The following is a 72,089-nucleotide window of genomic DNA, read 5'->3' as shown; positions in this document are numbered from 1 at the left end:
AACAGTGACAGTAATATGTGACATCTTCATAAATGCCTCGTTTTGGCATTGTAGTATTTATCAGTCCCATCCTGTAAATGGGGACAGTGAGACTGGTTTGGGTAATTTTTTTTTTTTTTTTTTTTTTTTGATACACCGTTCATTGTGTATCATTTGAGGTCCTCCTCCACAAATTACGCGTGTATTTTATTGATCGGGTTGCTGCCCACAGTGATGACATGAACGACTTAATCAAGAAGCAAATGTACTTTTTTGCTCTGTGTTTTGTCCACACAACTTTCTTCCTAATGCATTCTTAAGATTTGAAGATTATTTTTCTGTTCCTAATGCGTGATCTCAAAGTATGTGTTCAAAACGCACTGGCAACCACAGAAGGAAATATGAAGTTGTTTTCGTCGGATCAGGTGCGTCCTATCCATAATGCCAATTAAACAAATTGATAATTAAACTAATGACTGTTTTGATTACAGACCAGCTTTACCAGACTTTGGTGACAGCTGTGTCGCTGTAGCATTACTAAAGGCAATCATTCCCATGCATTCTATTGTTATATTTGTACCAGTTTGTCTAGTACTGGGCACGACACACTCAGTCACGTCGTTTACAAAACGTCTTGAAGTTAACAGGATCACGGTAGTAATTCAACCGGGCACTATGCGTGGGTCCCTAGTCGGCAGTATAGAATTGCATCTACTTGACGCCATAATTCTACGGCTAAAGCATTAGCTGTGTAACTAGTTCTACCAATCTGCAGAAGCTATTACTTGCCAGGTTTGTATTTAGATACCGACTACAGACCTATACACCTAAAATTAGCAACACCAGACATTGTTTGCTGGATCTGGAGATCGTATATTTACATTTCTTTACGTATACCTATTACTCTACAGACGGGGAGAACGTATCAGTCGGTACACGCCATGGTATATTATAAGTTGTTCATTGGTCCCTTGGGGTCCATGGGCTCATGTGCCCTCGAGGATTGCTTATGTTCCCATCACCCTGTGGGCCCTGCGGGCTCGGGGAACATAAACAAACCTCGAGGGTACATGAGCCCATGGACCCCGAGGGACCAGTGAACAACGTATTTATCTTACCGAACACCTGAATTTTGATTTTGAACTGTTTGAAGCACTTCTGTTGAATGCGAGGCGAATCGCCATTTTGCAGACGACACAATGTTAACACATTTAGAGTTATCTCCCTTCCACCGAGTTTCAATCGCAAAACATCCGTAGTTTCCGTGCTTGATGCGTGATTCAATGTTATTGGAGGCAAAGAAGAACTACCATGTAGCACCAGAAGAGTTTGGAATTCCCAGAGGTCTACACTGAAAATAATACATCGCCTGTAAGCAGGGTAGATTAAAAATATTAGAATAGCGCTTAGCCAATCAAAAAGCGACATTCATTTGTGAGGTACGATAATTTCATTTGGACTTACCGATGAATATGTTATTGGCTGCAGAAGCAATGGTTCTTTGACATAAAGTTTCTTGATATTTCCGTCATATTTTCATGCGATAAATGGTCAGAAATCTGACCACCCGTTCCTGGCTATCAACACAGTGTGAACGATACACAATTTTGCTTCTTCTGACTCTGAGCCAGTTATAGGATTATCTGGTGAACAGTGTTGGCAATCAAGTTGGGGTAGACAAGCCACCATCATGTTTCATGATGTCAATATTTCTACTATGAAACAACGCTTTACTCAAGTTCATGGCCACGATAAATCATGATTTGATTATTCAAGAGATTCAACGATATGACAAAATATATGGTTCAGCCGAAACACTTTTTGTCTATTTTTCGTTCTTAAATGACTGATATGTTTATAGTCTTTAATAACTTACTGTTAGTATTATCCATTGTGTCAGTATTGCTTTACGGTGTTAGTACATTTATCGAAGAGAAACATTCACAAATTATATAGAAAATAGTTGTTCTAAATTGACTTTGGTCATTATTCGTAAGGCCTTCCGTTCCGAGTACATTTACACACGTACAGGTGAATCTCTGCTCCCACCAACTTACAACAGTGTAACTCCACCGGATGCTTACAGATGACAAATACAAATCACGTCGTGTTATTGAGCAATTGTATTTTGTCCTTGTCCTGTAAACTATTAGAGACTGCGTAAATTCAGTGCATCACCATCTACACTCGTTTATCGTTCTATTTGACAGAACATTTGGAACGCCTTTGTATTACGTCACATATAAGCTTCACCTTAGGTATTACATATGTTACGAGAGTGTATTTTCCGTGCTTTGATTTGTTACTAAATTATTATTGTGGTAGTTGTATTTGGGTCACACTATTTAAGGTTTAGTGTTGGTTATTATGGGTCGCATTTTCAACAGAGAATTATTTAAGATTCACGCCTGTAAGAGTTACCTCCCGTTGTAAAACATAAACACGAGACAACGACTGTTCTAGAACTCTCCACGTTAGTGGGGATGGTCGTATGTGCTCGAAAGCTCTAACTATGACTGAATGTATATATAAATGCTAGTTGCCGTGCTGGGATGGACACGGACGCATTTACTGGAGTATACATCATCAATGTCCGTCATCGCTTGATCTATATAACTGCTGCCTGACCGCTCGCCGTGTTATAGTCTGCATAACTGTTTCTTTCTCGCAATAAGACTTCGGTGAGTTTGCTATATATTTTGTGACCCATTGCCTTGGATTTATTTCATTTGTGTTGTATTTGAAATCGGTATTGTGAAATTGACTTGTGACTTTGTATAACTTGCTCTCTTTGCTTAATAATACAATATTGAATGTTTTAGACTTGTCTGTGTTCTGTTTTCCTGGCTCACAGGGGATTTCTTACACCTTTTGTCACGGCAAAATTCTTAACCGTAACACATATGTATATTCAAATGTGAACAGTTACTGAGATAGCGGAAGGAAAACTGACAGTTTTGGAAGGCTGAATTTGCCAAGATTCCATGTGAAGCTGTGAGGAAGTGCTTGATGTTATGTTCAGTTCAGGAGCTGGTACGCTGTTACGAGACGCCAACGTTACTTACAGGATGTAGAAGAAGGAACGGTATTGATGGCTTTAGTGGTTGGTTGTATCTCTTAGGTTGCATTAAAAAATAAATGTTTCTTGGGCACATCTTATTTCAGTGAACACATTATTACATCTCGGGACGTTTAGCACGTGTGATTTAGTTGTAGATTCAGTTACACTCGTTCTCAGAGACAATCAATCGAGACGCCTTCCGAGTCAGAATTAAATGGCAATAAAAATTTGTTACACACTAAAACAAAAGTGACGCGGCGATGCCCGAGAAACATTTCACTTTTTATTTAGCCTTTAAGTTATTTATCGTGTCTGATTTGAAGACTACTCTCTGTTGTAACTCTCGACAAGGCCTCATTATATGGCGTTGCTTAAACCCGCATTACAGGGCATTTGGATAAATGTTGCCTGCAAACATTTAAGCGTCACAGGTGCCCGACTCTTACACATTTGTAAGTATGATGAATAGCTATCGATAGATCGTATATGGATAGGTATTGATCACATACTTATGAATATGTAACATCCTGATTTTTGAGACAAATGTTGCGTAAGACTTGAAAAGATGGATTTGCTTTTGGGCGTACATGTCGTCTGCAAAAGTTGGATTTCAGTCGTGGATGTCGGTATTTCAATATTTGTTTACTGAAAGATTCAATCCGGACAGTGTGTTATCCCGGTGAAAGACGTCATTTTAACCAAGGGAGCTTCGGAGTTACTTAAACCACTTGGGCTAGAGGAGTCTGCCTTTGCGATCATTTTTGACTTACTTTCCCAAGTGGATGGTGGCACAGTAGCTTGTGCCACTGTGATTGGATCCAGAACAATCTCTTCTAGAAAACCTAATGATAGCTCTATTTATACAGCAGAAGCAAACGCAATACTAACAGCTCTTAAATATATTCAAAGACATCCTAAATATAAACAGTATATAATCTTTCTTTTTCTGACGCTCTTTCTTGCCTCCAGGCAATAAAAAACGTATCTTGTAAACATCCACTTTTAATAGAAATTATTGAGCTATACAATGATCTTGCTACTGGCCAATGCGACATCGTATTTTGTTGGTTACCCAGTCACGTTGGCATTTCTGGCAATACAATGGCCGATCTTGCTGCTAAGGCAGCACTCAACAAATCTGTGACACCACTTCTGATTCCATACTCAGGCTATAAAGCTACAATTAGATCTTATATCCGTGATCTAATGCAGAAGAAGTGGGACATCCAAGTGGGTATTAATAAATTACATGAAATAAAATCCTATATTGGTTACACCTACTTGGGTTGTCTGCACAGATTTGAGGAGGTTATGCGACGATGTCGCATTGGCCATACTAGGTACACTCACGAATATATACTTAAAGGTAAGGATCCTCCGTTTTGTATCCCTTGTGGTGAAGGAATCACAGTCAAGCATGTCTTGCTTGACTGTATTGATTTTGCCATCACAAGGAATAAATATTATAATGTCAAAACAAAAAAGGATCTTTTTAATGTTAATTATCATTTAATCGTTGAATTTTTAAAGGAAAAAGAATTATTAGATAAATTTTGATGAATATGTTTTGTAAATAGAAAGCTGATATTTTAACCATGGTGGTAAGAATTGTCAACTGCGATTGTTAGTGGCTGTATCCTCAAAGAGGTTAAAGTAGCGTAAAATTATTGTCCCCCTGAGAGGGTACGTAAGTCCCAAAACTTTCAAGGTGAAATTTAAACTGACCAATTTTTTAAACGTAGTATTTTTGTCATTTTAAATTTTGGCTACATTTTCCTACAATCACCAACGGCTGAGGGGATGGTGTAAATCCAGCTAGGGTCCATGCAGGTAGCAAAAGTAATGTAAGTCCCCATGGTCCCTAGTATGGTGATCTACCTTCAGTTGTTGGCGATCTACAGCCCGTATTTTGTATTGTATTGTCCAAATAGTGGTATTTGGTTTAACTCTCCACACTAGTTTTAATTGTAACTGTGATATTCTAGTTGTTTTACTGTCCTTTGACGACAGGTGTTTATAATGTATACATATTTCATCTCAATATCAAAATGTTCTTGTCACGATATGGCTGAAACATTGCCGATGTGACGTTAAATATTAACTCACTCACTCACTACTTGCCCAAGTAAAAGTCACCGAAAACACCCAAATATTTCCTCTCAGATTTTGTGTTTTTCAAATTTAACTATATGCGCATAAGAATAGCTGGACAGTTGCTGATGGGGTGAAAAATATATATTTATGTGTGCATTCATTCATTCATTATCCTGCCACAAAAGGAATTGGCGTTACTGTTTCTGTTTGACCAACTGATCTATTCATCACCAATCTGTTACACTCCTAAAACACATACCTGAAAGACAATTATGAAGCGCGAAAGGTGAACACTTTGTTGTTTTCGAACATAGTCACTAAAAGATCTTAGGGGAAGTGGGGTAGCCAAGTGGTTATAGCGTTCGTACGAAGACCGGCTTGGATTTTCCACAAGGGTGCAATTTGTTAAGTTCATTTCAGGTGTCCTCCACCGTGATATTACTGGAATATTACTAAAAGTGGCGAAACACACTCACTCACTTAAAAGAACTTGAAATCTTGTAGAAATGACAAATCTGTATTTTTATATATCTTTCAATTATTTCATGAACACCTGCCTCTTTGTCAATGTCTGTGAAATACTTCCGGTCTGATCCGTGCGTCCAATCAGTAGTTTCTCAAACAAAGACGGAGATTTAATATCTCTGATTGATCTATCAGAATCAGAAGTATCACCTTAATGTCAGAATAAATTCTTGCCAAGTCATTAATATATATTTTGTTTCTAATGGTAACTGTGGTACGGGGGCGTATATATTGGACTCCCGTAGTACAGCATTAGTGTGTGATTGTAACTGAAGTCCTCTGGTTGGTGTGTGGACTTATCAGCTGGAGTCTAATTAAGAAACTAGATTCGTATGAAAAACACATATTAAAATGATGGTGGATTCCGAGGATGCGGCTAATTTTCAATTCTGTTTTGACCATACATTATGAACAAATTCTGGCAAGCAGCGTTCGGGTGGTATCAAACGGGGTGTTTCTGTGTTCGCTCAAGCCAATTTTAAACGTGTCCACTCATGCAACAACTGAACAGTGCTTGTATGTCCTTTTAAACATACGATTAAATAATCCGTTCTGGAGCAAGCTGTCTAATACACAAAGGAGTAGACGTATACAGACAGATATTAATCTGCATTCGATACAGCTGAACGCAAATATCCCGTCAATGCATGGCTGACATTCAATATGCCTTTAATCTGCTGTCAGGAAATTACCACTACCATCCACGCTACTTTTGATATGGTTTTACTATTAAGGTTCAAAATATTGTCTTAATAAGTTTACTTTCCATTTATTCATTTAATACGAGCCGAGGAGCAGCGCTATATTTGCCGAGTCGCTTCGTAACGGGGAATCGATTCTTGGCGGCATTAGTTTTGTATAAGCTGAACTGTACGCTGCCATTACAAACACAGTCGACGTCGTAAGGCACGTTCCAGAGTAAAGTAACACAATCACATAACCCAGAGGCAAAGATTTAACCCCCATGGTGCCTCTTCGTCTACAGAATCTTACTAAGACATTTCCTCTAAATTTGAACCATCAAAAGGACATCTAAAAAGTCGCTCCGAGCGTCTGTGATCATAAAATGTGACTGATTCATCTTCTTCATATTAGAATTTAGGCCAGGTACAGGAATGATGGCCATTCAATTACATTAGTAAAATTGTCATGATTTCTAACTCCAGGACATTAGCTTTTAAATCTTCTTATGCTGAAGGAAATGGGGTTTACCGCAGTATTCCTCACAAAGCAGGGGCATATGCCCTACAGTAGAGAAGCACGCTCACCCAAGCCCAGGCTTCCGCTATGCTGGCTTAGTGCGACGATTAGTACAATGCCGGAGCAAGACAAGATTAGACCGAAATGTCACTTGAAGGCCTTTAAGTATTTTTCAGAAAAAGTTTGAGGCAAGACCTATTGCCCTCATTCTGTAACTGTTGACAGAGAAATAGAGGCATACATAGGTGTTTTAGTTTGTATGTATATGGGGGAGAGTGCACGAGGGAAAATGAGCGGGACAGTACATCAGCTAGTACGTTGTTAGCATATTATGATTCATGATTTAGCAAAATGTGTAAATGAATGTTGTAATTGACGTCACATCAACAAATATTGGAGGACACTAATTTGCCCTCTGCCAACTTCACAATATCCGTCATAGCGGCAAATTTGACGCGGCTTTTAACTAAAAAGTTATAAGATGAGATGGAAATCTAAAACAGACTACAATGTTGTGGCGACGATGACTTCCGAAGAAAAGAAGGGAATTTGTGGGAATCGAGCATTCAGTGAAACTTGAGATTATATATTGGCAGGGAAACATGACAAAATCAGGTATGTTCTGACTGGTATACAGTTGTACAGGACTAGGTCATCTTACTGTCCTTCCAATCACATAATCTACTTTGGAGGCGGGAGCAGGGAAAGGGTTTTGGGTGGGATGCAAAGACCCAGATTTATACCGGAGGAGGCAAAACCACCGACGAATCATCTAAAAGACTTCAAAGTAGTAAAAGACTCCGTCCACCATGAAAGGCACTGCCCTACGGTGACCTTCATGGGCGCCTATGTGTTGTACTCCAGTATGTAACAAGTTTGTGGTCTACTCACCATAGGTCTACTATGTCAAAGGGATTCCTTGGCTGTCTTAATTTGTCAATTAATCCTCTTTTGCGAAATACAGGGGAGGGCAACATTTAGTTACAGGCCAGTCTTGGCCGACCATCGGCTACCCGCATCAAAGATACACTGAGACAGACAACAACGATCCGTGGAGAATGGACTCAGCCGTCATCTTACCGGGAATGCGAAGACAGATGCTAACTAGTGATAATAGTTGGTGCAGGCTTGATTATCTACAAAGGGACGCTGGCATACGACTGAGGAGGGCGTTATACAACTACCAAACAACATTTGTTTGTACATTGTGGAACAGTTGAACTGTTACAAACTGTACCTGTGCATTCTGACTGTACCTGTATCTCTAACGAAGTCCTTCAGGATTCCACATTACTCTGACCCACACCACATGTTTCATTTTCTGTGTTTAGCTTTTTTGTGTTTAACAGAGCTGATTCCTGGTTTACGTTTCTGTTTCAACTTTATATTCTACACGCAAAAGTAACCGCCACATTTGCACCCTTGTGCTGATACATATCGCTTTGTAAATATATTTGTTGTGTTTGCTGCTTTCACAACTTGTTCCGATGCCAGGTCAGCATGACTATCAACACGTAACAGGATGATCTGTAGCCCTAAGAATGAGTGAGCAAGTGAGTGAGTTTAGTTTTACGCCTCGCTCAGCAATATTCCAGCTATATTGCCTCGGTCTGTAAATAATCGAGTCTGTAATCCTGTAATCAACAACATGAGCATCGATCTGCGCAATTGGGAACCGATGACACGTGTCAACCAAGTCAGCTAGTCTGACCACCCGATCCCGTTAGTCGCCTCTTACGACAAGCATAGTCGCCTTGCATGGCAAGCATGGGTTGCTGAAGGCCTATGCTACCCTAACGGGTCGGCAGCCCCAGGGATAGCGTCAGATAGTGGCAGTGATTACTTTGGTCAGACGGTAGGGACTGCACCCATGTTAATTAAACAGACATGGCATATTTTGCAGATGTATTTCCACATGTCTTATAAACCCAGCATCAAGACTACCATAACATCGAATATAACCTATCAACGTAATAGTGTTTCTTCAGTTGTAAAACATAAATGAAGTGATTGTTCGGTCAAATCAGGTTGAATACGCGCACAGTATATGAATTAACTTTTAAACCGAGACACCACACAGTTTCCCCTTTTCAAGCAATTATCCCGTAACTTAAAATATCCAACATAACACCACTGCGTTATGCTTACAGAACGTACGTACATGAATGCATGCATACACACATACATACGTACACACACATACATATATACATACATACAGTGTACGTGTGTACGTACGTACGTACGTATACACACACACTCACACACACAGGCATGCATACATACACACACAAACACACACACATGCATGCATGCATGCATGCATACATACATACATACATACATACATACATACATACATACATACATACATACATACATACATACATACATACATACATACATACATACATACATACATACATACATACATACATCGAGAGGAAACTGGCCACTTTGTAGCAAAGAAACCAGTTTGTTACACGCCTGCTGATGACAATCCACCGGGCAATATTATCAACTGATGAGACACAGGATTAGGTGCCACACATCATTACTACAGCTGAACGTCTTCCTGGTTAATTCCGCCCTGGGATCCCACTATACGATCAATGAAAAATTGCTACATCTCGCTCATTACTTGGACGCTATGAATCAACACACATGTTCCAAACAGACACAAAAAATACCGCATAATTGTAGTTTTGAGTATATTTTTTATTCAATGAATCTCAACATATAGGCATGGGTTAAACAGGTTATTTGTGTTTTGTCGTGTACATGTACAACATGTACATTTTCGGGCGTTGTTGTTTCTAGGATGACTTCCAGTCACAGGCTGTGATGAAGAGAACAAGTTACACATGTTTACCACTACACACCCTCCGCGTCTAAATCGAAAATGAACGAGCGTTACATTTAGCCTCAGAGGTACAGATGTGAACTTGGCTTGGGGATAATTACATTACGTGCTATCATATTTAATGTTTTGAACTTTGAAGCACTGTGGAGTGTAAGATATGATTTCGTTCGGTATATATGAAACATAAAGTGTAATTACAGTGAGCAATAACACAAGAGTGTTGTTCCTACGGGACATTATTCCTTCTTAACGGCAGAGTTATGGGAATGTATCCTTTGTTGCCGTCAACGTTCTACAACCGAAACGGAAACAAATGATGATAACTTTTACTGTTGTTGTTGTTGCTGTTGTTGTTGTACAACTATTCCTTTAAACTATCGAGTAGGATACACTCTGTAATTCTGTAATGGCACATGTAAACATCTTGCACTACACTTCGAGCAGGTATTAGACGTATTATGGTACGCTGAACACCTTGTAGCACGTAGTAGGTCTATGGGTATTGGTAGGGCACAACACTTCGCCTTTTGGTAGAGCTGACAATGTGGGGTTTGTTTTCAGAACAAAATCAATTTCCCAAATTTATATAAACAAAGCAAGAGTAACTACTGCATCTGATTAGTCATCTGGAGCTTCACAAACATGGAATCACTTTCCGTCCAGCCGTGATTCCTCAGTAATAGGTCGATTTGGTTCAATGAGACATGGCACAAGCACTGACTGCATCTAGAGTCTTAACTTTTGGTTTACAGTCGTTAGATACAAAATGATTAATTGCAACTCTTGTATGTGACACAGCATCCATAAAATAATAATTAGTGAAACGTTCCATGCTAGGACAAATAATGAACACTAAATAGACAACTACGAGTAAGGTGAGTACCCTAAGAATGTTGTTCAAAGAGCCCCTGTGATGCCCGCTATATAATCACTGGGCGTTTACATACTTGCGATACCCGTGAAATATGGCTATTTATCAGCATGGTTAGTTACATCCAAAGATTTTAGACGGAGTTTTCAAAACGCTGTTTACAAACTCATTCATGTATGAATCACATAAACATTTACGCTCCATATTGGTTTTACCTGAGATAAACATCAACGTTTGTGGGCTTGTTTTTACTACCTTTATTTCGAAAAGATACTACACAATGACCTTGTCTCTCGAAAACCTGAACGTCAAATCAAGCTGTGACATTTGAACGAACTATTTGTTGCAATAATATTAGTACGGGGTATGTCCTAAAATAGAACTTAGGAAAACCATAAGTACAATCTTGTGTGGTTTGTTTGGTAGATGTAGATGTAGATGTAGATGTAGGTGTAGGTGTAGGTGTAGGTGTAGGTGTAGGTGTAGGTGTAGGTGTAGATGTAGATGTGGATGTAGATGTAGGTGTAGATGTAGGTGTAGGTGTAGATGTAGATGTAGATGTAGATGTAGGTGTAGGTGTAGGTGTAGGTGTAGGTGTAGGTGTAGATGTAGATGTAGGTGTAGATGTAGGTGTAGGTGTAGGTGTAGGTGTAGGTGTAGGTGTAGGTGTAGATGTAGATGTGGATGTAGATGTAGGTGTAGATGTAGGTGTAGGTGTAGGTGTAGGTGTAGGTGTAGGTGTAGATGTAGATGTGGATGTAGATGTAGGTGTAGATGTAGGTGTAGGTGTAGGTGTAGGTGTAGATGTAGGTGTAGGTGTAGGTGTAGGTGTAGATGTAGGTGTAGGTGTAGGTGTAGGTGTAGGTGTAGGTGTAGATGTAGGTGTAGGTGTAGGTGTAGGTGTAGGTGTAGGTGTAGATGTAGATGTGGATGTAGATGTAGATGTAGGTGTAGGTGTAGGTGTAGGTGTAGGTGTAGATGTAGGTGTAGGTGTAGGTGTAGATGTGGATGTAGATGTAGGTGTAGATGTAGGTGTAGGTGTAGGTGTAGGTGTAGATGTAGGTGTAGGTGTAGGTGTAGATGTGGATGTAGATGTAGGTGTAGATGTAGGTGTAGATGTAGGTGTAGGTGTAGATGTAGGTGTAGGTGTAGGTGTAGATGTGGATGTAGATGTAGGTGCAGATGTAGGTGTAGATGTAGGTGTAGGTGTAGGTGTAGATGTAGATGTAGGTGTAGGTGTAGGTGTAGGTGTAGATGTAGATGTAGATGTAGATGTAGGTGTAGGTGTAGGTGTAGGTGTAGGTGTAGATGTAGATGTAGATGTAGATGTAGGTGTAGGTGTAGGTGTAGATGTAGATGTAGATGTAGATGTAGGTGTAGGTGTAGGTGTAGGTGTAGGTGTAGGTGTAGATGTAGGTGTAGGTGTAGATGTAGATGTAGGTGTAGATGTAGGTGTAGGTGTAGATGTAGATGTAGATGTAGATGTAGATGTAGGTGTAGGTGTAGGTGTAGGTGTAGGTGTAGGTGTAGGTGTAGATGTGGATGTAGATGTAGGTGTAGATGTAGGTGTAGATGTAGGTGTAGGTGTAGATGTAGATGTAGATGTAGGTGTAGGTGTAGGTGTAGATGTAGATGTAGATGTAGATGTAGGTGTAGGTGTAGGTGTAGATGTAGATGTAGGTGTAGGTGTAGATGTGGATGTAGATGTAGGTGTAGATGTAGGTGTAGATGTAGGTGTAGGTGTAGGTGTAGATGTAGATGTAGGTGTAGGTGTAGGTGTAGGTGTAGATGTAGATGTAGATGTAGGTGTAGGTGTAGGTGTAGGTGTAGGTGTAGGTGTAGGTGTAGGTGTAGATGTAGATGTAGATGTAGATGTAGGTGTAGGTGTAGGTGTAGGTGTAGATGTAGGTGTAGGTGTAGGTGTAGATGTGGATGTAGATGTAGGTGTAGATGTAGGTGTAGGTGTAGGTGTAGGTGTAGATGTAGGTGTAGGTGTAGGTGTAGATGTAGGTGTAGGTGTAGGTGTAGATGTGGATGTAGATGTAGGTGTAGATGTAGGTGTAGGTGTAGGTGTAGGTGTAGATGTAGGTGTAGGTGTAGGTGTAGATGTGGATGTAGATGTAGGTGTAGATGTAGGTGTAGATGTAGGTGTAGGTGTAGATGTAGGTGTAGGTGTAGGTGTAGATGTGGATGTAGATGTAGGTGCAGATGTAGGTGTAGATGTAGGTGTAGGTGTAGGTGTAGATGTAGGTGTAGGTGTAGGTGTAGGTGTAGGTGTAGGTGTAGCTGTAGGTGTAGGTGTAGGTGTAGGTGTAGGTGTAGATGTAGGTGTAGGTGTAGGTGTAGGTGTAGGTGTAGGTGTAGGTGTAGGTGTAGGTGTAGATGTAGGTGTAGGTGTAGGTGTAGGTGTAGGTGTAGGTGTAGGTGTAGGTGTAGGTGTAGGTGTAGGTGTAGGTGTAGGTGTAGGTGTAGGTGTAGATGTAGATGTAGGTGTAGGTGTAGGTGTAGGTGTAGGTGTAGGTGTGGGTGTGGGTGTGGGTGTGGGTGTGGGTGTGGGTGTGGGTGTGGGTGTGGATGTGGATGTAGGTGTAGGTGTGGGTGTGGGTGTGGGTGTGGGTGTGGGTGTGGGTGTGGGTGTGGGTGTGGATGTGGATGTAGGTGTAGGTGTAGATGTAGGTGTAGGTGTAGGTGTAGATGTGGATGTAGATGTAGGTGTAGATGTAGGTGTAGATGTAGGTGTAGGTGTAGATGTAGGTGTAGGTGTAGGTGTAGATGTGGATGTAGATGTAGGTGCAGATGTAGGTGTAGATGTAGGTGTAGGTGTAGGTGTAGATGTAGATGTAGGTGTAGGTGTAGGTGTAGGTGTAGATGTAGATGTAGATGTAGATGTAGGTGTAGGTGTAGGTGTAGGTGTAGGTGTAGATGTAGATGTAGATGTAGATGTAGGTGTAGGTGTAGGTGTAGATGTAGATGTAGATGTAGATGTAGGTGTAGGTGTAGGTGTAGGTGTAGGTGTAGGTGTAGATGTAGGTGTAGGTGTAGATGTAGATGTAGGTGTAGATGTAGGTGTAGGTGTAGATGTAGATGTAGATGTAGATGTAGATGTAGGTGTAGGTGTAGGTGTAGGTGTAGGTGTAGGTGTAGGTGTAGATGTGGATGTAGATGTAGGTGTAGATGTAGGTGTAGATGTAGGTGTAGGTGTAGATGTAGATGTAGATGTAGGTGTAGGTGTAGGTGTAGATGTAGATGTAGATGTAGATGTAGGTGTAGGTGTAGGTGTAGATGTAGATGTAGGTGTAGGTGTAGATGTGGATGTAGATGTAGGTGTAGATGTAGGTGTAGATGTAGGTGTAGGTGTAGGTGTAGATGTAGATGTAGGTGTAGGTGTAGGTGTAGGTGTAGATGTAGATGTAGATGTAGGTGTAGGTGTAGGTGTAGGTGTAGGTGTAGGTGTAGGTGTAGGTGTAGATGTAGATGTAGATGTAGATGTAGGTGTAGGTGTAGGTGTAGGTGTAGATGTAGGTGTAGGTGTAGGTGTAGATGTGGATGTAGATGTAGGTGTAGATGTAGGTGTAGGTGTAGGTGTAGGTGTAGATGTAGGTGTAGGTGTAGGTGTAGATGTAGGTGTAGGTGTAGGTGTAGATGTGGATGTAGATGTAGGTGTAGATGTAGGTGTAGGTGTAGGTGTAGGTGTAGATGTAGGTGTAGGTGTAGGTGTAGATGTGGATGTAGATGTAGGTGTAGATGTAGGTGTAGATGTAGGTGTAGGTGTAGATGTAGGTGTAGGTGTAGGTGTAGATGTGGATGTAGATGTAGGTGCAGATGTAGGTGTAGATGTAGGTGTAGGTGTAGGTGTAGATGTAGGTGTAGGTGTAGGTGTAGGTGTAGGTGTAGGTGTAGCTGTAGGTGTAGGTGTAGGTGTAGGTGTAGGTGTAGATGTAGGTGTAGGTGTAGGTGTAGGTGTAGGTGTAGGTGTAGGTGTAGGTGTAGGTGTAGGTGTAGATGTAGGTGTAGGTGTAGGTGTAGGTGTAGGTGTAGGTGTAGGTGTAGGTGTAGGTGTAGGTGTAGGTGTAGGTGTAGGTGTAGGTGTAGATGTAGATGTAGGTGTAGGTGTAGGTGTAGGTGTAGGTGTGGGTGTGGGTGTGGGTGTGGGTGTGGGTGTGGGTGTGGGTGTGGGTGTGGGTGTGGATGTGGATGTAGGTGTAGGTGTGGGTGTGGGTGTGGGTGTGGGTGTGGGTGTGGGTGTGGGTGTGGGTGTGGATGTGGATGTAGGTGTAGGTGTAGATGTAGGTGTAGGTGTAGGTGTAGGTGTAGGTGTAGGTGTAGGTGTAGGTGTAGGTGTAGGTGTAGGTGTAGATGTAGATGTAGATGTAGATGTAGATGTAGGTGTAGGTGTAGGTGTAGGTGTAGGTGTAGGTGTAGGTGTAGGTGTAGGTGTCGGTGTAGGTGTAGGTGTAGGTGTAGGTGTAGGTGTAGGTGTAGGTGTAGGTGTAGGTGTAGGTGTAGGTGTAGGTGTAGGTGTAGATGTAGATGTAGGTGTAGGTGTAGGTGTAGGTGTAGGTGTAGGTGTAGGTGTAGATGTAGATGTAGATGTAGGTGTAGGTGTAGGTGTAGGTGTAGGTGTAGGTGTAGGTGTAGATGTAGATGTAGATGTAGATGTAGATGTAGGTGTAGGTGTAGATGTAGATGTAGATGTAGGTGTAGGTGTAGGTGTAGGTGTAGGTGTAGGTGTAGGTGTAGATGTAGATGTAGATGTAGGTGTAGGTGTAGGTGTAGGTGTAGATGTAGATGTAGATGTAGATGTAGGTGTAGGTGTAGGTGTAGGTGTAGGTGTAGGTGTAGGTGTAGGTGTAGATGTAGGTGTAGGTGTAGGTGTAGGTGTAGGTGTAGGTGTAGGTGTAGATGTAGATGTAGGTGTAGGTGTAGGTGTAGATGTAGATGTAGGTGTAGGTGTAGGTGTAGGTGTAGGTGTAGGTGTAGGTGTAGGTGTAGATGTAGATGTAGGTGTAGGTGTAGGTGTAGGTGTAGGTGTAGGTGTAGATGTAGATGTAGATGTAGGTGTAGGTGTAGGTGTAGGTGTAGATGTAGATGTAGGTGTAGGTGTAGGTGTAGGTGTAGGTGTAGATGTAGATGTAGGTGTAGGTGTAGATGTAGGTGTAGGTGTAGGTGTAGGTGTAGATGTAGATGTAGATGTAGGTGTAGGTGTAGGTGTAGGTGTAGGTGTAGATGTAGATGTAGATGTAGATGTAGATGTAGGTGTAGATGTAGATGTAGATGTAGGTGTAGATGTAGATGTAGGTGTAGATGTAGATGTAGGTGTAGGTGTAGATGTAGATGTAGGTGTAGATGTAGATGTAGATGTAGATGTAGATGTAGATGTAGCATGATGATGTCCACCACACAACTTCAACGCTTGCCATGTCATTGGGCATCTGCCAACACGTTGTGCTGACGATGAGGCCAGTCGATCCAAAGATATCGTTTTGTGTCCACTGTTCAAAAACGCCATATATCGTGAATACGAAACAGACGTTTTCTTAGAAAATGTGCTTAAATAACCAGCTATACAAATGAAGAAACCATGTTTCGGCCAATCAAATTACAGCTTATTTCTTGAGACTGAATCATTGTTCCGGCGGTACATGCTCGCATGCTCTTCACAAATGAACGTCCACAGCATGTGCAATTTTAAGCTTTTCTCACAACTAAATTGACTCGCCGCAAAGCGACTGGAACACCGAAAACAACCACATTGTCAACCGCACACGTCTTCAAATATTACCTCTCACAATAATTCGCTACACGTTTCTTTGCGCACAAAATCTTCTTTCATTCGGAAATGGGTTGTTTGAGAAGCTTGTAATGTTGAAACCTGAATCTCACGGAAGCAGCATATGCTTGCTGAAGAAACTAGATGAGGTACACAGTGTACACAGACAGTAAAAGAACAGCCCGTCCCGGTTACGTCATAAACTGCCGAGAGGGCAGCCTGCAGTGGTGTTTATTTGTCAGACCTGCACGGGCACCATATGCATATTTTAAACACTAATGCAAACATAACTTAAAGTGTTTAATTATCTGATGAATCGGAATCTTCTTAACGGAAACGGGGTATTTAAATGTCGCAGTTACTATAATAATTATTTTTGAAACAATGTGTATTTATTGGTCACGCAAACTGCAGCCCTGCATTATGTTTCTTAAACTGCACTTCTGTCTGTAAAAAGATCCACACGTTCCTTCATTAACGAACTGATATAATTTGGTGTGTTTATTTTTACTTTTTAGGGCTTGCTGGTCATTAGATAAAAATCATCATCATTATCATCATCATCATCGTCGTCGTCGTCGTCGTCACAATCATCACCGTCGTCATTATCATCATCATGACGTCATTATCATCGTCATTATCAACAGGTGGTTAGAAAAACAAAAGACGATTGCGCATTGCACACATCTTGATCATTTCATCCTCATTATCGATTAAGCCCACGTAAAAATAGTCATTTCTATCGTTGGACTGGACTTAGTTTATGAACGTCAAACCGAAAGATGATAGCTTTTTATTATTTTAGTAATCATGAATAATCTGATATGATTGCTACCAATACCAAGGATCTACAATGTACATCAGTGCTACAAGATCTATTTCAGATGAGTTGGTGTTCTTAAAAAACAATTTGCACACTACGTCGATTCTGAAAAAAACCCCAATAAGATTATCATATTTATGATGTTTTCATCACTAACAGTACAAACATATGTTGTCAAAGAAAAAGGTTTGAACATTTAACAGATGTTTTTGGTATGGGAACAGGGGTGTGGGTGCTCTTCAGATTTAGTAAGATTGTTACGGTTAATAAAATGCCGTGACAAAATGTATAAGAATCTCCTTTGAACCAGCACAATTTTACAGAGACAAGTCTAAAATATTCAAAACTTTATTGAACAGACAAAGAGCAAGTTACAATGAATCACATTGTGTCACATGTATAATGTAATTGGGCACAAATATCAAATATTAACTCACCAGAATCTAGGTATTACAGAGAGACTTCTTTACTAAATGGTGCTTGTTTCCAATAATAGAGTAGTCAGGCAGAAAGTGTCAATCTTGAATGTAGATGATTTTGTTGTCAAACATAGTGAATAACTATCACCTAATCAATGATTATACAAATTTATTTATTTATTTATTTGATTATTTATTTATTTATCCCCCCCCTTTCCCTCTCGATCATTGCATGTCAGTCTCAAAAGGCACAATTATTAATCTAAAGTCTCTGAGGGTCATACAACTCTTGCAGCCTCTAGGTGCACCGTGTTAATGTGACTTTCCCATCCTTACGAGGTACCCATTCACAGCTGGGTTAACAGGGACTCATAGTCACAGTACTTTGTCACTGCAGTTTACTGTACGTTGCTGTACCCGCAGCTAGGTACATGTATTCACGTGGCCACCATCTGGTCATGTACCAACGGATTCGTTGGTTCTTTTAAGTGCACAGGGTTGTGTACGGCACACTAGGTTGCAACTCTGAAATAGTCTGCATAGTCACAAAGTTGACTCAAAGGCTTTCACACCCGGTCACAGGTGGAAGGCTTTCACACCCGGTCACAGGTGGAAGGCTTTTACACCCGGTCACCGGTGGGCTCTATCCCGTCACCTCAAGGGGCCTGGAACACTACCCTGGCGCCTTAGTCAATTCGCCCACCTTGTCCCCGGGCAGCGTCGGAACGAGGACGTAACGGTTTATGTGTTTCTTCAGAACAGACCGATGATAACCTTTTGATCACCCTTTTCACGAAGTGAAATTGATGCTTGTCTGAGTAATGTTAATATAGTATGACGCCATTAAATTGGCATTTTGTCAGTAATACGGTTTGTTGATTGTATCAAGATATGTTGTAGAAACGGGTTTTTTTTGTTTTCAAAAAGATCTTTAAGTAGTAGCTCAGACTTTGCATTTCAATGTTGAAGGAACATTAGAAGAATAAAACAGTTGAATCAAAGGGAAACGCCAGACATTTAATAAAAGCAAAATGACAACGTAGCATAATGTACCTACCTAAAATGGCAATCAAACAGTTCATGTATCAAAAGTCGTTGAAATTGCAATTTGCATACACAGATCAAGGGATCACCGGGGAGAGAGATAAGGCTGGTTTCCATGGGGACATCAGTGAAAGCATGGGGAGAATTGTGACATTTGGCTCTGACAAGATCTACCATTTTGACTTTATCGATGTACTTGACAAGATACATGAAAAGCCGTACGTATGCAAATAGGCTTTTAGATCAGTCAGTTGGTTCTCTGCCAAATGGACCAGTGCAAAGACTTACGACTGAAAGTGATGTAACCATTCAAATTGGTCAGGGTCTCAATATTTATCCAGTCACGTCTTCACCGCGTGCATGACGCCGTGGCCGAACGCGCGAAACTGTAAAGACATTTGCTTCCTTCCAGAATGTAATCACAGTTCCAGAAATTGCTTTTGTAACATTTCGTTAACTCCAGTGTAGATGTGAAAGGTCTGACATAAATCAAAGGAGCCTCTTGGCAATTGTTCTTTGAGGCCAGTCCTTTCATCTTTTTAATATCCTCAGCTTCATGTTATCTAAAATTGGAATGTGCTCTTTTTCAGCACTTATGGAGATAATTGACCAAGATCCTATATACATGAATCAACAGCTATTGTGTGCTTTAGTCGAGCTGGAGATAATTCTTTATCCTCAAGCATCAAACTCTACCTGGCGTCTGGGGCATGCATCTTTCATTAAATCTACTTGTTGGAATCGTGAAATATGTCACAAAGATTGGATTCAAGCATAGGTTGTACAGTAGTATGCACACTTTATGCATAATATCTCGGTTATATTTTAGTCATTTTAGACCAAAGGATAACCCACATGGAATGTGTGTCAGCAACAGTTATTTGACGCCGAGCATTTTCACGGTTTTATGTCCAAGTCTTAGTGTAATGGATAGTCCGAAAGGGAAACGTCAGGTTCGATTTGCCTACAGTCATTTGCGCCACTCAGATAGAAATCAACGTGAAGACTGTTTGGTCTTATTTTCAACGTTGACTGACAAAATAAGATTATTTATGTTGATTTGATGTTTGTCTCTAAAAACTGTAGACTTATATATTTGAGATGAAAATAGCTCTCCTAATGAGTGTGTACGCGACCAGGATGACTTGCCATTGCATACTCTTCTAAAAAAAGAAAAACTGAAAGCCATATTTAGAAATATTTATTACGTTCGCGTAAGAACTATTATTTCATGTCATTTCATTGGTAAAAAGGTGAAGATTCATACGTGTATAGACAAAGAGTACGCCATCAGTCGACTTTACTGTGGTTCTGTTTACTTGAGTCTATAAGATGGCGTCAAGTTCAGTACTTTATGTGCAATTACAACGCGGCACAGACTGGAAAGTCGACAAAGTTGTTCTTGTGATTCCTGTAATACGATGGCCAGTTGTGGAAGTGTCTGTTTTGATGTGCTGTACACGTCAATAGAGTTCATCCCAAAGGTGTTCCTTTTGGTCTAGGCTGGATGATAGGGAAGGCCATGGCAAGACATTGACGTTAGAGTTGGCAAGGTAGCGGGCCGTGACACGTGATGTATGTGAAACAGCGTTGTCCTGCTCCAAACGCTACCTCTGTCGGTACAAAAGCGGAAGCATATGACGTGAAAGGACTACGTTGATGTACGGGTTCGCTGTCAAATTCCTCCGAAGGAGATCTTTGTGCGCTGGATATCGCAATCCACACCATGACAGCATCTGTCGGCATGTCGAATGCAATAAGGGACAAAACGTTCATTTCTCCCGTTGGTGAAGAACTAATCGAGACTCATGAACAGACAAGACTCCAGTTTGCAAGGCTTCTGTTTCGGGTAGTACATTCTAGTTGCCACTCCCTGTCCAACAGTGACTTAACTTTGTTCGACCCGTGAAGATCCGGGGTAGAATAGGCCTTCAGCAAACCGTGTTTGCCATAGAAGGCGACTGTACTTGCTGTAAGAGGCGACTAACGGGATCGTGTGGTCAGACTCGCTGATTTGGTTGGTACATGTTATCGGTTCCCAACTGCGCAGGTCGATGCGCATGATGTTGATCACTAGATTGTCTCGTCCAAACTCGATTATTTACAGACCTCCATCATACAGCTGGACCATTGCGGAGTGCGGCGTAAAACTAAACCCACTCACTCACTCTTTTCCAGGCAAAAACTGATGACAAGATTCAACTCACACGTTTGCTTCTTTCAAAGTGATCAATACCGAATGCTTTACCGCTTACTTGCACGTGGATTTGGCTTGACATGTTTTCGTGGTGACGCTTTTGTGAAAGGCTTCTTCCAACGCTTCTAAACCAAGAGGGAAAGTCTACGTCAAACAGAGATGACGTTTTTGAAAGAAATAATATATTTGTACTGTTTTCCCACAGTTACCACAGAGTCCAATATTCTCAAAATCACTTACGCATTTATTTTGTGAAGGGTGTATTTAAACATGAGCACTGAAAATTGCTCTTCGGTGATGAAGATGACGAAGCCAATACCTGGCATCGGAAGATATTTAGGAAGTATTAGGTGACGCATTAACCCACTTTAATTTCCTATAGCAGATGTCATGGTACAGACAGTAGATTCTAAGCTGACTAAGTAGGATTCATTGCTTGATTGCAAAAAAAAATGTTTTGTGCCTCGTGTGACTATACGTCATTGTTTGGTACTCATGCTGTCTGATAGTACTCATACTATCACACACCTGCTGTTCGATCTACAACTGAGTACTGAGAGGGTGAGGTCACGAGCTAGCATATTATTGTCGGCGGTTATAGACAACATTCACGCTCTTACGCTCTTCCGTCAGTGACTACAAGACAATTTCGTTTGACGTCATGTATCGATTTGAAGCTCATGACAAAAGATTAACAGGTTGGAATGATGGTTTATTTTCATACCTCGTACAAAATATCAAGGAAGACATTCACATTAAAAAAACATTAGTTCTATTTACCCCCAAATCATGTGTGTATATAAAACCTCGTCTTCACGTTGGTTATATTGGGTATCAGTTCCTGTTTAACCGTCTGGAAGGCAAAGTACCAGGTACGTGGATTGAATCAGTGCTAAAAGTACATTAGTTGTGGGAAACAAATGCAAGTAAACAAAATACTTTGTCTATCAAAACTCTTCTTTACACATAAATTGGAAAAGGTAAGTGCATTTGTTTGTTAGATCACTGATATGATGTGTCATTGATATGATAAAGTTGCCACGGCATATAGCGATAAAAGTGTTCCTTCAGTAAATGTTGAATAAGCCGTGAGGTAAATAGAGAACAAAGGTGTTACAGTAACCGTTACGTTATTTCCAACTGTTTTTTTCGTAGTAAGATTAGATGAGTAAGTATTCTGATGGATATTTCATTAGCAACAGAACGCCACAACTGGTTGCGGCAAGAACGGTTTCTCATTGCACTCATTATGTTTATCATCTCACCAAATTTGTCCCAGTATTTCTGTTAATGATTTCTCACCTATTCATCTGAAGCCCCGGTATGTTGCAAAGTTTATACTGACTGTTTCCATGTGACACTGTAGACTTTCTATTTCATGGATGGCAGCCATGATGGCGTCCCACGAATAACTTAAATGTCCGGAAAATGTACCAATGACATTATTTCCTGTAGGTGCATTTCAGCAGCGTACAATCACACATATTTAGAGTTATCTCCCTTCCAGCGATTTTCAATCGCAAAATATCAGTAATTTCTGAGTGATTCAATGTTACTCGACGCAAAGAAGTACTACCATGAATCACCAGAAGAGGTCGTAATTCCCAGAGGTGTACACTGAAAATAATTCATCGCCTGTAAGCGGGGTACATTGAAAATAATAGAATAGCGCCTAGCCAGTCAGAAAGCGACATTCGTGTGTGAGGTAAGATAAATGTATTAATTTTATAGAACCTACAAGACATAATATACAGCAATCTATAGTATCCGTCGTGTGCATAAATTACGCCTAAATGTAACCATTAACCATCACTTCTAGACTGGAAGCTGTCTAAACCGGCACTCACTGGGACTGAAGAAATAATCCAGTTAGACAATGTGTCGGGTTAAGGAGCTGATGTATGTACAAGCCACGGGTTGAACTGAGATTATATGCTGGTGTTGCAACGTGCCGGACTGGACAGATGTTGGTTTTGGCAGCCTCCACTGTATTAAGATCCCCCTCTACTGGGAAACAGGACATGGACATGTTTTCCAGGGAAAAAGGCCAGTGATTTCCTGTCAACACATCTGACTTCACAGTGAATATTGAAACGTATACTTGTCTGAACACTGACTTACGGAATTCCACTTTAAAGACTTCATCGTGTGATACCCTGACAAGCCAGATGACAATACTAAAGGGGAAATATTGCCAATTGGATTTTGTTCATGCTAACTTTTTCTTGAGATTCACTCTTTAATCTAGATGTAATGGTGAAGGACATCTGTTACCATTATGTATTCGAAAAAACACTGGTGTTAACGATATATATCCTAAATCATAGAGTTATATCTGAACAACGTAGCACCACATTCCACAGACCCTAACTGCTATTCATAATTAGGGCACAATCAATGGCCGTCGATTGAACTTATATTTCTGTCAATGTTATTGATTCTGCGTTTCAAAATTCTGTTAGTTAATCCATTTGTGGTGTTATTCAATGTTTATTGACGAACTATCGGTCACAGGGACTTGTATCGCTTAGAAACGGCGTTCGAAAGACATATAGGTTTATAGACCCTACCCTAGTACTATATGTCTTTCGAACGTCGTTTCTAAGGGATACAAATCCCTGTGCTATCGGTGTGGCGTCTGCAATGCGTCTACAACCTCGTCAGCATGGATTAGCCAATACAGCCAGTCCTCACAGACAGTGGCTGGCTTCATCATTTTATACATTTGAGGCCCTGGGCATTTAAAGCCTCCGAGAATAGGATCCATTGATCACAAACCAGGATTTACAAACTGGAATTCAAAAAAGCAAATGCAATTGCCTCAAAAGTTTATCAGATCACAGGAGGGTCCTTCGGATAACAAATCGTCCAGGGCCCACTTGCACAAAGCAATCTTAGCGCTAGGGCCATCTTAAGTCTATGCTAAAAATGGGAGTTTACAATCACTGTAGTGCTAAGATCACATCGTGCGAGTCAACCCAGGTTCTGCTCATTCCCATGTTCAAGAAAATATAAAAGGTTTGTCAATAGACGTTGCTGTACACAACGTTGAGACAGGTAGTCGTTGCTGTTGACGCGTACAAACGTTACACACTCAACACTCGTGGGACCTGAGAGGGAGACGTCAGATTCAACGTCACAGACCGCTAACAACGTTGGCTGTACGTGGCTAAGCGCTCCAACGACAGTACACAGACTCTCTCTAGTAGATTTTGGGAGACTCGTACGCAGCTTTCCTCGCCCAGTGAGTAAATATTAGGCAGATAGTTAGGGTTAAAGAACCACTGATTCAGGAAACTCAACCTCCCCATCTCCCCCCATCGTCCTTTAAGATCCTTGGCGGCCATTATCTCCACCACTGTCTTTTAAACCCTGTTAAAATGTGCTTCCATCCCGTTCATTGTCACCATTTTAATTGAATAAAGAGATGAATACAAACAATTGAACCCGAAGAGCTATTGACATTTGTCAAATGATCCAGCTTTAGTAAGACATAGATTATTTCATTCCAGTTCATGTTACCCGTCTTGCCGTACAGACATGTGTAGACAAACAATAGCATATACAACCGGAATACAGTGACTGCACATAATTTTATGTCCAGCCATATGTTGATTCTGTTCGTCACCCTGCATGTGCAAACAGAATTTCTCATAAAGCTTTCCCACAAATGACCGACTCTGCGGAGACATGGTGAAGGACTTCAGCTGGTTTACACCCACCGTTGTACCGCCCAGCCGTAAATCACATCAACCGAATCTACCTCAAATTTCAGATTCTGTCCAACAATCTCGGCTCGCTTAAAATAGTTGTGGAACTCCTTGCTTTCATCATGCATGCGTTTTGACATGCATCACCAGAGGATCGTCCGATAAATAAATATGTGTAAAAGTACACAATAACAATCTGTCATGAGGGGCCTTCCTTATAATCGAATCCAGACCTCCAGATTCAACTGGCATACATGAACGATTAAGAGGGGAACAAGCTGGTGGGCTCTGCTATAAGATATGATCCTGCTGGTCAGACAGTCAGGATTGGACAGCTTTTTCCCCAACCAACTAGATCTATTCCAAAGAAATAGGAGAGGACTGGCACAGCAAACGTCTGGGTGGCTTAAACCTAAACTCTTTAAGCGAGTTTATACTCGACCCGACGTTTGCCTTGAATCTGGGCATTCTTGAGTTTGTCTCGAACTTGTATTCCAAGATAGGCGTAGGCCTGGTCTTCCACAAGATGCTCAATAAATCCACCCCATCCCCATATCTTGACCGAGCCATCGTTAGTTACCTTGCCCAGTTTGAAATAAAGAGTGTTACATTTGTCGAGTTCAAATGTGATGCCAGTATCATTAGTAAAGGACTCGGACTCTTCACAAGAGTACCTGTTCTTGTGAAAAGTGACCTTTTTGCAAATCGATGTTCTTCAAGACGGAAAACAGAGATTGAACCTTAAAAGTCATTGATGAGAAGGGCGGTACAGAGTACGCGCTGTCATTATTTTAATAAGTATTGTAGAAAATACGTTTTCAAAAAGTAGTCGATATGTTTGCAACCGACAACAATCCCGATGTGAGGATTGTCTGTGTTCGGTGTTAATGAAAAGCCCTAGCAAAGGTTTGTTTTTGTGATGAAGAATGTAGGTTTGGTGAACATGTCCTCAGACAAGACCATATATGGATCATTCACAGATAACAAATACGCCACCTCTGCTGTGTTTCTGTTTAGTCTGTGATATACTCATGATTTAATCAGAATTGTCCAAACAGCACTGCTTTCAACAGATATTTCTCATGGATATGGGAAGGGTTTTGTCGCCTCTATATACAGGCCTAAAGCGTAAAGTGTCCTTATATATTCGCTGCTTTTGATGTTGGGAAAACGATATTGTCATATGCGATCTTCCAATCTAATTACCTCTACAAAGTCGTACCTACCCATGGGAATAGTACATTAATTATCAAAAGTCATATTGCAAACAATGGTGATTTGGAATTCAAACCAATATGTCCCATCGAATTGACTCCTGTGTGTTCACAACAACTCTGAGGAAGGACGCCTGTTGTGGCACTGTTCACGGAAGGTCTTGTTTCTTTGCAGTGGTTTGTAATGGCAGTTGTTTTTAATAAGCTGACGTGTATCCATGTGTTTGCAAGACTGAAAAGGTCACCGAGAATGTCGTGGTGGAAATGTCTGTGTGACAGGAAGGCGTCTTGTGTGGGTAATCACGCGCGTTGCTCTATTCTGTACTGTCTGAAGATTATCACAGGAACTTCAGCCGACAAACAATGGGACCCTGTTGTCGAGTTTAGGCAACACAAATGAGAAGTTGGTGATGAAGGTCTGAAAATACATTCTGAGTTACATCACCTTTGCAACAGCTCATAACAGAGTTATAAATGCCAACATTTCTTTGAAATATCACTGGTATTACACGAGATGCGATTATAAGCAACGTGATTCATTTTATTTACTTCAAGTAAGATCCCATTGCGGAGACCACAGTGCATTCTTCAGTGTGGCAGAAGTCAATCGTCATGGACTCGAATCACAAAGATTCACCCTAAGATCATTCCTTAATGTCATCATCCCTCCTACAATGGTTACAGTGCATTTGTAGTCGGGCCGTTTGTAGAGACCGTGTCGGGTGGTAAGACTTTAGACTGGTTCTACACATAGCATGTGACATAGCAACGTGCAGACAGATCCTCCATTTCTTCGTCTAAATATGAAACAGATAGCTACGAGCAGCTAGAAACATGCCTCGTGAAGCTAACCTTCCTACGGGTGCGAGTCGACCCGAACACAGAAAACGTATCAGTGTACTTAAAATATTGGTCAGATTCGGTAACGACTTGAACCATTTGTTGGTTGCTTCATAGCCGTCACAGCCAAAGAGCCTCTTCGGTTCATTTGGTTCACGGTTCACTTCGGCTTGTGACATGTCTCAATGTCCACTGAAATCTTTATTTACGGATTCTAGGAAACGGTCTAGGAAAATGTTACGGTTGAAATAAAGATTGGGTATTGGTAACTACCCTGGTTTACCTTGATACCCATGACAAGTCATCATATCCAGATGCAGGGACATACAGAACTGTCAACGGGTGGATGCGGTAAATCAGCTCATAATTAAGATGAACATTGACGTTGACGAAGACGAAGGCATAGTGTAGTTGAAATTTCTTTAGTTGGTGTCACAAGACATGACAAACAAGCATACACGAATGAAGTGAGCGGACTTCCAACTCAACCCCAGGGTCCTTCCTGCGAGCGGCATAATCCTGCTCTCGGTCATCCCTACACAGTAGGAATGCATTGCCGGTATATATGTGAGACCACACACACACAAAAAAAAAAAAAAGGGTAGCTGACAAAACAAAGTATTCTGTGGTAGTGATAAAGAATAAGGATGCAGATTGAATAGTACTAAAAATATCATATGGTCTGGCTACATAGTTTTTGCTCTTCAGAAATATTTGGACATGGCTGTCCTGAAGTAGGCACTATAACAGAACACAGAGAGACCCCGTAATCTCAGTGTTCAGCATCTTCCTTCTACTCGTCTGGCTTTATCAGATGGCCTTTTGGTTTCCGTAACAGGGGGCGCATTCGACGCCCTAAAACCTCCCCTCCCCCCTCCTAACTCTAATGAGTTCAAATGGTTTTCCTCCTGATTTTGGCCTCGGCTGGGAGGAGAATGAACATCACGCCACCTGCCATCTGGAAACGGGATCGGGGAGGTTCAACAAGGGGTTCTCCTCCTTTCTTCTGGAGATCCGAATATCTCATTTTGCTCAGCTCGAGCCCTATGTGTGAAGCCATGTCATCGACTACTTTTTGGTTCTCTCCTATGTTTATTATTTGGCTGCTTCCATATCCAGTCGATGCGTCCAGACTCCAGTAGCATTGTACTACTCTCGGCGAGGTCCCGGAGCTTTCACTCTTATCCCGGCTGTAACTGCCGGCTTCACTGGCTGTATCCCGGCTTCACTTGCACTCTCCTGGCTTCACTGGCAGTTTCCTGACTTCACTGGCAGTTACCTGGCTTCACTGTCAGTCTCCTGACTTCACTGGCAGTCTCCTGCCTTTACTGGCAGATTCCTGACTTCACTGGCTGTCTGCGGGCTTCACTGGCGGTCTCCTGGTTGCAGCTCCAAAAGCAGCATGAGTCGGTCAGCGAAAAATGGAGGAAAGCATCACGCCACTACTTTAAATCCAAATCCTATCGTGTATGTTATTATAGTTATTATAATCTCTATGATATAGTAAGGAAGATGTAGTATACTTTTTTATTGATTCAATCATATGTTAAAGTTTACAGATATGAAATAGAATATATAACTTTGTAAACTCCTCTGTCAGAAGACGGCCATACCACGGAAGGTTTCTCGTTTAATGGGTTTTCAGAAATAGATTGTGGTACATGTGGTCTCACGTTAGGCAAGTGGGTTTGTTCAAACTGCCTCTCTTCGCCCAGCAGAAAATGGGTACTCGGTAGTATAAATCATGTGAGTATTCACCCTCTAGTGCCTCGGTGGCAGCTTGGGTTATCCGGGTAATAACCATGTGTTACCGCTTTGAGCATGTGTTTTTGTGCATGGAAAAGGCGCAATATAAATTCACACTTTCTTTACTTTATAGGGTTTACCTGTGTGGAACCCCAGCTAGAATAACTTCCCGCTGTTTGCTTCCGCTGGAATGAGAGTCTTTCTCAGTCTTTATTTTAGAATAGAGGTTTTCAGTGCTCTTCCTTTTGGAGATGTACAGAGAATCTTTCCAATCTCGAACCAATCGTAATATTTATAAAGGTAAACTAAGGCTTGAATAGATCTACTAAGTTGAGCTTATTAATCCCACCTGAAAATATAAATGTCACTGTCTGCCTAGAGATGGAAAGTTTGAAATTTCTTGTAATGGATGCTTCTGTCGTGAGACGATGAAGCAGTGAGAGACGTAAAAACTAGTACATGTATATGGGAGTGAATTCCCTGTCGGTTAGGAGCAGCAGGATAAAAGGTTGCTTGACAAAGGTAATAAAGAAACATCCACTTACGAAGAAAACGATTCAAGTGTATTCTCTCATATAACGCAAATTGTAGACAGAAACTTCTCGTAGTTGCAGATTGAATGCCGACCTTACATACTTGTCGTGGACTGTTTGCCATAAACTTCGTCTGTACATGCTAAAGTATTTTTCATAGGTACCGTATTAGATCGTCAGATTGTGACGCATGGGGACATCGAACGACCATGATATTTTAACTTTACACTTAACAGGAAAGTTGTTTCAAAGTATGATTTATCCTGCCAGATATGCTTCCAGTCTTTAAGGTGTCTTCCTCAATTGTGGCAGTTTACTGGAGATAGTTACCGAGAGACAATTTCAAAAGCAAATCCTCTGGTTTGTTTTTGTGGATAAATAAACATCTGTGATGAGGCCATTTTTTGTTTGCATATGTTCCTAGGAAGTGAACAAATAACGCTATTCTTCGATAAATATAATCAATATATTTAATTAAGTGGTATTGTGTCCAGCTGCGGTATCCTAGATTCAGGATAAAATAGGTTATCGACCGTAGCTCTCATTTCAATGATCGTTTTGTTCAGTGTTTAGAAACTTTGTTTGAGTTCACCATTTGTCTCTGCTAAGTCCAGTGATGCTGTCCTAACTATGATAACAAACACATCGAGCGTACTGTGAGTTGCTGATGTGTGTAAACCTATTGGAAATATAATCGCATTATGTGATGCCCTTGGTGCACCATCGCCTTCAGTCGATGACGTCATCTGGTTGCCTTCGCCTTTTTGTACCTCCGTGAGGAAAGAGTCCACTATCTACGTTAGTACGCCGTGTGTAGAGTATCAGCTTAAAATGTAATCTTGCACATGGTTGATTGATTGATTGAGTGTGTGTGTGTGTATGTGTGTGTGTGGAGGGTATGTGTGTGTATTACATAGATAGATAGATAGATAGATAGATAGATAGATAGATAGATAGATAGATAGATAGATAGATATCAAAAAGTATGATAATAGGGTAAGGCACTAATGATCATCAGTCTGTTCGCGGCATTTAACTTGGTCCTTTTCCAATGTCAAATGAGCAGTGAATCACTGTGTTTATAGGGATTGTCTTTCAAAAGAACGGAACCTTGGAATAAAGATAATTAAATATAGATAATGCAAACAAAGAATAGTTTTTTTTTATCATTTGATTTCAACTGAACATAAGCCTTTGCTTAATGAAAAAACAAGTCCTGATCGCCAAGCTCTGGATGCCCACATGTGGTCGCTTCAGAGTATAGAACCGTGGTAATTTGTTTGGATACTGGCAAAACAAGTGCTTGTAAATGTGTTCATTGTTGGCTGCCAAACAGACGTTGACCCTTCCATGGACAAGCATGTCACATTTCCAGAGATGATGATATCAAACAGGTCATGAAAGGATATGAGAAATGGGTTTCCCAACGTGCGTTGCAGTGCAAAATGGGTGCAATGGTCTTGTCACAACAAAGCCAGTGGGAATTATGAAGGACACATTGTTTGTACTGTGTCGTCAAACAACCCACTTGTGACCACAGACACTCGAACATGGGATGTCACGACTCATACATGATGCAGGGATATTTACTATGAGCAAGTGTCAAGTGAACAAAGGTGAGGACGAGGACCAAAGTGAAACAAGAATGTATACACTCTGACTTTGGCGTCTCAAACTCACAGAAAGACAGACAGACAGACAGACAGACAGACAGACAGACAGACAGAACAAACAGACAAGTTTATTCAGTTAAAGGCCACAGGCCCATGATAAAGTTATATGCATATAGTATTGATAGTTTGGTGCACATGATGTTTAAGAGAAGCATTTCTAATACCATGACGTACATAATGCAAAATGTTTTAAATCTGGTACAGTCATTGTTTCTTTTCATAATGTTGATAAAATTGTAAGTTGGATCAAAATCTGTCAAAAACTTCTCAATATATCTTAACCGTAAGTCAGAAAAACGTTGCGTCATTCGTCCGAGTAGAAAGCACGACTTAAAACTGACAAGAGTTTGCACCAGTTTCCGTCACAGCCAGTCATCCGATAAAAATGGATGTAGTTTTTTTGCAACCCACTTACATAAAAAACATGTCATGTGTACATGTATCACACTTGCCTAATTCCATAATGTGGCATAGACAGGACTCGGATGTACGAGTCATAAATCAATTTATTTTGTTTATGGCATATTAACTTAGTGAATCGTGTGAACTTCGATTTGGCGTGCGTTTCTTTCATCGCAATGTTTTCCAACTTTATAGGCTGAATTGGCATTATTGATGATTTGTTTCGGTAAGTGCATATCATGTCTACATGATACACCTGCGGCCGCTATAAAGCACCTTCTGTCGAAGTGATGCACCTTTTATCGACATGATGCCACTCATATTAACATGATGCACCTCATGTCGACATGATGCACCTTATGTCGACATGATGCACCTTATGTCGATATGAAACACTCATATTAACATGATACACCTTATGTCGATATGAAACACTCATATTAACATGATGCACCTTATGTCGATATGAAACACTCATATTAACATGATGCACCTTATGTCGATACAATGCACCTTATGTCGACATGAAACACTCATATTAACATAATGCACCTTATGTTGACATGATGCACCTTATGTCGACATGAAACACTCATATTAACATAATGCACCTTATGTTGACATGAAACACTCATATTAACATGATGCACATTATGTCGACATGAAACACTCATATTAACATGATGCACCTTATGTCGATATGAAACACTCATATTAACATGATGCACCTTATGTCGACATGAAACACTCATATTTACATGATGCACCTTATGTTGACATGATGCACCTTATGTCGACATGAAACACTCATATTAACATAATGCACCTTATGTTGACATGAAACACTCATATTAACATGATGCACCTTATGTCGACATGAAACACTCATATTAACATGATGCACCTTATGTTAACATGATGCACCTTATGTCGACATGAAACACTCATATTAACATAATGCACCTTATGTTGACATGATGCACCTTATGTCGATATGAAGCACTCATATTAACATGATGCACCTTATGTCGATATGAAGCACTCATATTAACATGATACACCTTATGTCGATATGAAACACTCATATTAACATGATGCACCTTATGTCGACATGAAACACTCATATTAACATGATACACTTTATGTCGATATGAAACACTCATATTAACATGATGCACCTTATGTTGACATGATGCACCTTATGTTGACATGAAGCACTCATATTAACATGATGCACCTTATGTCGATATGAAACACTCATATTAACATGATGCACCTTATGTTGACATGAAGCACTCATATTAACATGATGCACCTTATGTCGACATTAAACACTCATATTAACATGATGCACCTTATGTCGACATGAAACACTCATATTAACATGATGCACCTTATGTCGATATGAAACACTCATATTAACATGATGCACCTTATGTCGACATGAAACACTCATATTAACATGATGCACCTTATGTCGACATGAAACACTCATATTAACATGATGCACCTTATGTCGACATGAAACACTCATATTAACATGATGCACATTATGTCGACATGAAACACTCATATTAACATGATGCACCTTATGTCGACATGAAGCACTCATATTAACATGATGCACCTTATGTCGATATGAAACACTCATATTAACATGATGCACATTATGTCGACATGAAACACTCATATTAACATGATGCACCTTATGTCGATATGAAGCACTCATATTAACATGATACACCTTATGTTGACATGAAACACTCATATTAACATGATGCACATTATGTCGATATGAAACACTCATATTAACATGATGCACCTTATGTCGATATGAAACACTCATATTTACATGATGCACCTTATGTCGACATGATGCTCCTTATGGCGACATGAAGCACTCTTATTAACATGGTGCACCTTATGTCGATATGATGCTCCTTATGGCGACATGAAGCACTCTTTTTAACATGATGCACCTTATGTCGACATGAAGCACTCATATTAACATGATGCACCTTATGTCGACATGATGCACCTTATGGCGACATGAAGCACTCTTATTAACATGATGCACCTTATGTCGACATGGAGCACTCATATTAACATGTTACACCTTATGTCGACATGATGCACCTTATGTCGACTTGAAGAACTCATATTACCATGACGCACCTTATGTCGACATGATGCACCTTATGGCGACATGGAGCACTCATATTAACATGGTGCACCTTATGTCGACATGATGCACCTTATGGCGACGTGAAGCACCTTATGTCGACATGCTACACTCATATTAACATGATGCACCTTATGTCGACACGATGTACCTTATGTCGATATGATGCACCTTCTGCAAACATGATGCTACCTTCACACTGATGTAATTCCACATACAAACCCGTTCCCTTGGTACGTACACTTCGACAACAATGATAATTCAGAACTTCTTCTGGATGGGCCATGTACATAAATACTGGCAGCTGTATAAAAAACGTTGCCTATTGCTTCAAACAGAACAGGAACTATAAACTATTGCTGTAAAATGTCATCAGCTGTTTTGTTCTGGACTATAAAAGTTGATGTTTCTGCTTTTGGGGGGAAAATGTAAGTAAATCCACAAAAACTTGACATATTAACCAAATGTCATGGAATCATTTTAATGTATTAATATCAAGAACCCCTTCGAGGGAAGTGTGTAACAGATATTTTCATTTGTCTTTTTGTTGTTGCTGCTTTGCCTTTATTGAAAACAAGAATTTGACTGCAAACCTCATTTATAATATCATTCACAAGGCAAATACATCATGCAAGTACAAGTAATTCCATCGGTTCCACTAAAACAGGCTATATTTACCCCCTGAGCTGTGCGGCTCACATTGCAACATGCCGTTATGTGGAGCTGTGTTGAAAGGTTCCATGGCCAGTTTTCTCATAAAACTGTGCGCGGTGAAAGGGAGGTAACTCGCCGCAATCGTCGTCTCCCAGTCATTCTGCAATATTTCGTATATAACTATATAGTGTCGTGTGTTGAACATCGGAATGCATTTCAGCACACGCATCTGGAATAACTGACGCTATACGGTTAATCTAATTGAGCATGACACCCGCAGTGGAATATAACGGCAAAAGTCAAATTACATGATGTGTGTGAGTGTGTGTGCGTGCGCGGTCACATTACTACCGCTGTTCGCGACGCCTCGACCTAGTAACTCGCTAACCTCACTGGACATGTATAATATAGAGAATGTTTTCTTGTGAAGTGATCATGGCGACGCCTCGACCTAGTAACTCGCTAACCTCACTGGACATGTATAATATAGAGAATGTTTTCTTGTGAAGTGATCAAGCATCAAACGTAAAGTGTTTCGACAGGCTTTCCGCTGAAGGTCAGTCCGACTGTGTACCCGTGAGATGCGGGTTACAACTTAATTATCTTCAGTTACCCATGCTTGTAAGAGGCGACAAATAGGGTCGGGTGGTCAAGCTCATTTTGCTTGGTTGACACAGTGTCATCGTTGCCCAGTTGTGTAGATCTGTCTATCTGTCTGTCTGTCTCTAAACATATATACACTTTAAATTTAAATCGTTCGTTATTTTCACTTTCTATTGGCTTTTTTAATGCAAGACAAAATTACCTTGTGGGACAATAAATTTATCTTATCTTACATTATCTTAAGTAGTGAAGAAATGCTTTAAAAATATATTCATACACATTATAAGAATCAATAAACTCTTGCTGAAAATGTTTTATTTAGTTTCATATGGGTTATTCCATTTACCTGCAGAGATACAAAGGGTTCGCGTGTAAGAGCAATCAACCATGACATGTGTTTATTTGAGACGGATGAGTAATGGGGCGTACGGCTAAATACTAAATGGAGTGACACAATGTGCAGTAGTGGCTGAGAGCTCCGCGATCGTGCTTTCGCTGTAAGGAGCTTACACGTTGCGCTTCCAAGACGAATTTACGTACGACATATTTTCATTTGGAAACGAAAATACAATAATATTACATGTTACAGTGTGAATGTGCATCATATTTACGGAAGATGTCATTTATAAAGTTGTAGGCAGATGATTGAATATTTTGTTGAGAAGAAATCACAAATAGTTATAAATGTAATCTAGATTTCTTACAGCATTTTCACAAAATATTAGGAAAGTAGTCTTTCGTTCCCGGCGTGCGGAAAGCAAGTGAAAAGAAAGTATGTAATCTTTATGTTTTAAATGATAATAGCCAGTTTGATTCCAGGATATGATGACAATATCGTGAAGTACTGAAGATTTTAGACACTGCTGTAATGCTACTCACATTAAGCTCCCTTTCAATCTTTCACATTCACTATTTGGACATGACCAAGACCTGTCGACTTAAAATTACTATAAAAAGGTGCCACTTTGAATTCTGATCAGTGGAAAACCCATTGTACGTCTCATGATAGATAATACAGAACAAACATGTCTTGGATATCTATGAAAGCACTGGAATTTTTTTTTAAGGCAAATATGCTAAACGATCTCTGGTGTTTACCTTAAAATCCACGGCTAATGAAAATGAAAGTTGATCGAAGAAAAGCAAAAATCTGCCATAGGTAAAGGATTAATGATGATCAGTGATTAGTTTCGATAACGAATGAAACATCACTCCTGTGTATGATTATTGACAAAAACTTCACCAGGAAAACAGAAATTGAATTGACAGTTGATTTCTCATTTTGAAACTGCAGTTGTTACCAATCTTTCATTTTGTATCCATTCACTTAATTTGAGACAACCCATTATCTAAGAATTGTGTTCTGAAAAGACTCCCCCCCCCCCACACACACACACCCCTCCATATCCCCCTTAAATTTTTATTCTAGTCAAGTCATATCACCTGAATTGTATTCCTCATCTGATATGGATGAGTTTTAACTTGTTTCGTTAATTGGGTAATCTGAACACACTGAAAGACATACTGTGCCACTAGAAATGCCTCTCAAAGAAAGTTTTTCTCATCATTTAAATTTAAGGGTGATACAGCGAAAGTCTTACCATGGAATGTCTTGCTCTTGCAAAGTCTATGAATTGATACACATCTGATGCAAACAAATCGTTACCTAGATTTTAAACGAAAAATGAACCCCAGTGACCTCAGGGAATCTTTTCTTCTTTTAAACATATTTATTCCAGAGAATGGATTGGGTACAAGTTATCCCAACTTAGTGAAACCCTCTCCTATATACAATGCTTACATGCATGAAGTGAAACAAACTATGTACAGGAATAGAAAGATATATACAAAAGGAGAATAAGCCATATAAAACAAATAATTATAGGGAATACATCATTTCCTTACATGAGTAACATTATATCCAATCACTGAACCTTTTAGATTTTAATATATATTTTTGAACTTCTTTAAAAATCCCGATATTATCACGGTACGGAAGATCTGCACTGCCATTTAATAATAACTGTAGGTTTGCTGGTACTCTATTGCTACAAATTCTGTTAATGTTGTGAAACAGTTGTTGTCTGATATTAGAATATAAAGTACATTTCATAAAATAATGATGAGGGTTTTCACAGGTAAATTTACACTTACATTCAGAGCTCTGTGTAAGACCATTTCTGCAAAGATCATCATTTAATCTACTTTTTGAGTATCTTAGCTGGGTCTGAATTACGTTGAGTTTCCTCTTACCAAATGAGAAATATCCTGGTGCTTTTGACATATGTGAGCTTATATGCGATTTAAAACTTTTAAGTGAGTCTGATTCTCTAACATATAAGGGGAGATTATTCCAAATTTGTGAAGATGATGGAAAAAACGATTGACTGTAGAGACTTGTGCGGGAATAAGACAGGGAATCAGAACCTGAACCTGAGGAAATCCAAACTTGATCTCATCTACTTGCCCTCACTTGCTACATCCACAGCTTTCAGATCTCCTTTCTAATCAGTGAGTGAGTCAGTTGAGTTTGCGCTTGACAATATTCCAATGATATGGCTGTGGTCTATAAATAATCGAGTCTGGACAGACAGTCCAGTGATCAACAGCATGGCCATCGATCTGTGAAAATGGGAACCAATGGCGTGTCAACCAAGTCAGCAAGCCTGACCACCTGATCTCGTTAGTCGCATGGGTTACTGAAGGCCTATTCTATCCCAGATCTTTACATGTCCCATTCTAAGTAAACACCCTTTACAACCATTAAGATTAGGTACAGCCGTGCCCAGATATCCAGAAAACTCGCCTTCCGAATGAAAATTCCTTAAAACAAATTTACAACATTCTAAAATTACTCACCTATCTGGAAATCTGGCTTCCGTAAGCGTACGGTCATTTTCACATACAAATCACTAAATTATGTGCATTTTTTGTCTCGCATATCCAGATGGCTGTATGTTTTCACATGCGATTACCGAGGGCCTCTCGTGCCATAACATGAAAGTAGTCAGCAGTCTTTGAAGCATGGCAAGGTGACATTGAGTAGCAAGGTGACACTGAGTTAATTTTGAGGCGTGTCAATTTGTGGGTCACTATAATTAATTAATCCTGGTGATCAAGCAAGCCAGGACAGCTGTGAGCAAAAAGACAATTGCTAACTGTTTTCGTCGGTATATTCCTGGAGTGGGCCACTACCCTATTACATAATCATAAATTGAACGGCCCACTCAGTCACTGATGAGAGTAACGTTGGCCCACTCAGTCACTAATGAGTTACCCGTGAAGGTCCTGGGGTAGAACAGGTCTTCAGCAACCCATGCTTGCCATAAAAGGCGACTATGCTTGTCGTAAGAGGCGACTAACGGGATCGAGTGGTCAGACTCACTGACTTGGTTGACACATGTCATCGGTTCCCAGTTGAGCAGATCGATGCTCATGTTGTTGGTCACTGGATTGTCTGGTCCAGACTCGATTATTCACAGACCGCCACCATATAGCTGGAATATTGCTGAGTGTGGCGTAAAACTAAACTCACTCACTCACTAATGAGTTACCTCGTAGACGCTTCTGTATTGACGGTAGCTGGGAGTAACTGAGAGAGTAACTAGTAACATTAATTAGTTACCTCATTATCCCATTTGCTGCTGTTGTTTTAATGTTTTGTAGATGCTTCTGTATTGTGTATGTTGTTTTAAAGATTTGTACAACAGTTGTTTGAGGGTAGCTGAGAGTAACTGAGAGTAACAAATGAGATTGCTGTTGTTTTAATGTTTAATAAAGATCTTGTTCAACCGTTGTTTGAGGGTAGCTCGGAGTAACCACAGATATAATGTGATTTCCTGCATTGATATTGGAGATGGAAAGTGGAATACTATATATGTCTCCAATCAGGTGCAATGGTCACTTCTATCCAGACATGGACGAGAAAAGAGATATCATACCAGGAAGGCAGTAGGGACATGACATGTTGTTAGGTGGATAGAAAGGAGATATCATACCAGGAAGGCAGTAGGGACATGACATGTTGTTAGGTGGATAGAAAAGAGATATCATACCAGGAAGGCAGTAGGGACATGACATGTTGTTAGGTGGATAGAAAAGAGATATCATACCAGGAAGGCAGTAGGGACATGACATGTTGTTAGGTGGATAGAAAAGAGATATCATACCAGGAAGGCAGTAGGGACATGACATGTTGTTAGGTGGATAGAAAGGAGATATCATACCAGGAAGGCAGTAGGGACATGACATGTTGTTAGGTGGATAGAAAAGAGATATCATACCAGGAAGGCAGTAGGGACATGACATGTTGTTAGGTGGATAGAAAGGAGATATCATACCAGGAAGGCAGTAGGGACATGACATGTTGTTAGGTGAATTTTGCTATAACATAAAGCAAAAGAACAAGAACAATACCAGCAGTTGGCCTTGTCATGTTGTAGCTGGCTGTAATGCAACAGTTACAACAACTGCAGATGGAACACTTTTGAGGAAGGGGAAGGAACATATTCAATCTCCTGACTTCGGCAGGACAGCTGCACATGTCATAACCAGTACTATGAAGAAGCGAGCCCGAGAAGAACTCACTAACATTCCACAAATTTATGAAGAGAAACGAAAGAAACTGCTGACTGGATATGGAGCTGCATCACCACAAGAGATATAACAAATTTCAAGCTATATCACAGCGTCAAGACAAGCCTGTACAGAGAAAGAAGAAAGAAAGTCCCTCAGAGTCAAACTCCACAAGATGCCACAAAGGTATCGATAGGAGGAAAAAGGAACCAGACATTTGAAGGTGAAGACTTTCTTGTAATTGATGATACTTCTGATAGTCAGAGGATCTTAGTGACAGAGATATCATTTCGTACATTATTGGTTGTGGGTCAGTGTTGGCAGGCCTCTTCTAAGGAAAGAATACTGATACTGAAGTGTAATAAAATATATAAATCAAAATGGTATTTTCTTATTCCTTCATGTTATCCACTGATTCAATATCGTATGATGGCCCACTCAGTCACTCATTAAACAGGCGATGGCCCACACAAGCACGAGCGTGTAAAAAAGTGTAAAAGGGGCATAAACCCTTTCGTCATGTGGATATTGTCCAATCAAATCAAGACCCACAAGAAGACATGGCCTTGTCGGAACTTCGCGATGCACTGAGATCCTATGCACAAGTTGCAACTGTGACTGTTACTGCCAATGATCTTGTGAATGTCGACAGTGACGAATTGGCCGGCGAAAGTCCTCTTGCTTTTCTACACAGCCAGTGCAAAAAGTTATGACTGATTTCTTCAAGCGAGCATAACTTCACAAACACTTATGAGACATTTTATGTATGCACTGATATTTGTTTATGTGTAATCAATAAAGATTGATGTCTACTGTGTTCATTTCTTTGTACATTTCTTTGTATGTGTGTTTGTACATATGGCCCGTGGTTCAGATATCGGAAAATTTGCTTACCCGGACAATTTCAATAAAAAAACAAGTGTTTGGATAAACGGGGCACGACTGTACTTCTACCTGGTCAGCCTACCATTCACAGTCCCTTGTCAGTCAAACAGCTCACCCAGTCAAACAACTCGCAAAATCCCTAGAGTTAACCTAACCTATTAAAATATTTGGAATAGTTGTTCCATTAACTGTCTTAACCCTTTTTTTTCCAAATAGTCCAATGTAACATGAGGAAAATATTTACAGTTTTTGCTTGTTTTAAGTGTTTGGAAAAAACTGAATGCTGATCACTTGTATTTCCCCCCAAATTACATGAGAATGCTGGCAAATTCAATCTACTGATTAGTCTGCCTTTTCTTCAAGCTGGCAAGTGAAAGTTCATGCATCATATTGGCCAGTTGCTTTTGGAAAACTGCGCCTGGTAAAGTGAAGTACCCAAAGTTTTCAGTCAAAAGTTAATTTAAATCCTCTAACACATGATATTCATGTTAATTATTCATCTTACATTGTTGGCTTTGTCAATGTAATAAGGGAGATAAGATGAACAGCCTCTGTCATGTTTGTTCATGTAAAAATGTGATGACTGCAGCTATTCTTAGATATACTTGCAACATCTGTCCCTAACTTGTGTTTAGTGTCAAGTCAAAACTGGTCATCAATCAGGGTTCATAACTGCTTTAAGTAAGTACCTTGTTTTGACTAATTTTCTACTTGCCCCAATTTTTAGGACATCATTGTGATTTTGTAATTATGAAAGAATAAATCAACATGGTACCAGATGTTAATTTTTAGTGGATTATTAATTGAGAAGTGATAAATAACAAAGAAAGATAACTCTACTTTATTATCATTGTGAAATTTAATAGCTACATTTTAAGCCCATATGAAATGACATCCAAGTCTATTCGCGGTTTGGAACCATAAGCAGAAATTATCTAGTAGGCCACAGACAAGTAAGATATCATTATTTGATTGCCCAAAATGAACACTAACTTGTCCGAGGCATCAGAACTTATGAACCCCTGATCAATTGTTTTGATTTCAGGTAAACCAGGAGACACTGTGAGTTTGTAGTAACCTGTAACCTCGTATCACGATACTTGACATATCAGTAATCGGAAATGAAAGTCTGAACTTATGAGGCCTATTTTATTGTAAAATCCGATTAACATGACATTTATTGATGATTTGATCAACACATCTTTGAAAAAATTATTATTTTAAGTGTGATAGTGTTTCACCGTTAGACGAATAGAGCCGATTAACATTTACCGAAGGAGAGAACTCCATCATATCGCGATAAACAAGAAAATTCATTCCCCAGGAGATAAATATAGCTCATGACATCTCTTGCGCTTTATTTTTGGCAACAAGGATATGCAGACAACGTAGTTCAGATGAAGTAAGAAGGGTCAAGAGAAGAATATTTGCTGTCCTAATTTACATACACAAATAATTTGACAGCAGTTGCCAGGTAGTACATGTAAAGGTATACCAGACCACTTGAAGATACCTGAGAATGAACAGGGTTAGAATTGGTCATCAGATGAGATTGGTTGATAATGCTGACTTGACTGACTCATGTCATTGTATCCCAACTGTGTCGATCAGTGCTCATGATGAATTGTCTGGTCAAGATAGCTACCAGATAGCATTATTATTGTGGAATGTGATGTTAAACAAGAAAAAAGCAAAACAACTTTAACTCAAAAGTTTCAATATGAACTTCGTGAAATGCTACATGTTGCATGTAAGTAAAATGACATTACCTTGCATTTGAACAAAGCCTGAAAATCAAGGGCATGATGATAATGTTGATACCTTTTGAATTCCAGGTCCTCCTTAAAATTTCAGAAAACCCACACACATAATCCTCCATATCTGTTAACATGTTCAGAAGTGAGTGAGTTAGTTAAGATTTAATGTCACGTTGGCAATATTTCAGCCATATCATGATGAGAACATGTGACATTGAAATGAAGTATAAACCTGTCATCAAAGGATAGTAAAACAAGTAGAATATCACAATTACAGCTAAATCTAGTTAGTAGGTGAGTGAGTGAGTTTAGTTTTACACCACACACTCAATATTCTTGCTATAAGGTGGTGGTCTGTAGTAATCAACTCTGGACCCAACCATCCAGTGATCAACAGCATGAGCATTGGTCTGCCCAAGTGGGAACCGATCCCATTAGTTGCCTCATATGACAAGCCTAGTCACCTTTTATGGCAAGTGTAGCAGTGCTTTTATATATTGTACAAATTTCAAATCATGTCATTCACAAAAGTAACATGATTCATATACATCATTGTATGTTAAGTGTTCATTTGTCCCATGCTGTCTTAGTCTTGCCATTGAATGCCACCTCTATACATCTTCACCTTTTTCTTCTGCTTCCTGGAACCTTGTGAACAAGGATTTCTCTTAACTTCCTCTCTATTATTAGCCAGGCAACCCATTCTTTGGGATTTCCCTTCGCTATTTATAGGACACATCAAAGACTTCCTTTGTGTCACCTGTTTCCTTATTGGCTATTGTGTCCTCTGACCTTACTTCCTTTGGCCACCTGTTTTCCTCTTCACTCCACTAGCTGCTGTTGAGCAGGAAACATATTTTTCCCTTTCTCAGGTATGGCCATTTGTATCCCCCTGGCATGTAATGCGGGGGAATATGGTCGACACCTCATCTGTCCGTCCGTCCGTAATCATTTTGTTTCCGGAACATAACTCAGAAACCGTTCAATATTTTTAGACCAAATTTGATAGATATAATAATCTCAACCTGCAGTTGTGCCTTTTGCTATTTACAGAGTTTTGGCATTTTTATTTTTTTTTGTTTTTCCATGGAACATTTTGGTGTTAGTCTAATATTGGAGCGGGCTTTGTTTCCGGAGAACTCAAAAACTGCTCAATATTTTTCTACAAATCTTGGTTTCGGACTTAGTCTCAAAGTGAAGGGATGTGCTTCGTTTTCGGAGCAGAACTCAAAAACTGTTGAATATTTTTCAGCAAAACTTGGTAGATATACCAATCATAAGCTGAAAGGGTGCCTTTTGCTAGTTACAGGTTTTTGTGATTTCTTAGTTTCTCGGTTTCCTTGGAAACGATTCAGTCTTTGTCTCAAAAGTGAGAGGTGTGTTTCGTTTCTGGAGCAGAACTCAAAAACTTCTAAACACCTGTCAGTGTTACTTGGTAGATATGTGTGGCAGACCCTAAAGTGGTGTCTTTTGCAATTTACAGGTTTTTGTGATTTATTATTTTCTCAGTTTCCATGAAAGCATTTCATACTTAATCTCAAAATGGAGGGATGGACTTCATTTCCAGAGCTGAACTAAAAAAACTCTCGATATATTTCTGCAAAACTTGGTAGATACATCAATCGGAACCTAAAGTGGTGCCTTTTGCTACTTACAGGTTTTTGTGATGTATTATTTTATCGGTTTCCATGGAAATGTTTCGGACTTACTCTCAAAAGTGAGAGGTGTGTTCTGTTTCCGGAGCAGAATTAATATGTCAGTTAAACTTGGTAGATATGTTTGGCAGGCCCCAAAGTGGTACCTTTTGCTATTTACAGGTTTTTATGATGTATTATTTTCTCGGTTCCATGAACACATTGCTGACTTCTTTTCCTGAGCACAACTCGAAACTCATATCTTTCAAAAGATCTTGGCAGATATACGAGACAGATCTTGAAATGGTGACTTTTTCTGATTACAGATATGTGGCATTTATATTTTTCATGAATTCCGTTGAAACCATTCAGACTTGGTCTAAAAACACAATAAGTAACTGTCAGATGATTTGTCCTTTCAAATATGTGGGGCCCGGGAGGATATGTCATCTTCTGATGACTCTTCTTTCTAATCTGTTTCCATCTGCCTCTTTACTCCATAATTGTCTATAAAAAGGTGCAAAATGTTTTTGAAATAACAAAAGTGAAATAGTAGAAGCAGTATTTAATTGATAATTATATAAATTGTGTTAAATGTATAATTTATAAAATTAGTGTAAATTTCCAACATGGCTGAAGCCATGTGGTTACCTTTGTCCAAAGTGCAATAAGTTTAACCTACTATTTTAATGTAGATATCTGAAGCTATTAAATATTTAAAATTATTTACTTGATTAGATGTTTTAGACTCCACTAGCTGTTGTTGAGCAGGAAACATCTTGTTCCCATTCTCAGGCTTAGCTCAACAACAGCTTCATTCTCCAACAAATCAAACATATCATCTCATCACCACTGTGTCCTGTCGTCTTGAGCAGCAGCGCGGAGCCGACCTAAAGAAGGCCTGTTCTACCCTGGACCTTCACGGGTCACTAAAACTAGACATTAATAGCACTATTGGGAAAAAACAGTGTAAAACCCAGGTTGAACATCACCACCAACGGAAGGGAGATCACCATACTACCTCTAGGGACCATGGGTACTTGCAAAGCCTTTGCTAACTGCATGGTACCTAGCTGGAATTACACCATCCCTTCAGCTGCTGGTGATTGGTTGAACTTTATAGCTGATTTTTTAAAGATTAAATATACTACATTTAAGAGTCTGACAAGCTGAAATTTAACTTTGAAAGTTCTGCATGTTCAGCAGAGTGGCTCATGATACGCTTGTATACTATCACTGTTTTGGTGAAGTATTGTTCGGTAATTGTTACAGGTAAAAGAGTATTCATGGCTGATTGGGGAGATCAAGTTGATGCCCAGGAGAAGGGACTGGCTGGTCAGGTAGAGTCACTGCTCATTCTTGTCTACTTTCATTCATATTGCAATAACTCAAAATAAATTAATACATGTATTGCGATAATTCAAAGACATGAAAATTTAGGTGTACTCATGACTCCCTAGTGTCATGAGAGGGAGTCCTGAACATGTACTTAGCAATCCATTTCAGTACAGAGGTTTCATCAAAACATCAACTGTGATTATTTAATAACCATACGAATGTCAAGGTAAAGCAGGTCATTTATTTAATCAGCACTGAACAGGTAACTGGCAAACAATAAACCAAGCTGTTTTAAACAACAGCAAATTTCAAGTTTTCATTATCTGAACATAGCGCTCAGTAACATTGCATTAACAACGCTCCAAGCTTTCAGATCAGTTTAAGTAAACTTAGTCTCAGTGTTATTTGTTACACTCCACCACTGAGTCTTAACAGACCCTAGTAGGAGGTCCCGTCATTTAACCTTTGAGCTACCTATGACCTAACTTTTATTTCCAAAATAAATGGCCTACTATTGAAATTATACTCTGAAAAAAAATCTTCATATTGGAAATTGTTACGTTATATTGTTAAAAACTCGGGCTCTACTTTGCATATTCTCCCTCTCAAGCAGAATATTGATGATGAATTTCCAACACTGTTTTTTGATCTGGAAAAGGATGAAAAGCTTAATACATATTTCGACTCAATATTGTATGATATTTTGCAATCAACCATTACCACATTTTCCATCAAGGACCAATATAGAAAATACCAGTTAGAGAAAGGACCAATTAGAGAAAATAGTAATTTCTGAGAAGGAAATATCTGATGTGATAAAAAGTTTACAGCTAAATAAAGCTTCAGGGCCTGATAGAATTAGTCATAAATTATTAAAGAACACTGTTGATTCCCTATCTAAACCCCTGTGTTTACTGTTTAACCTATCATTGCAATATAGTGTGTTTTCCAAACAAATGGAAAAGTGCATATGTCATGCCACTGTATGAGAAAGGTGATCACTCTATTGTTTCCAATTATAGACCTATTTCTCTTATAAGTTGTATAGGAAAACTGTTTGAAAGAGTGGTATACAAACACTTGTATAACTATTTTCATGTTAACAAACTTTTTTACAAGTATCAATCAGGCTTTGAAGCAGGTCACTCAAGTGTCCATCAATTAATTGAACTTTACCATCATATTTGTACATTCCTCGACAACAAAGAAAAATATTGTATGATATTTTGCGATGTATCCAAAGCTTTTGATCGTGTGTGGCACGAAGGACTTATTTGTAAATTAGAGATGTATGGTATCAGAGGCCAGCTTTTACAATGGATATGGAGTTATGTAAGTGATCGCAGTCAACACGTGCACGTCTTCGTAAACGGAGCTATATCCAAGCCCAGGTATTTAACAGCTGGTGTCCCACAGGGATCAGTATTGGGACCCCTGCTATTCGTGCTCTGTGTTAACGATATTGCTGATAAATTAGATTGTGCAACAAGACTTTTTGCTGATGATACCTCACTTGGAAAATCATCGAAAAGTACTGAAGAAATTGAAACTTCTCTCAATGCCAGTTTAAACATATGATATAGCTGGAGCAAAAACTGGTTGGTCTCATATAATCCTGAAAAAACTGAAGCAGTGTTGTTTTCCATGATTGATGAAACTGAACAATTGAAATTTTTTTTTGACGGGAAGCAAATCAATTTGGTAAACAATCATTAACATCTCGGAGTAACATTTGAGGCAAATGGTCTTGTCACACTAATCAAATTATCAAGTCATGCTCAAAAATGATATCATCGATGCGGAAACTGAAACACTTACTAAACAGAAATACAATCGATACTATCCATACGATATTTATCAGATCACACTTTGAATATGCTTGTGAATTGTGGGATGGTTGTACTGTACAACAGAAAGAAAACTTAGAGAAACTTCAGTTAGAAGCTGCCAAAATAGTAACGGGTCTACCGAGGTAGACTTCACAACAAATTCTGTATTATGAGACAGGATGGGAAAAGCTTGATGAACGAAGAAAAAGAAGAAAACTTTGTCTATTCTCTAAAATTCAAAATAATTTGGTCCCTGTATACTTAAAAGATATTACTCCAGATAGTGTGGGATCAAGATCTAATTATAACCTTAGCGATGCTAACAATATAATTGTCCCTTCTGCAAGACTAAGACTTTCGTTTGATTCCTTTTTTTCTATCAGCCATAAGAATGTGGAATAATATTCCTGAGACTGAGAGAAATCAACCTTCATTGATAAGTTTCAAGTCATACCAGTAACCTAAAGTGCAAGCAACCTGTAGCTCCATCATATTACTCGTTTGGAATTAGAAAACTTAATATTATACACACAAAGTTAAGATATATGTCTAGTCAGTTAAATTATGATCTGTATCGTTTCAAAATGAAAGATTCTGCCTCTTGTTGCTGTGGCAATGCTTGTGACTATGTTCATCACTTCCTATTGGAGTGTAAATTGTATAACATTCAAAGAGAGATATTAATGTTAAATCTCAAAAGTATTGTAAGATTCTCCAATCACACTGTCATTGATGTTATATGGAAGTCCTGATATTACCACTGAACAGAATGAATACGCTTTTAAAGGTGTGCAAACTTACATTCAGCAATCAAAACGTTTTGTGTGATTACATAAATTGTGTTCCTTCCTCTTTCATTTTCCTGCCTCTTCTCTCTATTCGTTTCTAAGATGTATAAAAGTAAAAATGTATGTATGTAAATAGTATGGAGTGGGTATTTTAAGTTGGATAACTTGTTCCCAATCCGGTTCACATTCGTGAATAAGATATGTTTAAAACCAATACCTATGACCGTCCAATCAATAGTGAGACGGTTAAATAGATTTGACCAATCAGACAACGGCTACTAGTTAGATATGGAGGGACTTACAAAACATTCAGGTCACTGACACAGATCTCTTCACAAAAAAAATCCGCATATAACACAGTTATTTGACCCACAGTATGCATGCTTTGGGATTTCTGTTGACATGGTTACCATTTGGTAATAACCGTTTACTGCGACTGTTTACTCAGCATTGTCATGGTTGTAATGTGCGCTGTGTGCATCAACCAGAAGCAATCGTATGCTAAATAGCATTCGGAATCGTTCGGGTATGAACCTTTTCGAGATAAAACGTTCAAAACATATGTGCGAATGTCCATTTTCGTGATTTGGTAAGCTGTGTTCATATTTAGATTACAATATTAAATAACAAGGTCAGATGAATTAATGCAACGTTGCATGAAATCTACTCGGAATTTCAAGTGAACGCCATTGTTATGTCCCTTGGAGTGCTTTTTACGAATATCCTACATACGACTTGTGATTGAAACCAGTTCTGGAGACTCCAACAGTTGTCGATTTACAGAGCAATTGTTTGCATTCCAAAAGTGGCAAGTATTCTCTGTTTGGAAACTGTTTCAATTACTGATTTCAGGCAAGTCGTAAGGGATAATAAAACAATATTGCTTCAATATGAAGGTAAGGTGCCCCAGAACATATTGTATTGGCCAAAATATTGTTGGAAATATGTGACAGTGCCTTAAGTGAAACATTGGATGTTTTTAATAGGCCCTGAGTATACCATGACAGGTGTGTCCATGTCTTGTGTTTTGTGTTTTCACAGGTGGAAAAACTAGCCATCAACAAGAATGAATCTGCCAATACTCAAGGATCTGATAGTGCAAGTAAACCCCAAACAACCAACACACAACCCACATCAAAAGCAACAGACACTTCAGCTCAAGCTGGAGCAACAGCAGCTGAGGAAGCAACAGATGAGAAAGGTACGCTTTGACTTTGACTATGTTAGAGCGTTATGGGTGGGCAAGTGCAGTTACCACCCAACCACCAGTCACAAACCACCTTCAGTGCATGCTCCCCACTCTGGTAGAATCCATGGCCACTCTTCACAAACCTTTCGTAAGCCTAAGATCGTGTAACGTTTCTTGCAGCATTTGTGTCTCCAATATGCTTGATAAAATTATTACTTTATGAAGCTTCAGTACAACCATATATGAAGTAACCTTGTGACACTCAAGCTTTCACTGTGGTAATCACCATGACATTTCATGGCCTCAAAAACAAAGTCACAACCCCCAATCAGTCCCTTGTTGCATGTACCAGCATGCATTCGACTACCTTCAATGGTGACACTGATGCCTTAGAACACTGTGAAGGAAGCCACATCAGATAGTTTAGGTGATTTTTATTACACCAGGTTTCATTAAGGTGTATACTTTGAAACCCCAAATTGCGGTATTCTTCAGCAGTTCTGGGATAAGCTGATCGCAAGGACATTATTGAGTACTTTTCTTTAAACACAGCTTGGTCATCTCCCTTTTTGGTGTACCTGAATCCCATTTCTAACAGAGCTACTGTAAGATATTATTTTTCCTTTGTTTTGACGTGTAGTTCATAAATGTGTATGAACACAAAATCTCACCCATGAGTGGTAAAAATAAAGATGAGATCAAAGATACAATAATGTAAATTTTTGTTTTAAGATTGACATTTTATACTTTTCTTGACTCATGCTTATTATGCTTATCTCCTTTCTCTAAGTGAAGATAGTGGAACACTTGAAATCCCTTAAAGTTCCCTTCTAATTGAAGAGTACATACAATACACTCACCCATACGGAGCCGCCCTTTCCTGCTAGTACAGTCACATGACTAGCCATGCCTTTCTCACTCTCCTTCATTGCCGGAAGAGGATGGTTGGAGGCACACTTGGGTCTTGATATGGTGATACAATTTTGCTTTTAATTTCGGTCCTATAATCGAATTTATGTCGTATTCGCTTTTTGGATTGTAATAACTATCATCTTGATGTTAAATTTGTAAATTTTCTTGTGTTTTGGACATGTTTTTTCATCAACTTAGCCTTGTTCTAACTTCATGAAATCATGCTGTCTGTGTAAAATACGGCTGTCAGTGGTTGATCCGCATGTAATTGCATTATATTTATATTCATTTCAAAAGTGTGTGAAGGACAAAGATTGTAGGCTCTCATTAGTTATGTCTAAAACGGTTGATTCTGCATCTTGTTGCCTCATGAACACTGCATCCTTCAGAGAGTCTACTGTCTACTGTTACCTTTAATAATTTGCAATTACAAAAGGTATAAGAAATCCCCTCAGAACCAGCAAAATATGACACAGACAAGTCTAAAATATTCAATAAAATGTACTGAGCTGACAATAGCAAGATACAAAGATTCACAATAGATGCTTCACTGATGCAATGCAGCTGAGTCAAATCTAAAGTAATGGGTCACAAACATAATAAAGTCTTGGTTTGAGCGTGAGAAACAATTATACTGAATGTTACACATGTACATTGTCAGAGGGAGATAACTCTAGAGAACTACCTTAAAGGCCTGCTTCTAAGATACTGATAGCACTGAGCATTTAGGATACGCAATGTGACCCATAATAACTATCACTCAAAATTCTAAACATTGTGACATTTACAACGTCTACACTCAACACATCAAATGCTGCTGCGAACCAGACGTCGTTGCTTTCACCGCAGTCACTGGACACAAGCCTCTTCTACTTCAGCCACAAGCATTCACTGCATCCCCCATTCGTTGGAGATGCTGTCATCATTCTTCATCTTCATCAGATACGGACTCAAGTGTGAAAGAGCGAAGGCATAGTCACTCCAGGGATACATATAGATAGGCGAACTATGATGACAGTCACTGTATGGACATCGTTCCCCACTCACGCATGCACTCATGGAATGACAGAGATGGACATGGTTGTTCTCCATCACCAGAGGAAGCCCTCTTCTCAGACATCATGGATCACGAATGGTTTGGACTTACTCTCACCATCTAAGGACTCCAGTAAGGCTCACACCTATATGATGAGTAGTGATGACATCGATACTTTGACATTTCGGCCAATTGCGCTGATATCCACCATCCCGGAAACATTGTCTACAGCCTTTCAGAAGGTGACTAAGTTGTGACTTAGCAGCAACTCATCCCAGCCTTCAGCAATCATCGATTCCCACTTCATCATATGGAGCCATTTATGAAAACGCCTGAAGTAGGCGAATCATACAAGCTCATCAGTGAGACTCACAATTGATCCTACAAAGTGGAGTACTCAGTGTGCATTCTTTAGACTTGGCCGTAACAGGGCTATCAAAGAGGCTCTCATCGCCAAGTTGAATAACATGGAGAATGAAGGAGAAAGGATTATCCTATTTGGGCTTATTACTCAGAAGAAGGATCAACAATTCATTTTGCAGCATCTAGCCTTGACGTATGCGGGATTTAATTTGCTATGCTGACATGGTCTACTTTCATGTTTTCTTTGGGTGACAGCTGATCGAATGCCTGCGCAGGGACCTATTTACAAGAGCTGGACTACAATAACCATCTTTGTGTAGCTGCATCACTACAGGGTTGGGGTGCTTACCAAAACAATGAGGTGGCAGCAGGAATCCGGATGAGGAATGATTCTGGATTCAGCATATCAACCACCTGGAGATGAAAGCTGTAATAAAATGCAGTTCGACTTTGGTTGACAACATTAAAGAACAAACTACTGATGTTTTATACAGTAGTTACACAGTAGCATTCTACATAGACAAGCAAGAATCAACGCAATCTCACACACTGTTCACAATCTCAAACACTGTTTGACAACTCTTTGACATCGGCGACGACTTGAACCTCCACAGTAAGGCTTGTCACATCCCAGGTGCACACAACATCATGGTCGACATGCTGCTACGCCCTCTGCAACCATTTCCAATGGAATAGATGCTATATCAAGAGGCGTTTCGACTCATCAGTCAGACAATTGGATCTCTGCAAATATTTGTCACAATTTTCAACAAGCAGACACCATCATTTGTATCTCCAGTCCTGAATCTGTCAGCGTGGGCAACAGATGCTTTCAGCATCTCGTGGAAGGACTGAATACTTACATATTCCCCCCTCCAGTACTACTACTGAAAGTTATCGGGAAGATCAAACAGACGATGCTGATGCAACTGATTCTGATCACGCCTTACTGGCCAGCAAGAGATTGGTTTCCAGTACTCATCAAAACACTAGGAGAACCAACATTACAACTATCACAGTGGAAAAACTTACTCGTTCATCCACCCACCAAACCATTAAATGTCAGTCCTACATCGTTCCAACTTCACGCATGGATCGTATCAAAGCCTGCTTGAAACATTGAGGATATTCTACTTATGGTGAGGCGAAGGCAGTCACCCAACACTGGTAGAGATAAAGGCTTCACTGCAATGAAGGACACTCATTCTCAAATAGCAGACTATCTACGACATACCAGACGATTAACGGGTTCTACAGTCATGCCATACTTGGCACTCAACTCTGTTATTTCCATGAAAACGAGGATCAAGCTGACTTAAGTACCAGAATTACTTGCCTTAGTGCACTCGTTCAAGCAGGAAGACCAACAACACAGCTGGGGATTTGAATGTTGTATTGCAACACTTCATGAGTGATGTCTTTGAACCACTAGATCGGACATCACTTGAATTATTGACACAAAAAATGCTGTTCCCACTCGCCCTAGCAACAGCGGCATAGATGTCAGAAATACATGCTCAGGACTTTAGTCTCACACAATTCGACTTCAGTCATTGTGAGATTGCACATCTTGGACTTAGATGGGATATCATTGCCAGAAATCAACTGCGTGGACAAATGGACAGAAAATTTCACATCCCAGCATTATCTACAGTCCTAGGGCCACATAATACACAGATTTATCATTATGCCCAGTGAAAATACATCACCAATGTACTAAGACAAGGAGACAATGTTTATAACGCCTGTTCATCCCAGTATCTATTGAGTCACCTACGGAAGCATCCCACAACACTATCTCAGTATGGATGAGAGCCGTTATATTGAGGGAATACAAAGCAGCAGGACTCGAACCTCCGCCACCCTTCAATCCACACAGTACGAGAGCTTTAGCTTTGACCCTTGCACGACATGGAAACCACTTGCTCTCACTGATGATGGAGGGTTGCTTTAGGAAATCGAATATGATGTTTGCCAATCAAGACATTGCCAAGGGGGACATCACTGACATTCACCAGTTTGGGCCACTTGTTGCACATCAACTAACTGTTCCGCAAAAGGTACTGAGTTTCGTTCACCCCTTTATCACGTAATTTGTTTGAGACCAACACAGTGTACAAAGTATAAAGGTTGAGAGTCCATGCGCACGTCTTGAACAGGCTAGCATGAGTGATTATGACCCTGCACTCGTAATGAAGATACTTGTACGTGAAGAAGGGTCACGACTGGCCTTGATTAGGAAATCTTGAAATACAGTTGCATTAGTCACTAACAGGACACTATCTGATCTATGTATCATCACATTCCAGTCAACAAATGCTTCAAAGAAAACAGCTTCTACTGTATGTGATCCCCCCATATCACTGATGAACATTCCAAGAACAGGACCAAACTACCACCGCTATAATTTCCCAAGAGTGGCAGGGGAGTACTGAAAGTACTTGTATGACAATCATCAGAATCCAGCGTGGCCAGACCCACCGCATTTTCTGTCGGATTCTGTAAGAATAATAAGCATGAGTCAAGGTATGGCAAAATCTGTAATTTTTTTTTATTAAAATTGATATTTTAAGCTTATCCGGAATCATGACGTCAAGCCTACCCAACCGCCCCTCTCAGGCACGCTGTCTTCACTGTAATTCTTGTGTCAGGCTTATGAGATTCAGAGAAAGTGACAGGCATGGCTGGCCATGTGACTGCACTTATCGGGGAAAGGGAGGCTCCGTATGGGTGAGTGTATTGTACGTCTGCTTCAATTAGAAGAGAACTTCAAGGGATTTCAAGTGTTCCACTATTTTCACATGGAGGAAGGAGATAAATGTAATAAGCATGAGTCAACATAAGTATAAAATGTCAATCTTAATAAAAAACTTTACATTATTGTATGTTTGACCTCATCTTTATTTTTACCACTTGTGAGTGAGATTTTGTGTTCATACACGTTTATGAACTATACGGCATATGAACTATACCCTTATCAAAGCTTTACAGTTTGTGTTTCCTATCTGAATTGATTTTGACGTTACCCCAGAAGTAACTAATTTGTTTGCAACTTTGTAAACCTGACTATATGTCAAATTATGGGGTTGGCTTTACACATTCTATTGTAAACATTGTCATAGCTGATGAGAGATTTGTTTTTCCAGTATAAAATAATGGCATAAATTTGCAATTAGTTGTTCTGCAAAGAAATTATGATTATTTCTGCGATTATTAAGACTTTTTGACATGAGTACTTTGAATATAACTCTAACAATCGATGGGGTGAATGAAGAGGTATGTGCTAAGATACTGGGATCACTGTCTTCCACCCAAAGTAACACCACAGTTTTGACTAGTAAATCATTTCATAACAGGTTATACCAACAGCAAATTCATTATATACAGCAGCCAACTTCTAACTGTAAATACAATACACAATCACACTGACAGAGTGCTACTTTTCAGCTTATGAATTAACAGCACAAATTAGTCAAAACAGTGAAAAAAGGCAAGATTTTACATGCTCTTCTTTGACCAACATGCCTCTGGCAAGCCAGGTTTAAATTAACAGGTTATTCACTGTTATCTTCTGACAGACAGAGATTCCACTATCCAACCTTCAATAATTAGCCTTTTCCTTTTACCGTAATCCAAAGAATCCTTAATCTCCATTATTTTTATTGTGATGTAAATCCTATATACGAAACCATCACAACATGGCAGCGCCTATGTCTAGACATAGCTTACCTGAACAGGCTCAAATCAAGACCAAAGACACTGAATAATTTACGCCACATCAGGTAGACCGATGGAGCACTGTGAAGAGAAGGCTTGGATCTGTTTTACATAAGAATTGCAACGGTATGAGCTCTTGTAATCCTAAGATCATGCCTATATTATATTGCAGTTCTGCTTAGGCAGAGATGGAGATGTATCAAATGAGTGCTTTTGTCTTGTTGCATATTCATGATATTGAAGCTAAAAAGCGTTTTCCACCTCACCTCACCTTACCTTACCTCACCTTACCTTACTTTACCTTAGTGGTAATGAAGGTTGCAGTTACAACAGGCTATAATCTAAGTGATGTTAGAATTTACGCCAACTGAGTTGGAAGATTGAATAATGATAGTTCTGTAATGGCTGTCTATTCAGTGACAACCAAGGAGGATGAGTCATACTTGCGGAAGTTGCTGCGGAACCAGTTAGTCAAGACAAAAAATGACATCGAGGTACTCAGGAAGGATCCAAACAACCCACTCTACTCTGTAAAGTCTTTCGAAGCCTTGAATCTGTAAGTCATTGGTTAAAAAACTCATGCAAGTGTTACATGCAGTTGGTGTGTGTTGATATTCTGTTTATAGTGCATGGATGATTGAATCTGTTTTATCTTCAGATTGACAATACACTGTGTCCTTTCAATGCAGCAGTGTTTGTGCCAGACATGAAAATTTAAGAGTTGTCAGGACTCCCTGGTGTCATGAGAGGGAGACACAGACATGTTTTTGGGAGTCAAATTCAGTATGGAAGTTTCATCAAGACATCAACTGTGACTGTTTAATAGCGATAAAAATGTCAAAGTAAAGCAGGTCAGGTATTTGATCAGTAGTGAGCAGGTAACTGGCAAACAATAGACCAAGTAGTTTTAAACAACAGCAAATTACAAGTTGTGATTATCTGAACTTACGGCACAGTAGCATTGCATCAGCAATGACGCAAGCTTTTAAATTCACTGCGTATATGAGATAATTACGCGTCAAATACGCAAGTTTTCTGCGCAAGGGCATGATCCACACTGATACACTGAGGCATGATCCATATTATCTTCTGATGGACTGTCAAATTGTTTTAAAACAACCCTCATGTGTACTTTTATGGTTCTATTTATAAGACTGGATTTGATACTACGAATACACTTGTGAGAGGCAGTCAACGTGTTAAACATTTCTTTGATACTATTAACAAGAAACTGGCATCCATTGAATGACTTGGGAATTCAAGTAACTGCAGACATGCAATCTGTTGAAATAAAATCAATGCGTATGTCTGTGAACTCAGTTTGGAAGGTTTTAGCAACTTTGTTGTGAATTGAACTATTTAAGACGATGAGTATTTGAATCTTGCTCTTCATAAGATATCCCACACTCCACTCTCGGAATGTTCTGCGATAACAGATGATTGCCTCTTTGTGTTTATGCTATTCCAAGACAAGGCAAGGCAATCTTGCTCTCATGGAGAACAGAGATAAGTGCATTTTGAAATACAGCATGTGCCACTCAAGTGTACATACATCTAAATTGCACTTTCATCAACTCCACAGTGAGAACAGTTTCGGATACAGCTTTTTGAGAAAGTAGGCGTACAAACTGTTGTGAAAAGAGTAGTGCACACTTCATTTTCCCTGAGTTTCAATGGTCATATCACAGGACAAAAGATGGGGTGCGCATTCCTCTGGATCCACCTACGGGGAGCACATCACATTTGACTGTTGCAGGATTGGTTTATCTCTAAGTTGTTCTGTTGCCAATGAGCATCAGGTTCTTTTGACTTTGCAACTGTACCAGTAATTTTTTGTGTTTTTCTAGGAAACCTGAATTGCTGAAGGGTGTGTACGACATGGGTTTCAATGCTCCTTCCAAAATCCAAGAAACCGCTCTACCAACGTTATTAGCAGATCCGTAAGCAAAATTTACAAAGTATACATTATACACCTAAATTGTTTGTTGTGTTCATTATTATTTTTGTTCTATTTTCAAGACATAGGTAAAGATGTGGGATGTGTTTATATAAAGTTGAATTGATTTAAAGGATGGCCTGTCGTGGATATCCTCTTTCAGTCAGTATTGTGATGAATCAGATGTACCAGTATACCGTTTGGCGATGCAGACACATGATGCCAATAAGGTCTTGCTTTTCAAATTATTTAGGATTATATTCCTGATATATTCCCAGCATTTTAACTTGGTGATTATAATTCTGTAACTTTGTTTGTTTCAGTATTTAACTATGTAAAGTCCATAACAGAAAGTGGATTTTAATAGTGAAGATTTATCAATTTTTTTGGTGGTGGTGGTTGGGGGGTATTTATCAGCGGTATTAAAAAATGGAAATTTTCTGGCAGAATTGGCAGTCCGTAAACCAAGCAATTCAAAAAGTGTGACCTCAGAGGAATTGGTTCATTTGTGAAGGATAAAACAGCAAAATGTTTTTTTTATTTGAGATATTTCAAACCTTCATCAAAGGAATAAAACAGTCGGCCTGTAACTAGCAAGCCGAATCTCATGACTATATTTTTACACAGAGTGAAAGACAATGTGTATCATTATAAGCCAGTGAAATCTGTTCATTTCCTGAGTATCTTCTATTTGTATGCATAATAATATAACAGGATGTTTTCAGGCCTGTGAATATGATTGCTCAGAGTCAGAGCGGTACAGGCAAGACTGCAGCCTTTGTTCTCACCATGCTGAGCAGATGTGACACTACCATTAATAATGTCCAGGTGAGCGATATATAGGATATGAGCGCTGATGTCATGAGCGATTGCTCTATTTTTACTTTGGAGACAAAGGAGGGAAGCGAGTCACTCTTTTCTGCAGTAAATCCAGAACAACAGATATATTTCGGGCTATGTATTAATGTGATTCTGATAACAGAAGTAACTGGTTTGCTACATGCTTTGAATGCTATTGGTACATTGTATGTGTTTCTTAACGTGTACAGAGATTCCCACACCATGAGACCTGTGAATGTTGGGGATAGGAAAGGCCTTCTGAAAACCATGCTTGCCATTTGACTATGCTTGTCAAACGGGGCACCTAACAGGATCGGGTGATCGCTCATTTGGTTAACACATGTCATTTGTTTCCAAATGCTCAGATTGATGCTGATATTGTTGATCACTGGATTTTCTGGTCCAGACTCCCATTACTTGCAGGCGCTGCCATATGGCTGGAATATTGCTGAGTGTGGCGTAAAACTAAACTCACTCACTTATTCGCCCACATCATTTGAAAAAGGAAAACAATGCAGAGCTTGTAATTGTGTGTTCTCTCTGAAATGTTCATTCATAGCAATTACAATGTGTTGGCTGTAGTGAGGGGTCGTTGGGTAGCCTAGTGGTTAAAGCGTTCGCTCATCACGCCAAACACCTGGGTTCGATACCCCATGGGTACAGTTTTTGACACCCACCTTCTGGTGTCCCCTGCCATGATATTGCTTGAATGTTGCTAAGGTCAGCATGAAACCATTATCTGTGACTCTGTGAGGATGGGTTTGCAACAAGACTCACTGATTTCTTGAATGCTGTGAGTAGAGTTTTACACCACACTCAGCAATATTCCAGCTATATGGCAGCAGTCTGTAGATCATTGAATCTGGACGAGACAATCCAGTGATCAACAACATGAACTTCGATCGATCTGCGCAGTTGGGAACCGATGACATGTGTTATGCCTGACCACCCGATCCCGTTAATCGCCTTTTATGACAAGCATAGCTGCCTTTTTTTAGCAAGCATGGGTTGCTGAAGGCCTATTCTACCCTGAAGTTTGCAACACTGACACAGTGTTTTGTTCTTCCAGTGTCTGTGTCTGGCCCCGACATACGAGCTGGCGCTGCAGATTGGAGAGGTCACAGAGCAGATGGCTAAACACATGACAGACTGTAAAATAGGCTACGCAGTCAGGGGACAAAAAGGTTTGAGTCTTGCATATTAATCTCTTACTTCTCATTTTATATGGTGTGCAAAAAAACACTTTAAAATGATTTTCATATCAACTGCTCTAAGGTCGAAATGAAGGTCATTTGTAAATTGTTCTCTTGTTGACTGATTTACAGCAGATATGTTTTCAGTCATTAGACAAGGGCTGCTCCCAGTGTCCCACTTAATATAGCTTGAAGTAGAACAGAAACTGCTGATTGTGATTTCCAGATACATTTGTGTTTTGTATGAGGCCTTTGTTTTCCAAATCTAAGCATCAAGTAAGCATACCATTAGAGTTCTTTCTAAATAATGGGGACTGGTGGGTTTCCATAGTGGTTTGTTTACTTGATCTGGACTGTGCAGCTCATTTTTGGTTTCCCCACTGAAGTATTGCTTCAGATTTAATCAAGCCTGGTTTGTATACTGCCCACGTTACTGGGGCAAACAAATACACTGTAGACTGGCAAACTAACCAGGGCAGTAGCTGTGTTAAGTGTTGAGAGTATACTTCATCAAATAAATGGCGTTCGTTGATTATTGGAATGGAGTTCCTGTTTCTAGATGTTGACACGTTTCTTCAAAAAGTATATTTTAAAACATATATATCTCACATCTTGTAGGTTCTTTCTTAAGATCAACAGCTGTGGATTTGAACTGTAAACAAAGCCTCCCTTGAACCAATTGCCTGAACATTCCCTGTGCTCTTATTCCTGGATAGCTTCTAGCCTTTATGAAGCATACAGCATGTCTTCTGGTTGATCAATTGACACCTCAGTCTGATCATTCTCTTTCTTGTCGAACTCCTGTGCAGAAGTACTGTAATTGAAGTTAAAGAAATTCACTTTGAATCCATAGTTCCACTATGGGCAAGAAGATTCTTCTTCAAGGAAAAGAAAATGTCAACATTGTAAGGATACCTTCTCCTCTTTTGGAAATGTAGCTTTTGCAGCGGTTAAATGACAACAGAATGTATGAGTGTGGAATGCAGGCGGCTGGCAGATTGGGACTCAAACATAGCCCTTAGGAGTATGGGCCATTTTCATAAAAATAGATTAACCTGTGAAGAAGGTGTAAAAATCTACCTCATCTCCTGTTTGTTGTCGATCTGCTAAGTCTCCCTAATCCAGACCACTCTCACTATACTCAATGGAGACAACACGTTGGTCCATCCCCACTGAGATTGTCCTGTGCATTTGTGCATTTGCAAGGGTCTTTGATATCCAAGCGATATTGCAGGAGAGTGAATCTCGCTCTTTGCCTCTGCTCATCGTTCTCCACAGACTTGCTCTGTGATGACAAATGGTAAATTTTGAGGGTTACTGCAGAGTGAAAGGCATTCTGTCCCAACTACAGTTTATGCTTCGAGTATCTACTACTTTTGCAATTGCCTTAAAAAGTGAGGGGATCTGTTATATCTGCGTACTTAGCAGCTATCAATACTGTCTATACAGCAACAGGCTTCAAGATGTGGACTGAACCTCAACTCCCTACTGCGCTCCTATAAGCTAACGAACCAGTCCAAGAAATTTCGAGCTTCTGCTTGGGATCTTTCCATCATGCATCAGCATCTTGTCTGAAGAAGAGTTTCAAGCACAGTACTTTCAAGACCTTTTTAGTGGCACTAGCTACTGCAGCTCAAATGTCAGAATTCCATGCTGTTCATGTTGAACATAAGGAATGTGGCAGAGTTTTCCTGGGTCAACATTGCCACTTGGCAGGATAGTTGAATAGACTATTCTCTCTATCCCTGTTATCCACTATTCTCAGGCCTGATGCTTATAGGAACATCCTTTGTTAGTGGAGATTGTATTGCCTATGAAGTAAATAAAGATTTATGGAACTCCGTTGTTTGGTCTTCAGACGAAAGTCAGCTCCCCTGAACTAACTTCTGGATTGATTTTCAAGAAACTTTCAGGGATGGTACCCAGTTTGCTGAAATTGATACATAATTGAAAAAAACCTGACGACTGGCTTCTGGTAAGGGCAGAAGACCCAAAATGTCAAAATCTTCCAACGTCAATTTCTCCCAAACTATAAGAGATAAACTGACCAGATTTTCACTAAGGTAGACAACATCATTCCCCATCAATTCAATGCATGATATAGGTTGGCCGTCTGGTTAAACTTTCCGCTTCTTTGAAAAATCTGAAATTTTTATCCATTTACTCATTTTGACAGTGCCTTAGGTTAGAAACCATCTGCTCTTGAATGGCAAAAAGGGCTCAATGTGTTTGATATATAGTTATGAAGCCAACACTCCGGACTACTCAGCTGACTCAAGGCATGTTGATATCTTGTATGGTTCTTGAGTTCTCGTCCTTGGGAGTTGGTCAATTTTGTCAAAATGCATTTTTTTAGGGTTCATAAACATGCTGCAGGTCTGTGAAAACAAAATGGATTTGAGTTCCAATTAAAGGTATCAAACGATAGATAATTGATTAGAAACCATTTTTGCTTCAGATTATGGTTATGTAAAATCAATAACTATGCTACAATTTGGACACAAGCAAGGAGGGACAATATGATTTTTGCATTTTGTCACTACAGTGTGATAGCTGAAGGAAGCGCCAGTAAAAGCGCCAGTAAAAGCCAGCAATGATTGCCACTTCCTGGTTTACCAATAGCCAAGGAAATAGTCGATCCTTTAAAAGGCTGTAGCTCAGTTGTTGTTATGTGTACAGTCAAAATAATTCGTGATCTGGAAATATCAGGGTCTTATCTTTCCTGTACTTTGTTTATTTGACTGTGCCTTCCTGTTTCTTTTCTGCAGTTAGTGAATTTTCCATTTGCGTCAGCATCGTTGCATCAGTGCCAAATCAATCTCAAAAACATGGTAATGGACTATCAAGCTGGTGTTTATAAATAGCAAGTAAAGATAGCCACAGTAGGGGAAGTCAGAAGACCGATAATATTGCCCTGGAGGCAATCTTAGTTCATCTTCATTTTACTTTCATTGGGGCATTAGATCTGCCTCTCTTGGTTCTACTCTGGGGCATTGATATACGATCACCTTGAGCGACATCATCATTCTCTGAGACACCAGTTTTGTAATCCAACACAGCGGTTGATCTAAACTCATGCCTACTGACCTCTACTTCAATGGGCAATCATGTCAGTGAAGTGTGAATACCAAAATTGATTTTGAAGGGTTCTGATTCGAAGTTCAGACTTGCTTAGGAAAGGAGGAAGAGTTAAATAGTGTTGTTTGGAACTGAATGTTAAATGATATTGGGAGATAGTTTTAAGGCAGGGACTGTCCAGATTAGAGTCATCAGACTTGCATTTACTGAGGCTTTTTGGGATTATGGAGGGAAACCTGATTAGCTCTGTCCTTTTGTTGGAACAAAAGTTGGGGCTGAAAACCACATTTTGTTTAGTTTTGGAGCGCCCAACTCCCGAGGAGTTTTTGCTGAGCAAGCCAAGAGGTCTGAGGAGTAACCCGCCACAAGTATAGGAGTTATTTAAATAATGACTATGAGCAGGTTACACTCATTACATGCATAATGGGCCTCCCTCTTTGGCGTCACCAGTTGCCACAAAGGAGTCACATGATCAACCGGAAGGCATGATGTATCTCAGTGGCTCCAAGGCTGTCCAAGAATGGAAGTAGTGGTTAGTGTTTGCATGAATGGTACAAGAGAGGCAAGAAGCTTTCACTCATCACACCGAGGATCCGGGTTTGATTCCTCATGGGGGTAAAATGTGTGAAGCCCATTTTGGTGTCCCTCATCATGATATTGCTGGAATGTTGCTAAAAGTGACCAAAAGCTTGTTCACTCTGAAGGTGGGATAGGGGTGTTCTGTTGGTAAAAGGGTTTGATATGGTACTTTAGACTGTGAAAACCATAGAAGTATCTCAACAACAAATCATTTTGATGTTTATTAAATAATTCTCATAATTTCTATGCAGAAAGAATTGTTATCAATGACTGCCTTTGTTTAAATGTTTGTGTTTGGTCTTGACCCGATGTCCATGTGTGTTGCAGTGGATGTAGTTTTGTTATCCCCGCTGTGCAGTTAATTTTCAAGGTCACAGCAATACGTTGAAGATTTCAGCTTGAAAGCTGCTTGTTAAGCTGGTCAGCAAGATATCTCAAGAACCGTTTTCTGGATTTTCTTCATATTCAACACCAAGCTTTATATAGGGAAGGCGCAGAGCTGAGTTGATTGTGGTGACCTTCAGTTAATTTTCAAGGTCACAGTGACTGTGTTTTAGGAGTTTCATACACTGGTCTTAGTGACTCTTCAAAATATTTTTGTGTTTACCAACTACAGTGCAAGATATCAAGAGAGTTTGAGAGTAATGTTTTTGTTGACATTTTACTTGATCTTAAACTATGACCGTCACTTTAATTTCTTTTTAAGTTTCATTTGATAAATTGTGGCGGGGGATTATGTCACCTTAGTGACAATACTTGTTGTGTCATTAGCACCAAATGTCCATTGTTGTAGTACCAAGAGGTCAGAAGGTTCAGTTCCACATCCTGATAGGCACACCTGGCACTGTGATGGACTGGGCAATCAAGCTGAAGGTGTTGGATCTCAGGAAGATCCAGGTGTTTGTGTTGGACGAAGCAGACGTGATGATAGCGACACAGGGTCACCAGGACCAGTCTCTCAGGATTCAGAGGTTAGTCAGAGTTTGCGCTCTGTGGAGTAGATAGCCTTTCTATCGTTTCAAATCAGAAGAAATTCAATTTATATTCAGTTTTACTGGTTATGGAAATAAAAAAGTTACAGTTATTGTAATTTATGCATGGAATTTTTTTCATTCTGGTCAGAAAAGTGGCACCTTCATGAACTCATTCGTAGGAGATAGATAGAGATGTACAATTTTCATCCAGAACTCACATTTGTGTCAGTGGTATTGCTGGTATTAGAAAATCTCAAAATATCTTGTGTATGGGAAACCTGTGTGAGAAAACTGATATCACACATAAACACTGTAAACACTGCCATCAAATATTGTGTCATAAAATCAGGGCAAGTGGAAAATAAGTCAGGACATGTTAATTTCTTGAAGTCACTGCGGCAAGTGGCTTTTAAAAAAAATTGAACCCCTGGTGTGGCGTAAAACTAAAACTCACTCTTTATTTTTCACTCTTCATCATCAGGAACCTTGGTGAGCAGTGTCAGATGTTGCTGTTTTCCGCAACATACGATGCAGACGTGATGAAGTTTGCTCAGGCTGTCATACCCAATGATCCTGTTGTGATTCGCCTACGTCGGGAGGAGGAGAGTTTAGACAACATCAAACAATACTATATTGAGTGCCACGATGTAGAAGATAAGTTCCAGGCGCTGTCCAACATCTATGGTACTATATCCATTGGACAGTCTATGATCTTCTGTCAGGTAAGTCTGGCCAAGCTTTTTGTAGTAGCATCTTAATGTCAGTTGACAACGTTCAAACTATGGAGTGACAGTTTATAATTAATCCACCAAGGTGTGGTTGCAAGCAGAGATAATAGTGGAAAAAACATATATCCTTCACCTAACATGGACTTCTGAGTCTGGACCTAAATTTTTTAAGCTCTCTTAGCACTAAGATAGTGGTAAGTTAATGTTGATATGTGGCACTTACGACTATCTTAGCTCTAAGAGAGCTTAAAAAATCTAAGCCCAGATTGAGAAGTCTTCGCAGTTGGAAGGGAACTGTTTGAAGGGGTTATGTTAATAGCAAACTAACCACTTCTAAGCTCTGCAGCAGCTTTACTTTTATAATAATTTAACGGGAGGTAATGAAACTCCACTGCAAGTGTCGACATTGTTACCATAACTCTCCTCATAGTAATGAGATCTATATCAGGTAACCTGGTTAGTTGTATTAGATAAGCTGAAAGTGATCATTTGGTTGTAGTGTATTGTTCTAAAACAGTCTTGAATGTCAGTCCTCCCTCTTTGCCAGTTGCACAGAATGAAACTGAAAGTACTCACATTTCATGTGCCTATGTCAGACACATATTTGCTTTCTGATTAGACAAGAAAAATAGCGTCATGGCTAGCAGAAAAGATGACCAAGGAAGGGCATGCTGTGGGATTGTTGTCTGGGGAACTGGCCATTGAACAAAGGGCAGCCATTATAAACAGATTTAGAGATGGCAAGGAAAAGGTGCTGATAACTACCAATGTATCAGCCAGAGGTAAGCATGAATACTATTTGGCAACACTCAGGATGAATTAGAAGCATTTGGGGATGATTAAGAAAACACTGTTTGGCAAGGTTTGGTGGTGTCATTGATTGGGTATATACAGCCAGATATAGCAAGTTGAAGGAGCGATATGGAAGATACTGTTTGGTAATGTGGTATATAAATTCCTTCAAGGTCGTAAGAGGTGACTATAGAGAACTTGGTGAACACACTTCATGATAATTCAGTTGCGTAGATCAATGCTTGAGCCGTTGATCACTGGATTGTCTGGGCCAGACTCGATTTATTTTCCACCCTTTAGCTGGAATATTACTGAGTGTTGCATGAAACTAAACTGTATTTACTTTCTTTGTGTTTGACATAAAAGTTGTCCATGTCTCCTCAACAGCCTGGAGCCCATTTATGTCAAATAAAGTCTTGAATCTTGTTGATTCTTCAGTCTTATGCCAGTTGTGGCCAGTTATGTTTTGTATACTTTAGCATGACACGTTGTGGAAATACTTTAATATCACGAGGAGCTCAGTGTGACTTCAGAAACCACTTGGTGCTTGGGTATGTCAGAAATCTCCCTTCATATTTATTTCCTCTATACAGTAGGGAAGTCATTTTGATACATTGACAAGGGTCAGGGTCATTCTATAGATCCTAGCCTGAAAACCATTTTGTTTAACATCTCAAGAAGGATTTTCTGCGACTTAAATTTAGTACCTATTCCATAAGCTGGTCACAGATCTGATAAGACTAAGGTCATTCATGACTCTTTTCGGCATTTTATCCTAATAAAGAACCAGTGTTTTTGTGACATGTAAATGTTTCCTTCTTCTAACTCGTACATTATTATCTCTGCTTTTTCAGAGGTACTGTGGAAACCTCTGTCCTGTTGTTCTTTAATGAAAGGTCTTAGTGTTCAAAATTAACTTTTTCAGCAAGTAGCAACTGCTTGCTACCTGATATAAAAATAGGTTGCGAAATCCCTTAGCTGGTAGCACCATTCTTTCGAGTTGCTCTTAGTTCTGTGTTTGGCCATGCGGAACTGTGCTAGCTCTCTTTGTACTAGCAGACAATGTCTTATCGTCCTTACACAGGAAATGACAAATGTCCATTATCAAACATTGGAAGCAGTAGTGTTATACTTATGACTGGATGTCTGTCGCAGTTATTAGTGACCAACAAAGCTCCAATAAGCATTGTTTTAGAAAGGAAAATACCAGTATCGGTAAGTTTACAAGTGAAAGGGCACAAGTGGTGATCTGTCCTTTGAAAATGTTGACTAAGTGATGAACATAAACAGTTTCATTAAAAAAGTACCAAGTAGAAAGTTGTTGCTACTGTGTGTTGTTATTTTTTTCAGGCAGCAAAATGAGATTTTTGATAGCAAATTTGCTACTTCAAAATGTTAATTTTGAACTCTGAATCTAAACTAAGCTCCTCCTCATGGTAGACTTCACCTTCACTGGCTGCGTGTTACTCTCGCCATCTTCGCCCTACTGACATTTCGGTGGATTCCGGAGTCCAGTGTACAAGATACTGCTCTTATGTTTTTAAGTGAAATAATATCAAGTTTGATTTATAAACTAAAGAAGTTCAAGAACAAAACTTTCTGTTTCAAACGATTTGTGGCATTCACTTATACTTTGTTGGTGACTGTTGTTAAGTAAGTTTGAGGCAAAGAAAATTTCTTATAGGTTCATTACAAGTCACCTTATTTTCAGGGAGATATCAGCTTTAAATATACCAGGCCAATCTGGTAATAAGCTTTGTCACAATTAATAATTTGCTGTGACAATAGGTATAAGAAATCCCCTCAGAACCAGCAAAATATAACACTGAGAAGTCTGAAATTTTCAATAATTTTTTATTGATCAAAAACAAAGGCAAGATACAAAAGATTAACAATAGAGGTTTCATGTGCAATACAACTGAGTCAAATAAAAAATAATGGGCCACCAACCCAATGATAGCCCACCGAAGTCTTGGTGTAAGATCGAGAAACAATTTTACTGAATGTAACACAGCGAGCATTGAGGCAACAATTATATAGGTCAAGTGTGGACAGAGGCAGGCAGATTTGTGTACTCCAGTTAATCTGTGTGTGTCCCCCACGTCAACACGATAACCAGCCTTTATATACACAGTCACTGATTCCTGAATGTTCGAGCACATACGCCCATCGCCATTAATGTAGAATTCTCACGTAGTCTCCCAGAAATATGCTCTACTAATCAAACCACCAACTCAAAGGGAGGTAACTCTAAAGCGCTACCCTAAAGCCTGCTGCCAAGTACAAAAAGCACTGAACATTTATGATACGAAATGTGACCCATAATAACTATCACTCGTTGTGACCAAGTAATAATTATTATTTAATCAATAATACAACTTACAGAAAATACACTCTTGTAACAGTTTCAAAATAAAGATTTTGCTGTTTCTGTCCCCTTGATGTGTGCAATAGTATTATTATTGAAATTACTCTGTGTTGTGTTGTAGGTATTGATGTGGAACAGGTGACAGTTGTTGTCAACTTCGACCTGCCTACACTAGAAGGGAAACCTGACAATGAGACATACCTACACAGGATAGGACGGACAGGCAGATTCGGCAAGAATGGAATTGCAATCAACATGGTGGACGGTCAACGCTCTATGAATATTATGAGATCCATAGAAAACCACTTTGGTACGTAGACAAGTTCAAACTTTTCATCATCCATTCACTGCCTTATTCATAACAAGGCAAGCAGACAGATATTTCTGTGTAAATACAATCTGTGACCTCTTTCACCCAAAGTAAAGGCCTGGTTTACTGCAACACAATGCTGTGATCAATCCAGGACAAACTGAATCGGTATAGAATTCAGCTGCATCTACTTGTAGCCTAATTTTGTCTTAGGGGTGTGTTTATAAGTTGACCAACAGGATCCAAATACATTCTTTGTTCTCCAAAACCTTATTTTGCCTGCTTATGTGTCCCGTTGAAATGCAGTCAGTAGGCCCAGAAATATTGTACTTGATACATATGCAAACCATCACTGGTATACAGGATATACTCTGTTGACAGGATCAGACATTTTCAGTGATCTGCTGTAATTTCCAAATACTCATGAATATTGTATTTTTTGTTCATTTTACTTTTTCGCTCTTTGGTGTTTGCTGAAACAAAAATTTCACAAATGTTCTTGCGAGCATTTTTTCCTTATCATGATAATTATTTAGGGGGCAGAGTTATTTGTTTACATCCTCAAATGCTCCTTGTTCACATTACAGGTCGGAAAATCACTAAGTTAGATGCAGATGATGCTGAAGAGATTGAGAAAATCAGCACATGAGGAACAGGGGGATGAATGTAACGAATATCCCTCCTTTGACCACTCATGTTTTAATCTTGATAAGCTGCCGGGCAGCTGTGACACTGGGACAACCAGACCTGCTGCAGTGTATCGGGAACTGTCTCGGGCAACACTCTGCAGCCCTCACATTGCCCTCCTGTAGTCAAGTGTCGTGGCTTACACACCACTGGTACATGGTACACAGATATACCCAAAGTACCTTGCTTTTAATGTCCTAGATTTTTTATCTGTCAGGTCAGAGAGAGAGTCCAAATCATTTTCAGACCATGAAAGCAGTGGGTGAAGACTGAAAACAGACATTTTGGTTCAGTTGGCTGTTATTTTTAACTTGTATGTGATGGAAGATTGCTCTTTAACAATGTTGAATGTACATATGATTCTTTTTGTGAAGTCAATAAAAAAAGTTTGTATCACAAGTAAGTTTAGAACATCTTCAGTCAATTCTTGCAGGAAGATCTTGCATGCTGTAACCAGGGGCAATTATTCTTCTAATGTGCTTCTCAAGTTGATGAATGAATATAAAGAAAATGACATATCAAGCCTTTAAACACTGCATATTAGGTCTTGAGGATGTAGCATACTTGTGTATTCCATGAATAGACAACTAGAATATTTTCTCATTTTTTTTAATCATGCATTTTCATACTTATAAGGGCACTGATCCAGAACGATTAATGTATCTCGCCAACGGTTTTATTATGAAATCAAGCTGCTAGATGATCAGCACCTGCTCCCTTGACTGAAACGGACACAAGGGCTGGGCTACTGTCCACCATGGCAGAGTGTCAGCATAAACAGTGGGACATAAGGTACCATTATTTGAAAATATCCCTGGTAGTTCTTGTCTGATAAGTATCCCAGCAGTGTTGGTTTTTCAGATTTTCTAATGTCTTCATGGTATAGTGACTGATCCAATTCAGCATTCGAAATAATAGCCCAGCGCCGGTTGTTATTGTATCAGGCCAACAGTTTCAAATATGTGCAGGCCCATGTGGCCTTCAGTAGATTTTCTGTCAGTTTGATTTTTCAACAGAAATCTTTCCTTTCATTGTTTATTTTTTTGGTTTTTTAGTTTATTATTAGTATTTTTATAGTTCCTGTGTCCTTCATCATGTTATGATAACTAACAGTTTCACTGGCATTAGCGCTTTGTGAATAGAAATATCAGTACCAGTAATACGTCAAGCGGTATTACACTAGTGTAATATTGAAGTGAAAATATTACACTGCAGTATCTTCAACGGGCGAGTAATAAAATGTAATATGCGCATGAACGTGCGCATGAGCAGCTGAGTTACAAAAGCAAACACTGATCAAGGTTGATCGATTCATTGCTTTTATCTCGACAGCTGATTTGTTAAGAGGTTGTGTTTAACTTTATGTCATTGATATATACTGGCGTCTCCTACTCTTGCTGTACTTACGGATATCTGCTGAAAAAAATAACACAAACAGTTCTTTTCGTATGTATGCTTGTTTTTAAATGAAGAGATTACCCCTCTAACTTCTGCATCTATCAACTGCCTGATCCATCAGTTGTTTTATCGGACTCGATGGAAAACATGGTCGTCCGCTGCTGACTTTTCGAGGCGTCTCCCATTCTCGTGGCTTAACGAGAAAGTAAGGTTATTAGGTGGAAGTAAGAGAAATCTTATCGGAAAGTGCGGGGAGTGGTTACGATTTTTTTACTTTGGTTAAAACTCACGAATATTCGTTACATTGCAAAATCTTGATAATTCACAAGCTTGGGGCACATCCTAGTTACCGGTCAGTTTTGTAAACAACCGCTAAGTATCACGCATCGGCGATCTCGGCAGAAAATGTGTCTATCGCGAGAACTGGAGACAGTCCTACAAAACTATACTGAATACACCCCGTCGAAACGTGCCAATGTGAAAACAACGTCATATCTCAAAGTATTGACTGCCAATATGTTGATTCCTTGCTCATTATTGGCTAACTAAAATATGCTTTTAAAGAATTGTGACATGATGCAATTATTTGCTAGGTGTGCTATGAGTCAGGTTTTCGCATTTTAGATTGTTAAAAGATACATGACATCTGCTGATGAATGGCATATCGTTTCTTTATGTGGATGTTTACAGATACATCCCGTAAACAAGGTAATAACCTGGCATTGTTGCAGTGATTTTAATCTGTTTTAGATTTGATGAAAGAAGCACTCAGCCGAATCATTTATATATTTTTTTCATTGTGACACGTAATGAGACAGTCAGCATTACACGAGGTCACGCTTCCGGTGTGTGTGTGTGAGAGAAATATGTTTCACGGTGGCAATCTAAAAAAAGGTCTAGATATTACAGTCGTGTTATAAATCACGTACAGTAATATAACCTGATCGTGTTTTTCATTAAGTTTCAAAATGCATGGAGATGTGATAATATTACACACTAATTAGGATTATAAAACAAAATATAAAGACGTATGTTTTCTTTGTAAGTTTTCAGTCTCAACAGCTTTGACCCGTGGCAGGTGGTTAAACTTCAAAATATTTTCATGTCATCATAGTACTGAAGATTGAAATGTAGTAGAGTTAAAAGGAGTCGATCTTTTTGATCAAGCTATACTTACACTATCAGTTGAGCATGAATGGCGCAGGAGAGGTCGCAATCCAGTCTAGAATTATGGGTTATAATAGAGGAAATCATTGGAGGTAAACGTTGCAAAACCGACAACCTAACCAATCCATTGCTCTGGATCAGTGCCTATTTGAATCTGTTGTTTTGTACTTGTTGGTGATAGAGGAAAGCTCAATTTATGCCGACCTTAATTTCTTAAATGAGTTGATTTTACTTTGATCACAATGTCTTTAAAGGTCACATGCAACGTAAAACACAACGTTGCAGATTCTGATACCTTTCAGCATGCACTTACCGAAACAAGTCATCAAAAATGCCAATTCAACCTACAAAGTTTTTTTAAAAAAGCACGATGAAAAAGCCCGCGAAATCGGGAGTTCAAATGATTCACTAATTTTCTCCCAGCTCAAGGGGGAAAATGTGGTTTCAACAGCTATGCTGCGCTAGGCTCATGGGCTCATAACGCATGCGCAGGGAGTAGGTTCGCGGAGCTTAACACAGTATGCCTGCGCGGAGTATGAGATCGTGAGCAGGAGTCTAATCTTGGTTTTGTACATAAACACGTAAATGGTCTACTTGTTACCTAGAAGAAAAAAAACGCATAAACAAACAAACAAAAAACGTTGATGGCGATAAGCACTCTGTCACAGACAAAACTCTGTGTCTGGTTTATTGACACATATGTCTGCTTTTCTTTCTGCTAATGACGATATACAATGCACAACTTCAATTACTGACCATCTGCAGTTTGAAATTAACACCTGTCGGGCTTACAAGCCAAAAACAAAGAGCCGGCTAAGCGTATCGGCAAATGAACCAGTGGCCAATGACAAGGCCACTTCTTCGTTTCGAGGGAGGTAAACCGAAGTACAGAATATTACACTTTTGATTTGCGATTATACGCTTATATAATTTTGTTTATATCTTTTGTTTTCGCACTTTATGTATATGAACAAGTGATACCTGTGTTTTAATTATGTTTGATTTTTTGGTTGCATGTGGCCTTTAATGAAGAACTTTGAAATACTAGTAGCGCTATTTCAAGATAGTTTCTTGTAAATGTCAGCATGTTGACAAAAACAGTGTGTGTTTCTTGAATAGATTTTTTTTCACAATAACTGAAGGGTTATATCAATTTTAGAAATGCTTAGTGTGCTTTTAGCAGACATAACATTTTGTATTGTTTAATTCCTTCAAGAGTCATTCAGTTTGGAGAGCTACAGCTGCAACTGTTAGGCTAGTTATGATCCTTTGGTCATGTGTTCAAATCCATATTTACCCTTATTTTGATCATTGGGTTTTCACCACCAGACCAGTAACCATTACAAAAAGATGCACAGCTCTCCCAAGCTTGGTTGACTCTCCAGGACATGACACTAAGCACAACTCAAGTAGAATTTTAATGACGACAGTGTGAGGTTTCATTAGACACTAGTACAGGTTTCACTTAGGTGAACTTTTATTGATTAACAATCCTTTTTGGATAGTCACTCAGTTACCCGTACAAAAACTTTCTAATAATAGCAGCAATCCATCCAGGTCAATGCTGCCGTTATGTTTTAGTTACACCTCAGAGCGACCCGTGAAGGTCCGGG

The 72,089-nt window shown here is 39.5% G+C and overlaps 1 protein-coding gene across 2 annotated transcripts; it reads left to right on the top strand.

Annotated features, from left to right (window-relative positions):
• The first annotated feature begins 35,096 nt into the window (after positions 1-35,096).
• LOC137267582 (ATP-dependent RNA helicase DDX19A-like) lies at positions 35,097-68,497 on the top strand. Of its 2 annotated transcripts, none has more exons than XM_067802067.1 (12): positions 35,097-35,175; positions 44,527-44,594; positions 48,251-48,410; positions 54,844-54,982; positions 56,274-56,366; positions 57,088-57,190; positions 58,272-58,386; positions 62,846-63,023; positions 63,508-63,748; positions 64,374-64,536; positions 67,036-67,224; positions 67,812-68,497. In XM_067802067.1, the coding sequence occupies exons 2-12, from the start codon at positions 44,541-44,543 to the stop codon at positions 67,871-67,873; spliced, it is 1,497 nt and encodes a 498-aa protein (XP_067658168.1). In that variant the 5' UTR covers positions 35,097-35,175; positions 44,527-44,540; the 3' UTR covers positions 67,874-68,497. The 2 variants fall into 2 exon arrangements, with proteins under 2 accessions (XP_067658168.1, XP_067658169.1); XM_067802068.1 differs by lacking the exon at positions 35,097-35,175 and adding an exon at positions 42,416-42,492 and having other exon boundaries at positions 67,812-68,319.
• The last annotated feature ends 3,592 nt before the right edge of the window (positions 68,498-72,089 follow it).

The sequence above is a fragment of the Haliotis asinina genome, chromosome 16, assembly GCF_037392515.1.
Source record: "Haliotis asinina isolate JCU_RB_2024 chromosome 16, JCU_Hal_asi_v2, whole genome shotgun sequence".
Classification (NCBI taxonomy): Eukaryota; Metazoa; Mollusca; class Gastropoda; order Lepetellida; family Haliotidae; genus Haliotis; species Haliotis asinina.
Note: the sequence above shows the minus strand (reverse complement) of the source record. Positions and strands in the feature narration are given on the sequence as shown.

Excerpts from the sequence above, each read along its gene's own strand:
- LOC137267582 (XM_067802067.1), top strand. The coding sequence starts at position 44,541 with ATGGCTGATTGGGGAGATCAAGTTGATGCCCAGGAGAAGGGACTGGCT. Across the intron at positions 56,367-57,087 it reads CCAACGTTATTAGCAGATCC|GCCTGTGAATATGATTGCTC; the intron begins GTAAGCAAAATT and ends GGATGTTTTCAG. Across the intron at positions 64,537-67,035 it reads TACCAATGTATCAGCCAGAG|GTATTGATGTGGAACAGGTG; the intron begins GTAAGCATGAAT and ends GTTGTGTTGTAG.